Source organism: Nelumbo nucifera, chromosome 6 (genome assembly GCF_055504915.1).
Source record: "Nelumbo nucifera cultivar China Antique chromosome 6, China Antique-T2T, whole genome shotgun sequence".
Classification (NCBI taxonomy): Eukaryota; Viridiplantae; Streptophyta; class Magnoliopsida; order Proteales; family Nelumbonaceae; genus Nelumbo; species Nelumbo nucifera.
In genome coordinates this window covers 20088183-20159410 of record NC_142654.1, presented here as the reverse complement: position 1 = coordinate 20159410, position 71228 = coordinate 20088183, and the positions used below count along the sequence as shown (strand labels likewise).

Here is a 71228-nt window from a genome sequence, read left to right as displayed (position 1 = left end):
ATGATACAATTATTTTTGCTAGAAGTTTAAAGAAAAGCTTATAGGATTTGATGAAATTTCTGTCCACTTATGAAGAGAGTTTGGGTCAAAAAATAAATAAGCACAAGTCATGCTTTATGGTTGCTGATAAATCCCCATCTCAAAGAGTAAAGATGATACATGAGGTCATTGGTTTCTTCAAGAAGACTCTTCCTTTTACCTATCTCGGAGCGCCAATCAGAAAGAAGAGGCCCAAGAGTAGTGATTATGAGAATATTTTAACCAAAATTTAGAAAAGGATTGAGGGGTGGAAGTCGAAATTACTATCAATAGGAGGGAATTGGGTGCTACTAAGGCACATGCTTCAAAGCATTCCAATTCATATGAGTAGTGCTACTTCCCCACCCAAGAAGATTCTCCACTTTGGTCCTTCTTATCATTGGATTAGTTGGGAGTGAATGTGTAAACCTCAATCTGAAGGTGACTTGGGAATTCAGTCCTGCAAGAAGTATGTCTTGCCTTTCGATCACTTGTTAGAATTAGCTCAGCTAGCAATTCTTAATGGCTCACTCCCATGCATTTGCACCCGTACAAAATAAAATTAGCACAGCAAAGGCAAGGCAAGGCAATTATTAATGAATGTGGTGGAGTCGTCTCCAATGCAAGGCAGGTATGCATTCATGCACAGACTGAGCAAATTCAAAGTATAGGGCACATATCCCCGGCCAGACATACGATATCAACAATTATTGAGTCCAGATCTGTCTCTTGATTTAGGAGATATTTGCCAAGACATGGTGGGACATAACAGCTGTAAAGTCGGTGTGAGGAAGTAGACATGCAGCACTTGGATTGGCTACAAGAGTCCTGTTTCACCAACTAGCCTTCTCTCTCGTTTCATTCCAAGGCTTAGAAAAGAGAGAGAAAAAATAAAAAATAAAAATCTCATTTCATTTATTAACAGTCTGGTGAAGCCTCAACTTCATCAAGAAACCATCTCAAACTCTCACACAAGTTGGCCATGGAGTTTACTCCACCATCTAGGAAGTGCTTCCCAACCAAATCAAAAGAAGAGGAAGAAGAAGATGAAAGAATCTACCAAAAGTATATGGATCTAATTTCAACTCTTCCAACTGAAAGAGGCTGCACCTCTGACCATATAACTCTCTACCAAGGCTTTTGGCACCTCCCCACCTCTTCCCTACTGGGAGTCATGGCTGTTCAACAACACTTCAAAGCTCGATCCACTAATATTCTCTTAGCCTCCACTCCAAAATCAGGCACCACATGGATGAACGCCCTCATCTTCTCCATTGTCAATCCCCTTTATGATTTTTCTACACATCCTCTGCTTACTCATAATTCTCATGAGTGTGTTCCCATGTTAGAAATCAGTATTTACAAAACCTCCCAAATCGCCAACCCCGATGTTCTTCCATCGCCTCGCCTCTTCTCAACCCACATTCCCTACTCATCTTTACCAAAATCAACAATAGACTCCAATTGTAGAATCGTCTACATTTGTCGTAATCCAAAAGATGTGTTTGTTTCCTTTTGGCACTTTGCAGATGTGATCCAAATCAAGCTCAACAAGGACCAGCCAGTAATCTCACTAGAGGAGACATTTCAGATGTTTTGCAAAGGAGCCTCCCCATGGGGACCCTATTGGGATCATGTTTTAGGATATTGGAAAGCAAGCCTGGAGTGGCCTAAGAGGATACTGTTTTTAAAATATGAGGTTCTGAGAAGCAATACATCAGTTTGTTTGAAGAAATTGGCCCAACACCTGGAGTACCCATTCTCCTTGGAGGAGGAGAAACAAGGGGTGGTGGAAAAAATATTGGAATTGTGTAGTTTTGAGAATCTGAGCAATTTAGAGGTGAACAAGAGTTCAGATAAGGAATTGGTTCCAGGGGTGAAATTCAGTGCCTTCTTTAGAAAAGGCCAAGTTGGAGACTGAAGGAACCATCTAACTGCTGATATGATTGAGCAGATAGATCGCATCACTGAACACAAGTTCCACGGCCATGGCTTGTTGTTCTAGGTAAATATGACTTTTGTTCATTTCATTATTTCTCTAGAATCCTCTGTAATTGTTTTCAGTTGTGCACTTTTGTCTCTAGGCATTTTTGTTAGACAGTTGTATGCCCTTAGCTTCAATCAGAATGATGTACATTATGAATTTATTGTAAATGAATAAAGTACATATTTGATTCATGTTTCTGTGGTGTGTTTCTATGTAATACCCTTAAACTAGACACTTATGAGACTCGTGTTAGTTTAGAATGTTCACAGCCGTTGGATAAGTCTGGGGAGATTTATCTTGGCAAGGCTGACACTGGTGTACTACCAAATGTTGGGGTGACCTGTCTCAACCACCAGGGTGAGACTCAAGATACGTGTAGTGTAGGATTAATTGAATCTTTGAACCGGACCAGATTTCTAGTATTGCCCTGGACCTTGGAGATTGATGGGCAAAACTGGAAAGTTACACCTGACCCCTAGACTCGATTATGATACTGCACTAGGTGCCGGATCGGGCTGTCTTTGATATGCCAATCAGTGAGATCCTTAGCGGGGGTCAAAACCTGGGTATGTTGGGACAATCTGAGAATTCATCTGAGTGGGTGATCATAGTGATAGGATCAGCCCCTTTGTCGGACAAAGGTAATGATCGGGGATGCACTCTCTGATGGAAACCAAGACTGCCGGCAGCCGATTTCAATCGTTGAGATTTGTTTTGCAAAATATATTTTATATGAGATATAAAAGTATATATATTACGGTTTCTAATTGTTTGCAAAAGAGTTTTAATTCCCGAGATCCATGTGAGTAGAGAGTGCAGCACTGTTTCTTGCAGCCGAGGGAGAGGTCCTCTCTTGTCGGGCAGCGTTTGACCATTATGGGCTGAGAGGTTAAGTGTAAGACCATTGAGGGTAATGCTTGATGGGCTAATCTTGCATCTGCCCACAGTCCCTAGGTGTTACAATGTGGTTTGGCCCAGGGACCACTTAGGGTAAGTGTTGGGCCCATAGAGCCCATGTGATGGGTTTCAGGGGGTGCACTGTCCATAACAGTGTATTCGGCCAGGCCATGTAACAAAGGCTGGGCTGAACCCATGTGGCTGATGTGTAGATCAATATTTGGGTCCCACGCCATACAAGGAAGCCCAACTAGGCAGCAGTTTGGAAGGCTAAGTGAGCACATAACTTATTGGGCCTAAAGCCCATTTTGAACTGGGCTGATTTGATCAGTTAAATAAGGGGCAAATTCTGAGATTGGATTAGCAGATAGGGTTGGGTCTTAACCCTATCCACTCAGAGGGTCCAGATCTAAATATGATTAAAATCTGGAAACCTCCTAAAGAGATTAGGAGAAGACTAATCTAATTTGCAGATAAGATAAGGGTTTACCCTTATCAATTAAAGGGAATTCTTATCCAAATATGATTTGGATCAGCAACTCCTAATGGGATTAGGAACTGATCCCTTTAAGGTTATAAAAGGAGGAGGGGGCGGCAGCCTTTACACACACAAGATCACCGCCTCTCTTCAGAGCTGAAATCACAGAAGAGAGAATTCAGTACACCTGCGAAAATTCTCTCTTGCCACCTCCTTCCTGCCACCGCCACACCTGCCAGTTCGATCTCCAATTCAGTGGGAGAAATTAAGATTGGATCTTGATATCAGTTCCTTGTGAAGGGACTGATAGGAAGCTATGCTCACGTGCCGTCCTGCTAATTCTTGTGAAGGATTAGGTTCTTGGGAAGAACATTGTTGATTCTGCTCCATCCTGCACTGCGCCATCTTCAGTAGGAACAGTCTTTGGATCCTTCATTGGGTGTGAACACCTTCGTTGGGAGATATTGTATATTCGTATCAGGTATATCCCTCTCCTACTGTTTTTGTTCAGATCTGGTTCGGTTCATGGTTCAAGATTTATCATTGAAAAATATGATTTTTTTAAAATAGGGAATACGATTCCCAGTAGGATAGAGATAAATTTTTTGAAATTCGCCCATTCTATTCCGCAAGATTCGGGCATTCATACAATGGATATTTCATCCCTTCAGTTTCGTTGCATGTACTACTTCTATTTCAAGTTGGGAATTTTGGAGTTTTCAGATGTCAAATCTTTTTAAATGATTTGGGATCCAACAAAAATCTCTTACAATATAATTCACGAATTCAGAGTTATAAAGACGATGTTTGTTCTCTCTTCCATACATGTTCCATCCAACTCTCCCCAAGAAATCTTGACCGCCAAACCTGGAGCGTACGTAGTGTTCTTAACTTCTTATTATATTGAGACTTGAGAGATATATACAAGAAAAAATAAAATATAAGAATGTTTGGCGTCGATGATAATTCTTCACACCTAACAATCACCCTTTTTGGTTATTTGGTATCATTAGAAATCAACTTTAAAGATGTTTGGTATTGATTATGAAGAGTGATTATTTCTCATTGAAATCACGATTCCATGTACTATATTACCATAATTTAGATGCCATCTTACGGTATAAATGATCATAGATCCACATCTAATGGTCTAAATTATGTTAATAGTATTTCCACATAAAAGTTGCCAATAAATATAGAAAATAACATGAATATAATAGGAAAATGCAGATGTTTACAGGAAAATTGCGGAAAGTAACAAAACTTCGTGGAAAATAAAAAAATTTAGATTTTTGCATTTTTTTTGCAGAATTTTATAGAAAATTGTAGATTTTGTTTTTTGCAAAAATTTGTATAATGTTCTAGAAAATCAAATTTTTGCAGAAATTCAAAATAATAGCATGAAGAGTACTCATGTTAGCTTAAAAAAAAAGAAAATTCACGGAAACTACCATGTATCCAGTCCTAAATACAGGGAACAATGATTGAAAGAGTAAAATAACAGAAAATTGCAAAGGATTAAAAAGTTGACCTTACAGGCGGTGGAGGTAGGGGTTTCGATTGGACTGGATTTGGTCCAATCCGGTCCAATCCAATGTGAGTCCGTTACAAATGGACCTGGTCCAATCCAGTTCAATGAATATTTTGGACCGGTCCAGAGACTGTTCAATCTGTTCAAATTCCTGTTAAACCCGGTCCATTGACACCTATGCTCTTATCTTCTATCAATGGATCAGATATTGGCTCAATCCAATATAAATTCATTATGGACGGATCAGGTCCAATCCAATATGTCATATCGGTTCGTCCAGTCCGTCCAAATTCAATATGTCTTATTGGTCCGTCCAATCCGTCCAAATAGATTTTGATTTGGACGGAATCCAACCCAAAACCGGTCCATTGACACCCCCAAAATAGTGACGTACAATAAACAAAACAGAAACTGAACATAGCAGAAATTTTTAGAACCTGAAAATATCAGTCACGTATAACAAAACAAGGGAGCCGCCGGCCATCCATTATATCAAAGTTAATCTTTCTCTAATAGTGCTAACATTGGAAACATGAAGCTGTTGAAACTCTAGTCGATCATTAGAAGCTCTATCCACAATTAACTATGGATGAATTTCCTCATTATCAAAGGTCTTCTTATTCCTACTCTTCCAAATATATCATAGAAGATAAACCCACTTTTCTTTTAATTTGCTTTTTCCCTCGATATCCTATCCTTTTCATGGATAGCTTTCCACCACTCCACAAGGCCAGCATTTGGGTCAGGGATATACCATATGCTGCCATTTTGGAGTGGATAACCACATTTTTTTAAAATCAAGGCCTTGCCCTATCCCATCCTGAATGGGATGGGTTTTCCCTGATCTTAAACAGTGATGGGGTGGAAAGGGGAAAATATTTTTCCCCTAGACCAGGGAGAGGATGAGGTTGAGGTTTGGATATTATTCCTCAAACCTATTCCAAACTAGTGGTAAATTATTAAAGCACATAGGTTTAATATTAATTACTAAAATATTTTTGAATTTCTATGAAATTCCTAAATCATCTAGGATCGTATAATCTCATTTTTAAGGTGCCCCCATCTCCACTGGGAAGGGGGTGCCCTGCTCCCACTAGGGACAGGGGTAGGGATGGGGAGGGTTGCCAAACCTTCCCCGTTATCATTCTTTGTCGGGTCTGATTAAGGTGGAGGTGAAGCTCATACTGAACCTGACCCATTTCCATTGGCATCCCTACTGCAGAGAGAGAGAGACAGAGAGACAGAGAGATAGAGAGACAGAGGAGAAAAACAGAAAATAATAAAGAAGAGAAAGCTCTCACTCTCGAGTGGGTCCTTTGTGATTCCACCAATGTCAAGTATTAAATATGAGCACATCAACGCCTTTCCATGCTTTGTCACCATTGATAGAGTTGAGTTTGAGAACTCGTCGAATTCTTTCTTTCACAAGGTCCACCAGGAATACAATCCGAGAGAACATAATTGAAACCCCAAAATCCTGGAAATTTGAGGGAAGCAAAAAGACAAGTCTCTCTGTGCATAGAAGCCATGAACTCCCCCATCATATGGCAGATTTCTTGACAATATTTATTCACTCTTTATCTCTCTTAATTTGAACCATATATGTTAATTGATCGAGATGTTTTCCTCTCCAGTCTCCACGAACGATTTCTCTCATTTGTCTACTCTATCAAAAATACCCAATTGAATGGTGATACAGTAGGTTTAGAGTGGGGATCTAAAGGTATGACAATAATGTACAATATTGATCAGAGTAAAGAAAAATGAATCCTTAGACCCACCAAGAATTTAAAGGTTGAGAGACCTCCATCTCTCACTAAGATGTACTTTGACTTTGGAAGAGAAGTGTGGAGCGTGCAAGTGAGTGACTGCCATTTGGTTGAGGCTTACAGAATCTCCAACAAACATGATTCTTTTTCCTCCAAGTCTCCATAATTAAGACAGCATGTGATATGCTGCTAAGACGTTGAGACTTGAGAGTGTTTTATCATGCATAGCTATTGAACGAAGTATACATGGACTTGACCCACCAGATAGACAATGACTCAGCGCCTCCAGCCACCTCGGGCTTGATGGTCACCCCGGGGTCTTGGTCACCTCGGACAATGCAGAGGTCCGAGCATCTCGGATGGCCAATGTTTCCGAAGTGGTACATGGAAGATATTCAGGAGCTTGCCAATTGTTTCCAAGGATCTCGGGATCACGTCGTGTAACCGCAAGTCTTATCCTTATCCCACCCAGATCGGGTGGACACGATAAGCCTTATCGGCTAAGAATATCATTTGCTTTCTGAAGTGGAACAACCTCCTATAGTTCAGGGCAAAGGTCTTGGAGTGTTTCGTGAGGCCCATGACAGCCCAAATATATATGGGTGTGAGATCTAAGACTAAGGTATGCACGATTAAGTGCATTCTAGCTCTCCTACTTACTGATTTCTTAGCTCGCAATCACTACAAGAGTACTAACTTAAGCATCGGAGTGATCTCACCGGGTTAGCCACCCTAGGTTCTCTGATCCATTTTCCTTGCATCGACTGTCCCACTCAGCGACCAACGTCCAAGCTGCCCTCCAGGTAGGAGCATTCAGATCGTGCACCACCAATTGGCGCCGTCTGTGGGAAAGATATGCAAAAGCTAAGTCGCTACTCACATTTCGTTCTTTACTTTACTTCAATGGCATCTCCAAGCAATACTGGTAAGGCTGCCGACGTGAGTGTTACTGGGGGCAGGACCACATTACAGCCTACCCCGAAGGCTCCTCAGTGACCATTGGCCAATTCACTATTCCCTTGACCATCTCAGGGGTCTAGATGAATCCGACCATTGTGACCCAGCAATTGCACGCCCCATTGCCTCAAGTAAGCACTACATTCTTCGTGCCAGAGCCCTCCGTGGTCCCCCTAGGGTCAGGAATCAAGAGTCCCCCTGGGGTCAGCAAATACACCAATTTCAGCAATTTCAATAGTATTATTTCTACCAACAGTTTCAACAGTAGTTCCCACCATTGCAGCCTCAGAATCAGCATCAGCACCAGCGCCAGCCTCAACATCAGAACTAGAATCGGAACTCGAACCAGCATCACAGCTAGAACCAATAGAAGAATGTGTGTCGATCTCCCTACCAGGGTGTAGAGAACCCTCGGGTCCCAACTCCTCCCCGAGGTCGGACTCCACCTCGAGATAGGGTCGACGGTCAGCGCACACCCCCGCCTTCTCAAAGGGTAAATCAGAGAGACTGGCTCGAAGAGAGTCACCATACAAGGACTGATCAGCAGCAACACTCGCGGCGCGAGAACCACGATCAACTCCCACCTTAGACCCCCACAATAGTCACCATCAGGTTCATGACCATGAAGACGCAGGAGGCCGGGATCAGCTCCCACCTCGCGACAGCGTCTGAGAATGTGAGCGGACAAGAATCAAAGTGGCAGGTAATACTGAGGTGAATAGCACCAATATGGAAGTAGAAAGGAAGCAACGACGTCGCAAGATCCACCGGGCATCAGCTAAGAGTAGCCTGCCAAGGAGCAACCCCTTGCCGCTAGTACCGAGCAGGGTAAGGGAGGAAGTGAGCTCTACCGCTGCACAACCGACTCCAGTACTGTTGAGCCAACCCTCCCCCTGTCCCAAGACGTCCTCACAACCCCAAGGCCGTAGGGGTTAAAGACGCCAACGTTGGAAACCTAAAGCGGAAAGGGAAATCTGAACGACCACATTGACGCTTTCCAATCTGTAATGCTACTTGTCGGAGCGTAGGGGTTAAAGATGCTAGGATATGGTATAGAAACCTAGCGTCGGGCTCGATTAAGAGTTGGGCACAGTTCACCGATAAGTTTACTGCCCACTTTGTCACATATAAGAAGTGTCTGAAGTCAACAGCAGGCCTTGTGGATGTGGTGCAAAGGGATAATGAGACGATCAAAAGCTACATTAGCAGATTCAATGAGGAGTGTCTACAAATCCTTGACCTCGACCCGGCCATGTGACTCACAGCGGCGATAAAGGGAGTCCGACACAAGAAGTTCTCTTAGTGCCTTAGAGTGAAACCCCCTAAAACTATGGAAAAGTTCCTTGAAGACGCCGAGAAGTACATGCAGACAGAGGAAACACTGGATGTCAAAAAGGAGCCCCAACAGGGAGAAAAGAGGAAGAGAGACAGTGAAGAGGCTAGCAGTAGCAAGCATTGGTGGCAGAAGAGCAAGTCACCCAGGAGAAGCAAGTCCTCACACAAAAGGAGTAAGTCGCCACCTCGGGGCTCTGGATCAGGTCGGAGATCTGGGACCCCACCGATTGAAAGGACTGCTTACACCCCCCCTCAATGTAAGGCGGGGTGAGATATTAATGGCGATCAAGGACTCCAATCTCAATGTCAGGTGGCCACCAAGGACGCGAGGAGATCCGGCAACTAGGAACTTGAATGTTTACTGTCACTTTCATCGTGACATCGGGCATAGCATAGAGAATTGCAGAAACCTTAAGGAAGAAATCGAAGACCTGATCCGCCGTGGGTATTTGAAGAAGTATATCAAGCATGAAAGCAGTGAGTCAATAGACCGACAGGCCAACCAAAGAAGAGAAGCTCCAGAATTGAGCAAAAATAATGACCTGCCACAACGGCAACCGCAACCACCTGAGGATAGGCCGATCTGCGGGGTAATTAACATGATCACCGCCGGATCCATTGTATTGGGGTGTACCAAGCAGTAGGGAAGACCTCGGTTCGGGAATTAGAGCAAAAAGTAGAGAACCCGCCAAAGCGACCTCGGGTGGAAGAACCCATTTATTTCACCAGGACGATGCGCGTGGGATCCAATATTCGCACGATGATGCCCTGATTGTCAAGCTAGAGATCAATGACTTCGAGGTGAAGCAGATACTAGGGGACTCAAGAAGTTCAGCCGATGTCCTGTTTTTGGAAGCCTTCGATAAGTTGCAGTTAGAGCAGAGCGACATGGAGAGGACGGACACACCCCTGGTGGGGTTTAGCGGTGAAGTGGTCAGGCCCCTCGGCCGAATCACAGTGCCAGTCGCAACGGGAATGTGGCCCAACTTAGTGCGCTTCGAGCGTACCTTCCTCGTGGTTGCAACTCTGTCCTCCTACAACGCCATTTTAGGTCGGCCCATTTTGTATGCCCTCCGTGCAGTCATGTTCATCTATTACTTGTCAAAGAAATTTCCGACGAGCTATGAAGTGGGGATAGTACGAGGTGACCAATTGGAATCGCATAAGTGCTATGTAGCAGCATTAAAGGTTAAGGAGAAGTTGGCAGAAGATGTTGAATTAGAGTCTCCACCCGAGCATACAAAGGAGTGAGCTACCCCGATGGAGGAAACAATCCATGTACCGGTCTCCAAAGCCGAGCTGACGAAGACCCTCAAGATCGGCGCTCTACTAAGCGAACCTCTCTGGTCGCAGCTAGTAAGTTTTCTACTCAGAAATTTAGATGTTTTTGCTTGGTCCGCGGCAGAAATGCCCGGTATTGACCCTAGTTTAATTACTCATAAACTTAATGTGGACCCCTCAGTCAGGCCAGTTAAACAAGGAAAAAGAAACCTCGTCCCGGAGCGGTGGAGGGTAGTTGACAAGGAGGTCGGGAAGCTCCTCGTAGCAGACTTTGTTAAGGAGGTCAATTACCCAAGCTGGGTGGCCAATCCCGTATTGCTGAAGAAGGCCAACGGAAAGTGGCGCATGTGCATCGACTACACTGACGTCAACAGAGCCTGCCAGAAAGATTGCTTTCCACCTCCCTGAATAGACCGCCTGGTAGACGCGACCTCAGGACACGAGTTGTTGAACTTCATGGATACCTATTCCGGCTACAACCAAATTAGGATAGACGTAGCTGACCAAGACAAGACTGCCTTTGTAACCAAACTAGGGTTGTACTTCTATAAAGTAATGCCCTTCAGACTGAAAAATACTGGAGCAACTTTTCAAGGGCTTGTAAATAAAATTTTTGAACATTTGATTATGAATAAAATAGAATGTTATGTTGATGACATGGTTGTAAAGACCCAATTTTCAAACTCTTTGATTGAACAGGTCTATTGCCAACCCATATGTGAGTTCGTCTGTGTTACGATCCCCATGAGATTTTAGCGCAAACTCCGAAATGTTTTAATAGCAAAAGCTGATTAAATCGTTTTCTTTGATTTGAAGATACCGATTTGGAGACAGTAGCGTAGAAGCAAATCAAATCACCCAAGAAACCAATGGCCAATATCGAAACTAGTTCCTTTGACTTTCTTCACCTCCTTCTCACCAAATTTTTGTCGTTTGGAAGTTACAGTTGGCGTTGTTGCCTACAACAATGATACCAAAATCCCCGCCACCGTTGTAACTTCTAACAGCGACAATGAACAATAAGAGTATTTTAGGATTTTTAAAATGATTACCACTCACGTGATGTCACATGTAAACAAAGTGTGACAGAAAATTAAGGATAAAAGAGGTTTTAGACAATTGTCAAAAAAATAAAGAATACCACAACACAATATCTAAATAGTAAAACTACAGTTTGTCAATTTCATGAACAACGTAGTTTAAGAGATTTACCCTTACAATTATTACACTGACCTGATCAATGTATTCCACAAGTGGAACACTTTGGTCGGTAATTAATTAATTATTGTATAGAGGTGGTACAATAATTGCTCTGACCAATAATATTGTACTGATCAATGTGTTCGTGGTGGAACACATCTCCCTCTTGAGGGTTGAGAGAAAATTTTCATTTAACAGGTTGTCTGATTGTCTCTCATCATCATTATCCAAAGTCTTATCCCAATTTAAATAAATCCCGTTTCACCAATAAACTAGCATTTTCTCTCGTTTCATTCAAGGCTTAGAGAAGGGAAGAAAGAAAAAAATCTCATCTCATTTATGAACAGCCTGGTGAAGGTGAAGGTGAAGTTTCATCTTTATGAAGAAACCATCCGAAAGACTCTTTCAGCCACTCTATTGATCAGCACCAACCAAAATTATAGTTGGCCATGGAGTTTACCCCACCTTCGAAGAGGTGCCTCCCAACCAAATCAAAAGAAGAAGAAGAAGATGATGAAAGAGTTTATCAAACATACAGAAATCTCATTTCAACCCTTCCAACTGAAAATGGTTGGTCTTCCAGCAACCTAGTTCTCTACCAAGGCTCTAGGTACGTCCCCAATAATTTCCTACAAGGAGTCATGGCCGTTCAACAACACTTCAAGGCTCGACCCACTGATATTCTCTTGACCGCCATTCCAAAATCAGGCACCACATGGATGAAGGCCCTCATATTTTCCATCGTCAACCGCACCCATTATGATTTTACCACACACCCTCTACTTACTCATAATCCTCAGGACTGTGTTCCGACCTTAGAAACCAATCTTTACAGGAAAACCTCAATCACCAACCCAGATCTTCTTCCATCACCTCGCCTCTTTTCAACCCACATTTCGTGTTCCTCTTTACCAAAATCAATAATAGACTCCAGTTGCCAAATTGTCTACATCTGCCGCAACCCAAAAGATGTGCTTGTTTCCAATAGGTACTTCGGAAACAAAATACGAGCCAAATTCAACAAAGATCAGCCACTGCTCTCATTGGCCGAAGCATTTCAGTTGTTCTGCAAAGGAGCCTCCCCATTTGGGCCCTATTGGGAACATGTTCTGGGATTTTGGAAAGCAAGCTTAGAGCAGCCTGAGAGGATACTCTTCTTAAAATATGAGGATCTTAGAAGCAATCCATTGGTTTATTTGAGGAAATTGGCCCAACACCTGGGGTATCCATTCTCCTTGGAGGAGGAGAAACAAGGGGTGCTGGAAAAAATACTCAACTTATGCAGTTTTCAGAATTTGAGCAATTTGGAGGTGAACAAGAATCCTGATAAGGTGAGTCATGTGGGAGTGGAGTACAGTGCTTTCTTTAGAAAAGGCCAAGTTGGAGACTGGAAGAACCATCTTACTGCTGATATGATAGAGCACATAGATCGCATCACTGAACAGAAGTTCCACGGCTGTGACTTTTCATTCTAGAGGAACATGTATGTGTCTTCTTCATTTCATCTTAATTTTCCTCTGTGTAGTTTTTGAGTTGAGCACTCTTGTTTCTAGTTTTTTGGTTGCATGATGCGCTTTTGTTTAAGGTGTTCCTTCGTAATTAATTTCAAAGTTTCAGATGTCAAAGTTTTTTTAAATGATTTGGGGACTCTGGATCTCCTGTCCACACAAACTCTGCCCACGTCTACAAACAGCACACTACCCCAGTGAATTGGTAACATCTCCCCCTGCATAATATTATATAGGAGGATGAGATGTTCTCCATGTGTGACTGTGATGTTATGTGGGTAGACGTGGGCAGAAGATCCGGACTCTGATTTAGGATCAAAACTGATAGTTGGGTTACACCATCGATATGTTTAAATATATATGATGATATTAGGTATGCAATTTGGGTTCAGCTGGTGGAGATGTATTTAACTACTAAAATGTCAAAATAACACTGAAATTATGGCATTCAAAACTGGCTATATATTGTATTAAATGCAAAGCTAAATGACGATAGGCGTAGAAGATGATGCTATATATTGCTTGCTTGAATTCAAGGGTATGACGATCAAATGCTAAGCTAAATGTGCTGCTGAATTCTAATGATAATTACTGTCTGTATGCAATTGAAAAACAGATTTGGAAGTTGGAACAATGAATTTGAACTATGCTTTGAGTTGGAAGTAGATGTATTTAATTACGATATTAAACCCATAAAAGAGAGGATGCCTAAGAATGCAAATCTAGATGATGCAACATGGTGAACTGAGAAAAGAAAATTAAGAAAGAAATGTTGGAGTTCAAAACTAAAAGAGGTATGGTTGTGCAAAGAATTTTTTGGGAAAAAATATCATTTTCTCATATTAACTTCTATGAAATGCTCTTAGAAAAGAAGAAAATAAAGTTGAAACAAGTGTATAAAGAGGAAAAATATTATTTTCTCATGTTAGCATGCCTCTCCTTTGATTGAAGCTATTTAACTATTTTCTCTATTTTTTGCATTTTTTTATTTTTTTTATTTTAAAAATATAAAACAATAATCTTTGTTTATCTTGATTAGATTAATAAAGTTGCACATTATTAGAGAGAGACCTTTAGGTTTTTCAAGGCCTTTTATTTTCATGCATGTTATTATTACATTTAAGAGAGAGAGAGAGAGAGAATAGTAATAATATAAATAGGTTGAGGTTAAACAATAAAAAATTTAAAAGTTCACTAAATTTCCACTAAAAATAAATATTAACAAAACTTAGTAAATATTAAAAATGTGTTTCAATTCCACTTAAAAATCAAACTTAATAAACACTAATTAAACTAAGAAATTAAATATAAAATATTAATTAATAGTTTTAATAATATTATTAGATAACTTATGAGTTGAGACCTTTATTGTGCATAATGAACTCATTAAAAATGATAATAATTAATGAAAATTTAAAATGCAAAACCCATTTTATTGCAAAAATTACTGAATAATAATGAAAAATATCAATTATTAATTAAAAATAAGAAATTTAAATATAAAATATTAATTGATAGTTTTGATAATATTATTAGATAACTTTGTATTAATGCATTTTAATTAATTAATAATTTTTATGAGTTGAGACCTTTATTGTGCATAATGAATTCATTAAAATGATAAAAATTAATGAAAATTTAAAATGCAAAACATGTTTTATTAATAGTATTTTAGTGCAAAAATTACTGAATAATAATGAAAAAAGTACCAAAAATTAATTAAAAATCTGGAAAATTCTTAAAAACATAAACATAATTAAAATACTAAAAATAATTAAAAAATATTGAAAATTAATAATCATATTTACTGCAAATAATTAAAATGTATAATTAATAGTATTTTATTAAAAAAACACAAGCCAAAAATTATTGACAAATATTGAACATTAGCTATATTTTTTATTAACTATGGTATTTATTTAGTTATTTAATTTAATTTTACTAAAAGCAAATGGAAATTATTTTCTAGTGACTAATATGCAAAAATAAATGCTGAAAATACTGAAATTTATCGAAAAATACTTATATGCAAAAATTACTGAATAATAATGAAAAAAAAACAAAAATTAATTAAAAATAAAAAAATTCTAAAAAACCTAAAGCTTAATTAAAATACTAAATATCATTAAAAAAATTAAATTAATTGTATTTTATTGCAAAACATACTGAATAATAATGAAAAAAGAATGCATTTTAATTATTAATAGTAATATAATTAACAACAATTATTTTTAAACTTTAATTAACAATAATTATAATTTAAGCTATAAATAGTAGAAAATTACATTTAATTACCAAAAAATTATATTTAATTACCAGAAAATTACATTTAATTAGTTTTAGCCAAGAAATTAGCAATATTTCAACTTTGTGTGGGCCACATACGAATCGTATCGTGTCAGCCCAACATGAACCAATTTACACCTCTACTTGAACCTGTCCAATACTTGGGACGAGGTGGGGATGTGGTAGAATGTCTTGACTATGGAACAAGGACATGTATGAGGTGGTGGAAAAAATATTGAACCTATGTAGTTTCAAGAATTTGGGCAAGTTAGAACTGATAAGAGTTTAGATAAGGAATTGGTTCCAGGGGTGGAATTTAGTGCCTTTAGAAAATGCCAAGTTGGAGACGGGAGGAACTATCTAACTGCTGATATGATTGAGCAGATAGATCGCATCATTGAATAGATGTTCCACGTCTATGGCTTGTTTTAGGTTAATATGTCTTTGCTCATTTCATTGTTTCTCTAGAATCCTGTGTGATTTTTTCAGTTGTGCACTTTTTGTTTCTAGTTGTTTGGTTACATGTGCTTTTGTTTTAGGTATTCCCATTAGGAATTTTGAAATTTTCAGATGTTAGAGTTTTTTAAATGACTAGTAAGTCTACACGTGGCAATTCTAGATGATAATTATTGTAATAATATATCCAAAATTAAATTTTCTATAATCGGATCAAGTTGTAAAGTTTCAAGCAACATTGACAGGCCTACCTGTTGCTTGGCTAAACTCTTCTTTTGTAGCATTTTATCTTTTTAGTGTATCTTTTTTCTTTTGTTCATTCATAAAAAAAAGTAAGATTTAAATAGAAGGACCCGAATGAGGTGAAAAGTAGTACTTCAACTTATAATTTAAACCTTATAATTAAATGGAGACTAAATTCAAAAAGGAATATTTTAGTCAAAAGAAAGTTTCATAATCTTATTCATATTTTTAATAATAGTGTAGATATATAATTATAGATATGTTCAATTTTTTCAATATATATTTTTTGTATTTTGTGTAAAAATAATTTTGATATGTTACACTTATTTTTTATTTAATATGATAAATATGTGATATTATACATGTGCCTGAATGCTTTTTTTGCAAAAATTATGTATTTTTTCATTTTTGTGATTTTATATTTTATTAATTTTATTATTTATTCATAGCATTAAATGTTAACACATTACCAAAAGTTGAACTATTTATTATGAATTTTTATATTTTATTTTGGGCCAGTTCTAAACTATGTATTGCATTTTCATTGTCAACAAAAATAATTCTTGTTTATTGCACTTATTTTTTTAATTTAATTAATAAAATACCATAAATGTGCCTAATTGTTTCTACGTTTTTATATTTTTCTATATTTATTTTTATTTTAAAAATTTTATCACCTAACTATGACTTCATAGGTTGATCAATTTGATTCGAATGGTTGAATTTCTTAGCCACCACTTGGATAAAGAATGGTTTTGTTTTGAATCAGTTTTAAAATATATTGTTTTATATTGTTAAAATATTGACATAGATTTAATTAATAGCATTTATCAGTAAAAAATAACTTAAATATAAGATTTAATAACAGAACATGGGATTTAATATATCAAGTATCAGCATTAATAAAAGGGGATTAAATGAGGTGGAAAGTAATAATTGAAGTTACATTTTCAACCCTTACATTTATAGATGGACTAAATATACAAATATGAGCATTTTATTAACCATCAAAGCTAACACAAAAGTTATAATAAAATGACTTTTATATCCTTTCTCAAATAAAGAAATAGAAGATAATTTTAGTACAAAAAAATATTCACACTACATCCACACATTTTTATATATAGTATAGATTTGGGATTAAAACAAAATCTTACAATTTACGAATTTAGGGTGTGTTTGTTTGTGAACAGGACCGGAATCAGAACCGGAATCGAAATCCCCAGGAATCGGAATCAGAATCATCTATTCCTGGCATCTGTTTGGTTCAGTCAGGAATTGGAATCGGATTCCGATTCCTACTGTTTGGTTCAACTAAAAGCTGGAATCGGAATCAGCCAAAGTTTTCAATTCTGCCCCTATTAAAAGAACCCCAAAAACATCCACTAATTATATATTTTCGACATATACACACATTGGCAACCTGCTACCAAGTGCATATACAGAGAAAATATGAAATAAAGAAAAGAAAAACACATAAACAAACAAAAATCACAAAAAAAATCATTCTCCATAAAAAATGTAAAGAAAAATACATAAATAACAAAAATCTCTCATAATGGTGGAAATATTACTGGTACAACATGAATGTTTAAAAACAAAAATCTCGCATCTATAATGCGATGTTACTCCTACATTTCATCTTGGGTTGAACTTCAGCTCAAAAGGCTAGAACTTTGTCATAATTTGGTGATTGACGAATAAATCCTAACCTTCTAGCATCTGAACCCATATTTTTTACAATGAGTTCCATCTGAACCATCTGACCTCATGAACCAATTATGAGCTGAGATAAGTAAAGAAAGTGCATAAACTGAAAGACGCATCTGGGTTCCATGATTTTCGCTTCTAAAATCCAAAGTCAAAGATTAAACCAACAACAATTTGGAAAATTGAAGCACAAATAAGAGCTCCCTGTATTCCTCTCATTGTCCATATAAACCTCTGAGAATAAGAGAAACCCAACAGAAAAGATATAAGAATAAAGGTATATAAAGCAAAGTTACTGAATTACAAATAGAAATGAAGAAGAGCAATGAGAATCAAACTCCAGCTTAAACTCAGCTTTCCACCTTTCTGCTATTTTCCATCTTCTTCGTCTCATCGTCTTCTGTAAGTTTTCATCTAGTCGCCTGATATCCTCTCTCAATGCAAGAAACATCTTCAATCTGAGCTAGATTGAGTTCCATCTCAAGATCTCCTGATATGGTCTAAAAATTGCTCCTAGTTATTAAAAGTTTCGATCTACTTTAAGTGGATCCTACAATTTCTCATAAATTCGATAGTAATGGAATATTTGACAAAAGAATTCTGATAAAACAACAGGAATGTCAGATATAAAGACGGTAATTCCTCTTTTTCTTCTTCCACTCTCTGAATTTATGCTAAAAGAGAGATCAGAAGAATAATTCCAATGGAATTTCATCAAAGCTAAGGGTTTGACAAGAAGCTCTGACCAATGGCAGTTTCTTAAATATATGAAAAATGGAAATATATGCAGCATAAGTGGATTCAAAGCTAATATCTTTAAGGGATCAGACTCAGGACTCATTGCCAATGGTCAACAGCTCACATGCTAATTATTTTAACTCACATGGGTATGGGACAAGTTGTCTAGATTTAATTGGAGATCTAACAAGGTAAATAACAGAGCCATAGTAAAATCCTGAATGCATTTGTTTTGAAAGAAAGAAAAACAGTTTGTTTTCTTAAAAAAAAAAACAGTACATGTCTTTGAAATAATAAAAAATAATGGTTTTTAAAACAAAAATAAATTTTATAGTATAGAAATTATATGATTTATAGAATTTTATATTAAATAAGCAGATGAAAATTTGCTTTTTAAATTTAGAACTTCAAGAACACACTTTGGTTTTAGTTTTCGAAACAAAAAGCATGTACAAATATAACCAAGAATATTTGGGTTTTCACCAGCTGGTATTGTTTTTGAAACTCTCAAGATAAACATTCAAACACCCCCTTAGTAGAGTTGAAGTTATTTGAAAGTTATCTAATAGGTGTTCCACTGCACATACCAGTTGTGTTTTAGATTTAAGCCATTAGTTGTCATTCATTGGGCCCGTTTGGTGCGTTTTTCTGCCCGGTCTTTTAGCTATTTACAAGTTGGGAAGACTGATTTTCAGTCTATTCCCATTTGGCTCGTGGAAGATCTACTCGTCAAAAGAGGGAGAGTCAAAAAGACACGAGAAGCCCATTTTGGGCTGATTTTGGGAAGCTTCAAATAAAGCTTTCTACGTCTTTCGCATTTTATTCTCGCACGGAAAGACATGAAAAGATGCACGGAAAGGCGTGCATCTGCCAAATGTACTTCGGGCTGCTCAGATCTTCATACAAAAACTTAATGCGTTTTTTGTATGTTAGAGCTATTAGAAGATCTTTCCAAAAAGACACGTCAAATGGGCCCATTGTCTTGCTCCTAGTCTTTTGATTGAATAGTTAATGAGAGGGGGTAATCAATGACTGTTCTTAAATATGAAAAACGGAACCAGTTGTCTGGACGGTTCCTAGGCTGAACGGTCCGACGATCCGGGTAAATGGCGCTTTGAAAACGTTGATAAAAACAACTAAAACAAGAGAAATTTGTTTTCAATCAGCATGTGCAAGGATTAGAATGAGTTCTATTTCAGTTGGAAATTTTTATAATAATTTATAAACCTCTTGGTTCAGAAAAAAATTGATATAGACAGTTTTCAGTTCAAAGGACTGACCGGTGGAACGAGGAAAGAGGAGATTTGCAGACAAAATAGAAACACATAGAAAAAGAGAGGAAGAGAAAATCAATGAAGAAGAAGAAGAGTGAAGATTTTTCAGAGCTTGAACTTTCTCCACTACAAATAGGTATTTTTCTTCTTTCTCTAAGCCCCTGAATAGATTGTTGAAAGTTTGTTCCTTCTAGGTTTCTTTTCTAATATTACAATGAAGATCTTCATTTTCCATGTTTGTGCTGTTTTGGTTTTATGAGAAACTACAACTATTTTATTTGAACACCTTCACAGAAACTACAATCACCCCGTTTTTCTTAATTTGATAATGCATAGGGGTGGCAACAAGCCGAGTTTTTCATGAGCTGCTTGAGCTCGGCTCAACTCGGTTTCAACCGAGTTCGAGTTCAATTCACTGGCTCGATTATTAAACGAGCCGAGCTCAAGCCTACTAGAACTTGGCTCATGAGGCTCGCGAACCGGCTTGAATACATACATATATATATATATAATAAAATTATAGAAAATAATATATATATAATAAAAATATTATAATTATTAATTATTACAATTCTTAATTTTTTAAATATCAAATAAAAAATATTTTTATATATAATTTTTTATTTTTATAAAATATTTTTTCTTAAAATCGAGTTCGAACCAAACCGAACTCAAACTTATAAATTTTTTACTCAAACCGAACTCAAACTCAAGGTTCTGGTTCAAACCTAACTCGAACCTCGTATTATTCGACTCGGCTCGAATCCACCCTTTAATTAGTGCACTTCATTTCTCTTATAAGAAACCAACTTCTGTTTTCTTTGTTCATCTCCAAAATGTGAAGAAAGCTAACTGCAAGATACTTGGGGAAGTTTCATAACCCCAGATTAAATTGCCATCTGAGATCGGAAGTGGTTCCCAGAATGATGAAAAGAAATGCTTCACTACTGGGAAAACAAATGACACGTAGAAGTTGAAGCATTTCTTACGTGTCAATATCTATTGCATGTGCATAACTTCTGAGCTCCAATTTGAAGTTTTGAACACTGTTTACGTATTAAGTTGATTTTGTTGGACTGAGGGCGATGATATATTGATATCTTTCAAGAAATCTAATTTGTTTCTGAAGAGGTTGGAAGTGGTTCGAGTAATGCTGCTATCTGTGGGCACTGGCTAGAAATGAAAGGAAATGGAAAGTCACTGTTTGTTAGGTTAAAGGGTTTCAAATTTCTGCCAAGTTTTCTGCACTGTACAGGTGGTGGGTTTGGTCTTCCAAATTAAACCATAAAACCAAAGTCTCAGTTGCTGTTGTTAATCTGTTATTTAACAAATAAATCCACTACCTGTACAGTGCATAAAACTGCATGCACCATTAGTGGATTTAACAAATAAATCCATCAATTACATTTATTAAAACTGCACCATTAGTGGATAATGGGTTGGGGGTGTGAGTGGCCAATAATTTGGATTTCCTTCCTTGGATGCTGATGAAGTGATGAGATGTGAGGCCGGGGCTGGGATGATCAATGCTCTGTTCTTTCACTGCAACACTCAAACTCTCTCTGTTTCTATCTCTGTTACTGGTTTTGGTCTCTGAGCTCAGACACTCACAACACTCTTTTTCCTTTTTCACAATCTTGTGAAGTTACAATGTCATTGAATGCATCTTTCCCCCGCTTCTTTAGGGTCTCTCCTTTTTTTCTTTCTCTCTTTTTATTTATTTATTTTCATTTTTCTATTATTTTACCCCCTTTTGTTTACATGATAAAATTATATATCCGGTTTTTTCTTAATATAATTTTCTTTCATTCTGACCCTTGATTCATTGGCTTGTCGATTCTTGTCTCTGAGTCTCTGGCTGCAAACCCGAATGCTCCTATTCAAAAAGATGCAAATTTGGTCGTTTGCAAGTTGAACTAATCAGAGATGCAAAGCTTCCTGTGGAAGGTGTCATTTCCTATTCTTAGAAGGTTTCCATGCGCGCTTTCAGATTGTTTTTACAAAAAGAAGGAATCAAACTGAAAACCTTTTATTGGTTGTGAATCTCTCGGGGTTACAATGCCCCTATGGCAATGTAATGAAATTTCAAATTTGTTCTACAAGCTCTCGTGGTGACCGACTGAACACGCTTGCCTGGTAGCTATTCTCTTTGGTGCCCATGGTGGACTATGCTTGCAGACTGATTTGTACAATAATTGGTACGATGATGGAGATGAATCTCTGATAACTGGAAAATGGCACAAGGCTCGCTAGTACAATATATAAGAAGTGGATTCAAAGCTGATGTCTTAAAGGGATAAGACCCAGATCAGACCTAGGTAGGACTCATTGCTTTTAGTAGAGAAACATCTTCATGTCTCTTGAAGTCATCTAAGAAAAAGTGAGGGCATTTTATATATAAATCGATAAAACCATTTCCAATATATATATATATATATATATATATATATTGAAGAAACATTTAATTAATGAATTATTTAAATGAGAAGCATTGATATAATTGGTACCTGTTGGAAAACTTTTAAGCTCGTTTTGTGACAGGTAGATTATTTCCAATGAAGAGAGGTTATGCAATAAGCCTGAGGGTAGGCCTTGGTGGGTGAGAAAATTCTCACTAACATCCAATTCCTTGAGATTCCTCAATCCACCCAATCCTAAAAAAGCAATTGCACCACAAATATATTAATTCACCACTAACTGACTTATTGAGAAATGAGAATCCTCAATCCACCCAATCCTGCAGAGAAGTAAGTGTCATTAAGCATGTTTTTAATATATCCTGGAAGTGTCATTAAGTAACCTGATTACAGATGACAAGTAAGTTTCTTGGGTATCTACTAAGGTGAATTGTAGAATTTAACTAGCGGTTATGTTAATGTGATAAGAGTCATGAGATGGAAAAATAGGCACAGTTGGGATATAAGGCTTGGATGATGATGATGATGACTATGTAAAACACAGCTACCACACTACAACATATTAATTTAGGGATAAAAATCACAGCATTAATTTGCCCCTCCCTCCTAAATGCAACAGTCCCTATAGACTAAATGGAACATGTCGAGATAATAATTTACCAACCAAAATATTTCATATCCTGCAGAAGTAGCAAGTAAATCTAGTAGAACACTTCTGACGTTGTGTGAATGATGCATACTTGTAGAGCTTCTCACTGTATGGGGATTCTTCCCTCTTTACACAAACATTAATTAATGAAATTAATTAATCAGTATGGGGACTTCCATCGGTAGCAAGTAGCAAGTAAATCTACTAGTTAATGAAATTAGTAGAACACTTCCATCTTATTTCTATGAATCGCAGAAATGAGGGCACCTATGAATTGCAGAAAAAAAAGTAGGAGCAGATTCATCAGTATGAATATTTTGTAGACATGAACTATATTCACCGATGCCTGGATCTGGTGTGAAAACTCGTTAATGATAGCAGTGAAGAAATAGATCAATCCCAAATAGAGTAGGAGCAGATTTGCAAAACATAAAACCATATTTCAGTTAGTGAAAAAAAAAAGAAGGAAGAAGGAGGAAGAGGAGGAGAGGAAGAAGAAGATTCAATTAGTGGGCGGTTGATTTCGAAGAAGAAGGAGGAGGAGGAGAGGAAGAAGAAGATTCAATTAGTGGGCGGTTGATTTCGAAGAAGAAGGAGGAGGAGGAGGAGGAGGATAATGGTTCAGCAGTGGTCTTACCTCGCCGGAGGTTGGTTCAGGATGGAAGGTGGTGATGGAGTTCTCCCATTTCTTCGACTAGATTGAAAATGAGGAGGGCATTCTTGTCCAAAAAATAAAAAAGAAATTCATAATCTGGAATGGGAATCGCATTCCCCGGAGAGAGTTCAGGAATGGCCATTCCCCCATACGAGAGATTCCCATTCTGCCTAGAATGGGAATCCCATTCCCATTCCGATCAACCAAACACTTGGAATGAGAATGGGCCATTCCGATTCCGATTCCGATTCTAAGCTCCTATTCCATCGAACCAAACAGACCCTTAGACTTTGGGAAGTCCCCCATAAAGACGATATTTTACTCTTCCATCTATTTCTCCTTAAGAAATCTTAGACCGTCAAACCTGAAGGATAGAATATGATAGGGTTATATGGGCCAAGGGTTCATAGTTCCCCAACGTTGGTTCCAGAAGGCCCAAGGCTTCAGAGGGTTACATGGACCCAGGCTCAATCGTAAAGCATTCTGGATTGAGACACCTTGCTTGGCACTATTGGAAAAATCTATGGTACCAAAAAAACTTTAACCAATCAAGTACGAGAATACCAAGTAATTGGTCACCTCTTTTATGATATCAGTTGATTCGTGGTTAATTTTTTGCAATATCATGTTCTCTTTTCATAGTCGAATCCTTCATTATTTATTTATGTTTTCGGAGGGGGATTTTGAAAGCATGGGTAGACGGGAATAAGTTCAACTGGATGAATTTTTCAAAATATTAGCAAAAGGGGTCCAGTAACTCTACATTACCCACCAGGTATATATAATGCCCAAAAGACCTGATACTAGAAAATTTACAACCAATCAACTGACATTATAAAAGTAGGAATCAATAAAGTGGGTTTTCACCTAAATTCACAGGGGTTGTGATTGGAAAAAACTTTTCTAGCATGATGCCTTTCTAGAATCATCCTTTCCATTACGATTTAATAATGATAGCAATTGTCAGAAACAGTAAGAGTAGCACAAGACAATAATTAAACAATAGGGGTATAGTTAGTAATTAGCTAAATCATAAGGGTAGTTTAAAAAATTTACCCTATAAATTATGCCCGTTCATCATCCTACAATGGAAATTCTCACTGCTCTTAAGTGTGTAATTCACTACACATGGACTTTTATTCACTCGTACATCTTATTTGTAGTTGTATCTTGTATGCCTTCTCCGATGCCAATTGGGTTGGTTGCTCAGATGATGAGTAGTCTCACGACTTTTGCATCTTTTTTTGATCCAACCTCATCTCTTGGATGTTCAAGAAACAGGCGTGCGTGCCACATTCAAGTACAGAATCTGAGTACCAGAGCATTGGTATAACAACTTCCAAACTCATATGGCTATGGTACTTATTTTCTGAGATGCATATTGAACTCCTTGTTCCTCCCAATTTGTGGTGCAGCATATATACCTTACCACTAATATGGTTTTTCACACACGCATCAAACACATTGAAATGGATTTCCATTTTGTTAGAGAATAAGTTGCTCAAAAATATCTGTGTACGATTCACGAATTATGCAAATCAACCTATTGACATTTTTATCAAAGCTCTGCTGGGTCCTTGTTTCTCCACTCTCAGACACAAGATGAATGTGTATACCCACCTTCAACTTGACAATGGAGGGGGTGTCAGAGTATAGCTTAGGGATGGTAATTTTCTCCATTTTCCCCCGTGGGGACGGGGATGGGGAAATTTTCATCCCCGTTAGTGGGAATGGAGTATGGACGGAGAGAACACTCCCGACCCCACGGGACCCCGATCCCCACCCTGTGGGATCCCTACTAATATGTATGTATATATGTATGCATACGTTATATATGCATATATGTACACATACATCTATATATTATTATTTTTAAAAATATGATTGTATATGTTTGAATCTTTTCTAATAGGATTGTAAATTTTAATTATTTTATTTTTAATTTTTAAATTAAAATAAAAAACAAAAACAAAATGGTTAACATTATAAAAAATCACGAGAAATAGGAATCCCTGTATGGGGATAGGGATGGGGATAACCTTGTCCTTGTTAGAGGGGACAGGACAGGGACGGAGATGGAGATTTTCACGGGGACCCTCTCCCTGTTCCTGCCCCGCCCCACCTCATTGCCATTCCTGGTGTATCTCCAATATACAAGGGTGCATGGGTTTGGGAGGATGAATTATATTTGAGATAAACTCAAACACTTGTACACATCAATTTGTTTTCATTGTAGCTCTATCACCATATATATGGCCCCATTTAGCGTGTCTTTCTGCACGGTCTTTCGGCTGCTTATAAGTCGGGAAGACCGAAAATTGGTCTATTCCCATTTGGCATGCAGAAGATCTCGCCGCCAAAAGACGGGGCACCAAAAAGACACAGAAAGCCCATTTTGGGCTGATTTCGAGAAGCTCCAAATGAAGCTTCCTGCATCTTCCGCATTTTAATCTCGCACAGAAAGACCCGAAACAACGCACGGAAAGATGCACATCTGCCAAACAGTCTTCGGGCTGCCTACATCTTATGTCAAAAGCTCAATGCGTCTATTGACTGTCAGAACTATGAAAAGATCTTCTCAAAAAGACTTACCAAAGAGGCCCTATATTAATACAAGTATCGAGATAGACTTAGGAGAATGGACTTTATCTTTATTTGTGTTTATTTTGAATAAGGAGAATCCCTCCTCATCTTATCTTTTTTTATACTTATCATACAGCTTGTATTAGAATTGCAAACTTATCATGTAAACCCTACAAATACAACAAGAGTTCGGCTGGGTTGTATCACCGAACTACATAATTTATTTTCAATTGTTATTTGTATTATCTTTCTTTCTTGCTGTTCTAATTCCATAGGACTCTACACTGTATATATATTCAAATCACATCAATGAATATTTATTGATCATTACTCTTTGCCAAGAGACCCTGAACCTAAAAATATTAATCTCATAAAAATGGTTTGACTGGCTGTTTAATTAATCTGGTTTTACCCGTTGTTTTAACTAGATCATCACTCTGCCCGTTCATTTCTGGTTGAAGATCCTAGAAAGAAGTTAAAGCAGGTTGTGTAGAGGAGAGTCTGCTATATATATACGGTAGAATTAATCAAGTAAAACAAAAAATAAATTAAACCCAGAAACTCTAATTCATTTCTGGAGTACGTAGAACTGCATATAAGAGCTCGTTCCAGGCATCAGGAACTCCAGAAAGACACCAATGACTGCAGTCCATTCCGGTGTGGCTATAGCTTGTGTAAATGGATGGGTGGCCATCTTTCCTCAACCTTGAGAGCATTGTCACGTCCAGCAAATAGACAGGCGTCGACATACTACTCAGCATCTTCTGCACCAGAGCTTCTCCTTCAGAAGAACCCTGCAACTGATCCGAACTTTCCACCGGTCGGATTTGCCTGAAACAGGTTGTCATCCTTGGTGCATTCCATTCACTACCACTGATAGATCAAAGGAGATTAATAAAGAAATAGGTAAATTTGTGGGACAGGAATTATGATCAATTTGTTTTCTCTCTCTTGTTCTTTGGTTGATGATTAATTATTTCTTACTTGTAATGAGCTGGAGAAATTCCTTGGAAAAGGACTTTGGTCTTCAAAGGATCTACATTGGCCTCCACCCATTTGGCCCATGTTGCCAACCCCATCTTGAAAGCAGCCAAACGATCCATGTCTCTCAATAATCTATTCCCCACTTGAAAGTAGTCCCACCTGCAATTCAACGTCAGGCTCTTAAAATCAAGGTTTGTTGGCTGCTTTGGGGAGATTTTGAAAAAGTAGGGGGTGTCAATGGGTTGGGTTATTTGATGGGTAACGCAGCTTGACCGAACCCTAGGGTTTGAGGTAAGTTTGTAACTTTTTTCGGGTGTAGGATCGGGTCAGGGATTCAGTTCTTCAATCCAAGTCGGGTTTGGGCTTCATCATCCTGACCCACCAGGCTATAATACCTCTACATGGCTACACACACAAATACAAATACAAACCCACCAACCCCCGAGAAGTCTTTTCCTTTTCTTTTATTTTTTAACACCAAAAGGCAAATTAAGAAAAATAGCCCATTTTTCCCATTTTTATTTACTTTTAGTAGAAATTAGAATTCTGTTACTTTTATTATCCTTTCACATCTAATTGGACATCGGTCCTCAAGAGGCATTGGTAAGAATGAATTTGAAATGCCTACATAATGTATTAGCACAAACAAAACTTTTAATTGCTCTTTTTTTTTAATATATGTTATGAAAAATACAATAACTAAAAGATTTAATAAGTAATTAATAATGTAAAAGTAAAAGTAAAAAAAAAAATGAAAGCGCAATCACACAAAAAAGTATAATTAATAATTTGCTGGTTGGGTTATCAGGTTGAACAATACAGGGTTGAGTGGGTTTGGGGATTGCATTTTGTTAAGTCGGGTTGAGTCTTGGAATGACAATTTTTCCCATAAATCAAGGCCTTGCCTTACCCAACCCTAAATTGGGCGGGTTTTCCCTGATCTTAAACAGGGACAGGGTGGGGAGGGGAAAATATTTTTCCCCTAAACCAGAAATAGGGTGAGGATGAGGTTTGAATATAATTCCCCAAATCTATTATGAACCCAGTGGTAAATTATTAAAACACTCTTAATTTTAATATTAATTACTAAAATATTCCTGAATTTCTCCCAAATTCATAAAACCTCTAGGATTTTATAATCTCATTTTTAAGATACCTCCAAATTCTCATAAATCAATTTTTAAAATACGTTAAATGTCCATAATCCTATTTCTAAAATACCTCAAATTTAATGTGATTTTAGGTGATTGCCTCAAGGTAAAAAAAATTTAAGAATTCCCCATCCACACTGGGAAGGGAGTGCCCCATCCCAAACCTGGCTGCCCCGTTGCCATTCTAGTCGGGTCTGATTAGGGTGGAGGCAAAGCTCTACTGAACCTGACCCATTGCCATTGACATCCCTATTGCAAAAATAGAGATAGAGATAGAGAGAGAGAGAGAGAGAGATAAAGAAGAGAAAGCTCTCACTCTCGAGTGGGTCCTTTGTGATTCCACCAATGCCAAGTATTAAAGATGAGCACATCAACGCCTTTCCATGCATTGCCACCATTGATAGAGTTGAGTTTGAGAACTCGTCCAATTTTTTCTTGCACAAGATCCACCAGGAATGCATTCCGAGAGAACATAACTGAAACCCCATAATCCTGGAAAATTGAGGGAAGCAAAAAGATAAGCCTCTCTGTGCATAGAATCTATGAACTCCCCATCGTCATATACCAGATTTCTTGACAAGAATTATAGATATTCATTAACTCTCTATATCTCTTTGAATCATAATATGTTGAGATGTTTTCCTCTCCACAAACGATTTCTCTCATTTGTCTCTATCAAAAATACCCAAAATTGAATGGTGGTACAGTAGAAAAAGCCCAGGTTTATAGTGGGGCTCGTAAGGTATGACAATGAACAATATGAACAATATTGATCAGAGTAAAGAGAAATGAATCCTTAGACCCACCAAGAATTTAAAGGTTGAGAGACCCCCATCTCTCACTAAGGTGTACTTTGACTTTGGAAGAGAAGTGTGAAGCATGCAAGTGAGTGATTGCCATTGGTTGAGGCTTAGAGAATCTCCAACAAACATGATTCTTTTGCCTCTAAGTCTCCATAAGAAGTCATGACCATTGAACCTGCATCGAATCATGCAAAGAAATCAATGCTCAACCACTAGAGAATGATCAGATAGCATGTGATATGCTGAGAGGTTGAGAGATCGAGAGTATTTTATCATGCATAGCTGTCAGCAGGTTTGCTCTTCGATCGTTATTTCAATTCATAGAGGTTCATTATTGCTTGTTTGGTTGGTGGAATCCTTTGCCTAGCTAGACTCAATTCATCGTTTTTTCAGATTCAGACTCATGACCACTCAATAATGGAATGAAATAATTTATTTTTTCCATCTTTTATGCAGTTGAGAGAGAATAAGTCAACATGCATGCTTCTAAAGAGGAATCCCTTGACCTACCAATTAAAGGAGTTAAGTAAGATTTAGGCGATATAACAACCCAAAATAAAGAAAGTAACATGCAACCAGTGTTTATTTATCAGACAATGATTCCATTTATATGATCATTATTTTATCACTGAAAGTACTATGGCTATGACAAGGAAGTAATATCGTTCCATATCCAGCTGAAGTGGCTGAACTGAATAGCTTTTTTGTTTTCGGTAAATAAGTGTTTCAAGTAAGAGGTTTTGCACTCTTTAATGGCTAAAACTGAAGTTGGGCCGATTACTGTACACTTGTATTAATTAATTATTTTATTTACTATATACGAATCATGGTTCAGCCACACTTCAGCCATTATTAAACAGCTCTAATACAAATTTGTGTTTTCCATGCTTGACAATAAACTAATCCTCCACATCAATTAATAACTAACAAACTAATTGATAAATTTAGAGGAAGAGTGCATTCAATAAAGGATACCCAACTGGGGTTTGGGGTGGTAGTTTTTAAGAATTGAATTTGCAACAGATATGATTCAAACCACTTGGAGGTGGAATATGGGTGTCAATCGAATGCCACTCTGATGATAGAAACCCCTCAGACCTCTCCTTTCTTCTAATGTAACTTTCTTCCTGTTCTTCTTCTTTTTCTTCTTCTTCTTCTTCTTCTCCTCCACCTCTTCCTCCTCCATCAAATTTTATGATGTTTTCTCCTTAAACATATGACAGGTTTGTCTACTAAAACTTTAAATATTATAGATATATCTATTACTTCTCTCTTTCTCTCTCCACCCAATTGATTATGAAATTAAGATTTTATTAATAAAACAATAATTGCTTTCTTAGCCCAAAAGAAAATTATGATTTTCTTTTAGACAATGTTATTGATGATAGCGGTATCTTTAATTAAAAAGTAGAGACCAAAGGAGTAGGGCATACCTTGGTAAGTCGCAACCATTAGGCTTCCATCTGTATTTAAGGTATAGTTTATCAGGCCTTCCATTCTTCTGGCAGTCGAATATGGATTCAATGGAAGGACAACTTGAGGGATTGTAAAGGGGATAGGCTTCATCATAGACCCATCTCCCGTCGAAAAGATCACAGCCCCACGATTGTTTCCCTTGTCCCCACCGGCTTACATTATTAGAATGCTCCCCATGCACTCGTTGGAGGAGAAAAAGAAAATTCAGTACTAGTATTGCAACAAAACACATAGAGCCCTGACACCTCAAACCCATATGGGGTTTTGGCTTAAAAATCAAAAGAAGATAGGAAACAAAAAGCCAAGAACGAGAGAGAGAGAGAGAGAGTTTAAATAGAAGTGAGAATGCAGCAGTTATGCATGGGATTTTTTAGATTGGATTGTGGTTTGTAGTTGTTATTTTCAAATGGGTTACAGAAAATCGCATTAATTGGTCCTTTAAAATGGACTCGTAATGGGCAATAAATCTTGCTCTTTTCTTTTTCTTTGATGGAGAGAGAGACGTGATTTGAATATTTTGCTTTTCTATATTATTTATTTAGTTGTTGAATGTTGTAGATGGGGATGGATTTATTGGACATGAGGTCTATCATCGTCCGTTAACTCTAATTCCCTAACAATTACGTGGCCAATCAGCCAATCAATCCGATAGATTCTATCGAAAGCTAGTAAGCAACAAACTTTGTGCAACTCTTGAATTGCATAGACTCGTTGTTTATTAGCATTCTTCTTTGTCTTTAAGACAAAGATATCACTTAGATGCGTGATGCTCTTTTAAGGTGGTGGGCCGTGGAAGCAACTCAGGATTATCTAAGCCACCATCTTTTACTACTAGTGGTCCAGTTGCAAACCAGAACATGGGTGGGCTCACTCACACGGTCACACCCATTGGACATGGACAGTGATAGCTTAACAGACTGAGCTGATTTATATAATCCAATATTCCACAAGCCCAGTTGTCCGAAAGAACCCAATAAGACATAATAATACACCCATCAACTCATTTCTTGATCATTATTAGCCTTAATCTTCTCTACATTATTATTGAATAAAAAATGCAATGTAATCGGGCAACCAATCGAGCAGCAAAGACGATCATTTCGTCGAACAGGTAGACCACAATTAATTAATTCCAACAGTCTTGATGATTCATATATATATAATAATGGAATTAAGAGGAAAATAATGATCATCTCACAGCTCACAGGAGAAGAGATGCATAAAGGAGCTCATTCCAAGTATCAGGAACACCGGCTAGACACCAGTGACTACAGTCCATTCCCTGTGCCCCATCAGGGCCGTAAGCAGAGGGGTGACCATCTTTCCTCAGTTGCGATAACGTCGTGATATCAAGCAAATCAACTGGTTTCAGCATCTTACTTAACACATTCTTCACTACAGCTGCTGATTCAGGTGAACCTTCGGGGTATGTTGACCCACTTACCGGCTGCGTTTGCCCATTGCAGTTCATCCTTGCTTGGTTCCATTCGCTGCCGCTGTGTTCATTAATTTGGCATTTACAAAACTGGAAATCATCAGTGTCTATAAAATTAACAATACTCATCCTACTAAAGATTTTATGGGTCATTTGCATGATCTTGTGGGTTATAAACTGTTGGACCCACATGATATCAACCAATATCTGATCATCAATGTGGAAGTGGAACCAATGGATGCCACTTAGTCCGGCCATGTCAGCCTGAATCCAACTTGAAAGGTTGGAGGTCAGGTCAGTGTTCATGTTGAAAATCTGAACTTGGGTGCAACTTGGGCGGGCTCCGGTGTAAATTCATCAAATTGGGTATCCGACTTGCACCCCCTACTCTGAAGTCTGAACTCAAATTGACTTTGGCTTGGTTTTGGGCCTGAGGCCTTGACAACCCAATCCAATCCAAACCCAATATGTCTTCATATTTTATAAAAATACATATATATGTACATTTATGTGTATTAGCTAACTCAAAGTCTGAGAAGTGGGAACATTTTTCTTTTTTTTTGTGAAAGAAAAAAAATGAAGAAATTGGGTCAAAATGAAATTATTGAGTTGGGTTGGGCGACCTCAGCCCAACTTGCTTTCCTAGGCACCCACCATTGATGTTTACCCTATAATAATTTGTGTACTTTATTCTTAGAGCTTACATGTAATGGGTTGGAGAAATGCCCTGAAAGAAAACTTTTGTTGAGGCTGGATCAATGTTGGAGTCGACCCAATTGGCCCATGTTGTCATTCCTTTCTCAAAAGCAACCAAACGATCCATGTCTTTGTATACATTGCCTCCTTCTTCAATGTAGTCCCATCTGCAATATGTACAAATACCATTTTCCTAGTTTTCTTTTAGTTATCAATCATCTCTGTATATAGAATTCAATATAATACCAAAATAAAATACAATTTAACAAAAACCCCAAGTTTATGAATTGGGGTTCTTACGGTTGTTTGCTTCCTGTGTGGATCCACCAGTGCCAAGTGTTGAAGATCAACATGTCGACGCCCTTCCATGCATTGCCGCCTTCAATGGAGTCAAGTTTTAGAACTCGCCCTATTTTTTCTGGAACTATGTCAACCAGGTATTCGTTGCGTGAGAGTATTACCGACACTCCATAGTCCTGTCAAATCCTTAATTATTTGATTATACTCTTGATTAACAACAATAGAATAACTACAAATGATTCATTAAAGCAGTTATAATTTGTTTGATCTGCTTAATAATAGAGCAAAATGTATGTACAACAGAGTTCCAAAGATATCGCCACATATTTGTTATCTCCATTAATGGGTTTGTGTCTTCTAACGCTAAAGGTTTTTGGACCTTGTCTTTAGGAAGAGGACGCTTTGTCTCCATTAGTAATACAGAACTGAGTGTCAATTTTCTTTTAACTTATTATATTGCTTCAGTCACTTTACAGCTTTATCTAATTTTCCAAAAGCAATTAAGCACTTGGAAAGTACCCAAGAGACTTGCCTATAACTTGGTCCAGAAATCAAACATTTTGTGGACAATCAACAACAGCAATCAACTGTAAAAGTGGTGTTTGATTCAAGCAGGAAGCAAACAACCCATATGAAAATTTATCAAACAGATGGAATGTAGGATACAGAAACCTACCGGCAATGTAAATATCTGCCTGTTCACCAAGGTGTAGTTTGCTTGTGGAACTGCAGCATGAAGCATGCAGATTAGTGATTGCCACTGGTTGAGGCTTAGTGAGTCACCCACAAACATAATCTTTTTCCCCTTGAACCTCCTCAAGAAATCCACTGCGTTGAACCTAAAATCTCAAGTCAAAAGAGGAATATTACTCCACATCAAACTTCGAGCTCGAGATCAGCTCAAACCCATCTGGTGGTCAGAGACTGATCAGTGTGGTTAGGTTTTGTATAAGAGTATGTACAAAGGAAGCCCATTATTCTTCATTCTTTTTTCTAGTGGAAAATATGGCAGCCCAGATACAGTGTAATGGAAAACTAAATGGATAACAAATCCAATTGGCCCATAGGAAAGTACTTTGAAAACTAATTCACAATTACATGCATGGTTTTCACGTGGTTCTTTCATATATGAAAATTTTGCACGTGCAAATCACATGCATGACACCTAGGCCCAATCTGTACTAAAGGGAGACTGCTAGGGGCTCCAGCTGGAATCCAAATAATCATTAACAGTTTTGGGCCATTCACGATAGCCCACGACAGCTCCATACACAAGGGGCCCATTTTGAATGTTATGCTAAAATGATAAAACCAAACCCTTTGATTTGATTTGATGCATTATTGTGGCCCCACCTTGACTTAGATAAAGTAACGTTGTGGTGGGGCCAATAGTGATAAATTGAAGGCCACGATTCTTAGCTATAGCAAAAGTAAACTCTACCCAAGTGGAAAGTACCCTGCTAAGATTATCTGACTTTGTAGACAGATAAGTCAATTGTCAACAAAGATAGCTTATATCATCTATTCACTGAACCAAAGCTTATATTCAGCCCAGCCCTCCCAAACGAGCCCTTAGTATTTCATATATCCACACCCTCTTAACCTATATATACTACAGGGAAAGACAACCTTAGAAGCTTTAGAATCCAATAATAGAGATCTCCTCTGATTTGATCACGTTTCATGACTTGCCTAGTCCATGTCAGCTCTGTAACCCATCTATTGTATCTCTATCTCACCCTCAAGTACCTTAGTCATTGGAAATTAAGCTTTGATATTATTCCATTTCATTTCTAAGAATTCAATAAAATGATTTTAGCTTTGCCACCTGGCAAGGCAAGGTCTGTTGGGCCGAATTAAGTTGGCGCATTCCTGGGCACCGGCCTATGCAGCCATGTCCTAGATTCTTGTGTCCAATCCAACTTCTCTGAATCTCTGTAGGAGATTGATGTTGTTGGCTTGTTGCAAACCCATATATTATATACAGGCTCCAATTTTAACCGGGTCAGATTTTGGTTCCAAGACACAAACAAGGGCCGAGGCAGGTCCAGCTCCAGCCCTGCCAAATGCCAATAGGTGGACCGACCCGGGAAGCCTCAATGCCGACACAACCTCAATTTGTCTACAATGCACCAATAATCATTTCTGAAGACGACAAGGAAGAAAAAGCATAGAAAAGAGTGGGAGACGGATTACCTGGGCAAGTCGCATCCGGTGGGCTTCCATCTGTATTTGAGGTACTGCTTATCAGGCCGGCCATACTTCTGGCAATTGAACTCACTATCGATGAACGGACAGCTTGCCGTGTCGTACAAAGGGAAGGAATCATCCAACACCCAACTCCCTTGGTAGAGGTCGCAACCGCTCGACGCTAGCCCGCCCAACTCCCGGCGAGCTTGGTTGAAACAAGCAGAAATCAGCAGCACAGCAGCAGAAAACAGGCCATACTTTTGAAACCCAATTCCCATCCTAGTTTTCAGATAACAAAAGAATAGAATGTGGATGAGAGAGTTGGTGGAAGAAGAAGAAGAAGCTCTCTCAGACAGAGAGAGAGAGAGGAGAACTATACAGCCTACAAGCGTAGGAAAATGATGATTTAATGAGAGGTTGTACAAAGGAAAATAGGGACATTAGATTAAATAATGGGGGAGACTGGTGACGGTGTAATCCCCATCAGTCCATCTAATCCACCATTTTCCAAGATACAAAGGGAAGAAAGACGAAGGGAAGTAGTCGTTTTAGGCTTTTAGCACGAGTCACGGGTTGTGATGACTCGTGCATGTGTGAAAAGAATAAGAGCAGGGTCTACACTTAACACACCCCAAAGCAGAGATGCGGCTGCAACTTGAATACAGCGGATAGTGATGGGTCCTGTACTCACTGGACCGTCTCTGACTCGGACCAAACCAAGCAATTGAACCTGTAACCTACTGAGGTTTTTGGGTCCCAGTTACTTGGCAATTTCTAGACGCTAATACCCACCTGCCAGAGTTGGACCAAACCGGAAAATTGAACCAGTTAATCAAAGACCCAGATGAACCTAACCATAGTCCAACTAATAAAACTATGATCCTGTGACTGTGAGCTTTTCTGGTTGTAATTTCTATCTGGTATGGTCTGAGTATGATAACATTGACCCCATTATGATGTTCAATTCAAAGATGTAATTATAGATGCTAATGAACGGATTTGCTGTTGGAATTCAATATGGTCACATTTTTTTATATATGTAGATATGATCTGGATGGACCCAGATCTACATTTTAATCAGTCAATCCCTACCCAAATTCCATTTGTCCATAATACCAAATAAATAGATAAATAAATAAAATTCTTTTTGTCACTCCCCTCTTTCCTGGGCTCCCAAATACAAAATTAGTAGGGCTGCAATCGGGTCCAATTGAATCTCGGGTATAGATTCAAATTCCATTGCAAAATTTTTACAAAATTAATCCATTAACCTTACCACAGAGAGACTCAGTACTAACTCCATGTTTGGCGAGATGCAATTGACCACCACAACTATTGAACCAATCTTGTTGATAGAACTGTAGACGAAGCACATGAAAAGAAAAAAAAAATACTGAAATTAAGAACAATATGAAATTCGAATAGATCCAAAAGACAGTCGAAAAAGATATTGTTTAGATGGGGTGGTACCATCAAACAGCCCTCGTGAGTCAGACTGAAAACAAATGGAAGAACAAGATTTAGAATAACGAACATGGTGATCATGTGGTGGGGACGCTCCATTGTCAATTCTATAATTTGGTTCCAACTCTTTGTTCAATAATCTGTTGCTATTGAAGTGTGACTTAACAAATTGCATCTTTTGAATAAAAACAAAAGTAAGAGGGAAATGGCCGTAGCCATTGTCCATTGAAATGTCTATATTTTACCATAAATTATTTCAAACCAGATTGAGTGCCATTGTCAATAATAATTAGTGCCTCAAATGGTACCCATTTACTCAAATTTGAATTTAATCCCATTAAGGCTGATCTGAATATAATTGGGTCAAATATAAATTCACACCTATCTGATCCAATATAATACAATCCATTTTGATTCAATTTAAATGTATATATACTTATATATATGAAAGTTATATAAGTTGTTTGGTTTTTTTTAGAAGGTTGATCTTTTTAGTAAGACCTCCTAAATGGATTGCTGCTGTAGGAATAGTGAGAATTGAGAGCATATTATCATTAGGGGGTGCAAGTGGGTGCCCAAGTTGAAGAATTTATACTGTGTTTAAGGCTGGGCCCATTCAAATTTTTACAAATTCTCAACTTAAGCGGCCCAAGTTGCACACCTAATAATCATAGCTATCCAATGGGTCCTGGGCTATTATAAGACCCAATTATGACTTTTTCTTCTCATTCCCGGGTATTTTATCTTGAATTATCCAATGGGTCATGGACTATTATAAGGCCCAATTATTATTATTATTATTTGCATTCTTCAGTTTCCTGTTAACAAAGATACAACTCAAGAATTCTTCCATTTTTATGGGGTTAAAATAGTAAGTAAATGTGATCATTTTTGTAACAATAATGAAAACCAAGGGCATATTATAATGAACAGGTAGGGATTTGTTGTTGAAGCTTCAATAGAAAAAGATGGTATTGAAAGGTTATGATTGGCTGGGGCAGCATCTTGTGGTATTCAGCATTTGTTGATGTATCGTAGATGTTCCTTCGGCTCAATTTGTTTGCAGATGGAATTTCAATTACAGTGGCGTAAATACATGGCAGTGCAAAAAGGATGAATGTAAATTCTGATTTACTTTTACAATTTTTTATCAAATGAATGTATGGATATATGGCCGAAGATGTTGTGGTAGGGCAGGTGTAAATTATGTGACAGTAATAAATTTATGAGACCCACTGTAAAAAGGTGTGGGTCTTATGTATTTTATTATTGGCGTGGAACATTATCATTGGTTCTACATTCTACCGAACAGTCATTACATTCAGTTAATCCTTGCTCATAGTGATTAAATTGGATTTAGAGAAGGCTTACAAGGATGTTCATTATCTTCCTTCTTTATTTACATTTTTTTTTTTGAGAAGGCAGTTGATGAAGGGAAATTTGGCCCGACCTTGCGATCGCCCGACGCGTGGCAAAGGCAAGCAGCTTGGGACAGTAGAGCACCCAAAGCGAACATCGGAAGCAAGTCCAAACTCACTGCCGAGCCCCAACTCCAGACCGCTGTATTTAGTCCGAGTTCCTTGTTAAGAGCGAACTCCCTGTTAAAGGTCCGAGCTCCCTAAAAACCCGAGCTCCCTAAGTCCTAGCTCGGTACTAAGAGCCCGAGCTCCCTAAAGAACCCGAGCTCCCTAAGTCCTAGCTCGGTACTAGGAGCCCGAGCTCCCTAAAGAACCCGAGCTCCCTAAGTCCTAGCTCGGTACTAGGAGCTCGAGCTCCCTAAAGAACCCGAGCTCCCTAAGTCCTAGCTCGGTACTAGGAGCCCGAGCTCCCTAAAGAACCCGAGCTCCCTAAAGAACCTGAGCTTCCTAAGTCCAAGCTCCCTACTAGGAACCCGAGCTCCCTGATAAAAGCGAGCTCCCTCCTGAGAACCCGAGCTCCCTGCGAGGAGCACGAACTGTACTGGGCCCCAAGCCTCACAAAGCTGGCCCGAGCTGACCCGTGGCAGCTCGGAACACTCCAAACCGAACTCAAGGCACCTCGCTCGCCACTCCAACACTTCACTTCCAAAGCACCAGGCCAGCCAGGCGTACCCGATACCAAAGACGTCTTTATCCAAGGGCGGCGTACTTGACTGATTTGGGATCTGACGCCTGACAGCCACCTTTCAAACGGCTTCCTGCCACCGCCACCTGCTACCGTCGTCGCTAGCCGCAGAGACGGCTCCGACAAAAGGAATAGTGGCGATTCTGTCCGACCAGAGGAAATGACACCCGAACTGGTAGGAGTTCAGAAGTAATCATGTCCGATCTGACGGAGGCCTGGAAGTGAGTGCGCGAGGTGGTTATAAAAGGCTTCTACCCCCCCAGGGATGAGGTATGCTAACTTTCGCGCTATCTGGTTATTCTTGCCTTTGAAGAATTCTAACTTGAGCTTCGGAGCCTTTACGCTGGGTTCTCCCCGGAGCTTCTCTTCTCCTCCCGTTTCAGGTCCCTGTTACCCATTTCAGAGGCGAGATCATCAACAGCTAAGACCGGCCAGATCGTGCATCATCAGCAGCAGAGAGGGATTTGATAAAAAGCTTTGAGGTTGGAAGAGAGGGATTTGTTGGAACCATGACCAAATCTGCTTCTACCTCTAATTAATGCTCTTTCTTCTGCCCTAACTAACATCTCTAGCACCATGGATAATCCCCAAACCCAGGGATAATCTCTGGCTAACACTATCGGCAATGGCCCATGGCTCACAATGCCGCCATTTATGCCTCTTGGTCATCTCATCACCACCTATGATGCTGAGAACTTCCCTAGTTTCCTTGAAAGGATTCTTGGAGGTCATGGATTGCTGTTGAAACCAATCCCTTGGATGCGGCACCGAAATTGTGAACAAGGTTGAGTTCTCTACTAATCCTTTCAAGGTTTTCACTTTTCACCAACTCTAAGGCCATTGCTAAGCAATTAAAGTTTTCGGATCCAGTGATGGAGAAAGATGGTTTTGGAATTGTGGGATATCAGCTTGAAGTCTTGAACTAGTAAAAAATAAACTACCCTGTTGCAGGGACAAGATGGGGAAGGAAAACACAAATGACGATGGCCAATGGTCATTACATATGTTTTCCTTTTTACTTGTATTGTATATCAACCAAGCACATGTAAAAGTTGCATTATGCATTTACCTCCTTGTAACCAAATGGGATGAGTGTAAATGGGTACAATGCTTCGGTCCCCATTTTACATTCTCCTAAATTGGACATGACATACTGGGTGTTTGGTTCCGCTTACGTTTATTCGATAAATGTTTTGTACTTGTGTGATTGTAAAATCAAAAAATATATTTAATGAGGGCGTTTATGACACATATGTGTCATTAAGCACCACATCAGCAAAATACCAATTTCAAGAACTCCAAAATGAAGATTCCTGAAACAGGAGAGGTGTACAAAAACCGAAGTTTACTTTTACAAACTTCAATATACATAAATGCAATTAATGAGGCATTTGTTGACAGGGTGCCTATGTGACACCGTTGATAAACGTTTACTCAATAAACGTAAACAAAACCAAACATATACATAATTTCATGATGTAAAAGTGTATTTACACTAAACAAATGCAACCTTAAGGACTTGATGTAATTATTTATAAGATGCACAGGCTTAATTAAAACTTACATTGCTATTACTAAAACCTTAGAGACCAATGGTTTAAACGGAAAAAATGACTAGAATTTTCTTAAACTTTATACTAAACTGTGAAAATTCTAAGTATGAAAATCTAAGAAGTCAACTCCCATATCTTACGAGTCATTCACTAATTAAAGTTTCTAAGATTATAGATAATTAATAGTCAATTGGCCATAAGGAAATAATTAATTACTTATGACAGTAGAGATGGGTATTAGTAAGTAGCCAGCTACCTATGACAGCAAGTGTGGTGTCACATTGGCTCTTGCTTGTAGTCAATTAATGAAAAGTTAGTATTCGACTATGTCTAACAACCGTTAACAAGTTACATGAGTAATTGATAGTAGTTGACTAGAAGAGAAAATATTCTCTCTTATGAATAGTAATTGCCTACTTGAACCTCTAGTAGTTGATCACCTACTTTTGACAAATTAAAACAATCAACCGTTGGCTGTGATAATCAACTACTCTACAAAGAAAGAAGATTTTTTTTTTTTTCGTTCAAAAGCTCAATGGCTCTTTCTTCTTCTAGTAAGACTTTAGCAATGTTGGCAATAAGTTTTAAACATTTTTAAGAATAGTTTAACCCCTTCCCAATAGCGCTATAACGGTCACAAGCTTTCTAAATTCGATTTATACTATTTATGCATGAGTTTGGGGTGACTTGACATTACATTGATTGCAATGTTTTTTAATAGTCAGATTAAAGTATATTTTTTTGTGATTCTAAAAATCAATCGAATCTATAGGTTGACATAGCACAAGTATTATGCTTCTAAACAGACAAAAAAAAATATGTATTTTTTTGGGAGAATGACTGATCAGCCCAGGGTCAAAATTTGTAGGTTCAAAGTACTGTTGGGGTAGGTGTTAGCTCAGAATTGATGCCAATTTATGGGTGGACATTGGTGCATAGAGTGTGGGTTGTGGTCCTTTTGAATGTTTGTAGCTCTGTAATAGGGCTGTTCACAAATAAATCCAAACTGACCAACCCGGCCCGGCCCAACCCGAGTTAGCCAGTTTTTCTTCACTACCGGTCAGTTTCAGGTTGCAAAAATGAACAAACCAATAATTCGGTTCGATTCGGTTTCAATTTCATATGTGAAAACCGAAACCGAACCGAGTTATGTGAAAAAATATATATTCTGAAAAAATATCTATTAAATATAGATATTTTAGTTTTAAATAATAAATATATATCTGAAAAAATATATTCTGAAATATATCAGATATATATTTCCAAAAATTAGAAAATATATATTTTGATATATTTGTATATATGTTTTGGTTTTAAATATATATTTCCAAAAAATATATTCTAAAATATTATATATAATATTTGCACTTTGACTTCATGTGCATTGTGCAACCTTGGAGTTGGCTAAAACCCAAACCAATCCAAATCGACCCAAACCGACTCAAACCGATCAAGTCGATTTTACTTAATAGAGGGTCGATTTCGATTTAGTCTATAGGTAACCCAACCAAGTCGGATCGGTTGAAAAAGCACTACTAAACCAACCCAACCCGATCCATGAACAGCCCTACTCTGCGGTGTAAATCAGAAATCTGCTTTGGACAAATCCATACTTCGTATTTTTTGTTCTGAATTGATAACTCTTACTAGATAAGATGACGACACCTCTTGCAATTTGCATGGCATATGTTTTTTTGTAGTGCAATCTCATTAGAATTAATACAAATGCATGAGACCCTACAAGAAAATCTGCCTAAACCAGGGTTTGGTGTCAGCGGTCATTTAAGACTGCCGCTATGGTGAGAACTAAGGTAGAGCTTTTAAAGAGACCGCCGCCTAGAAGCAAAAATTAAAATTGGGCAGCGGTCTTTGGGAACTAGCAACGATGTATTTTAGTATTAAACCAGACCTTTGCTTAGTCTCAGTTTGGAAGGAGTACAAATGCAATATGTACAATGCAAAATACATACAAAATAATACAAAAATATAAGACTTTGCATTCTATATATTTGCATTTGTACTCCTTCCAAACTGAGCATTAAGGTTTTATTTTGGTTTGATTCAGGTTTTATTTTATTTCATATGTAATACAGTTAAAACAAAATACTGAAACAAAATTAAAGTATAGAATTTGCACTTACGTAGATTTGCACCAGCACAAATGAAATTGCAATGCAAACAAACTAGGCCTAATCATTTTTATTTTGGATTATGTTTTGCTGACATCTAAAACCATAAAACAACATAAATAGGACATGGTCCCTACCCGGCTACCTCCACCCCTACCCAATTCATGTGGCCACTTACCTAAAAGCTAAAAGATCAGTACCGTTGCAAAAAAATTGAACAACTTAGCTAACTTAACTTTTAGCTCTCTGGATTTTGATTTACTGTAGTCCTAATAGTTGCTTTCATGAATTCCATCAAATCCTTATCAAAAATTAAAACAACGGTAGCTAGCTTTTCTACTGCTATTGGAGTCTGATTCTGATCAAGTATTTATCATTGGGATAATTTTTGTACAACTAATTCTTTAATGTGTGACCCATCTAATGGTGGACCCTTTCCCTGTTTACTTGGACAGATGTTAGCTTAGTGAAACAATGCATATCTTGATTTTCAGGCTAGTTCATAAAAAATGCTAATAAGGAGAAGATTATTATATCAGAGTTTTGAAGAAACTGAACTTCTCATGCTAAACCAGAAGATTAAGAGCCTGGAAAAGCGGTTTGATCTCATATAGTAGTAGTTATCAACTAAAAATATAAATAAATAAATGAGCTTAATAGTCTCATGTCAAACTCCGAGCATTTAATAGCATCTCGTCTTTGCGTTTCATTTAGGCTGTGTTTAGAAACAATGCAAATAAGTTTGAATGTAAATATATAGTGTAAAATGATTCATATAAATTATAAAGTTGGGTTAGTTTTGCACTGACCAATTTACCTTCTTAACAAATAGACTTTTAGCTGTAATGGATGCAAACAGGAATTCCAATAAAGCATATGCCTTTTTATCAAAAGCTTATTTGAATGCAAATTAATTTACTTTTTTTTTATTGATGTACTTTTACATCTTATTATCAATGTAAATATGCATTGGTCTGTCATTTGTCAATGCATAAATGTAAATATGCATTGGTCTGTCATTTGTCAATGCATAAATATAAATATGCATTGGTCTGTGTTGTATCATCCTTTTCTGCTTAATGAAATCCATTTGTTTTCACCAAAAAAAAAATATAATATTACCAAACACAGGCAAAAGTGAACTAGAATGTAAATTTACCCTGAACCGGGATTTACACTCTATTTGTATTTGTTTCCAAAGGCAGCCTTAGGTAACATTTCTTTGTGCAACTCAAAGAGATTGATTCATGTCTGATTTGATGCTTCTCCAGGTAATGTTGCCACCTCCCTTGCACATTTCTGGAAGGCTTCGACCATCTAGGCCTAGTTTGTTAGTAATGCAATTCCATTTGCACTGGTGCAAAAGTAAATTTTGATTTATTAATTTTTGTTTTGAAATTTTGCTTTCATTTGTTTGCAGAGTAAATGAAATAAGTTAAAACTTGAAGCAGAATAAAGTAAAACCCTGAAGCAAAAGTGAAGCAGAATTCACACACTTTTTCGATTTTTTACTTCCATGTATTTGTACTGGCGCAAATGAAATTGCATTGCAAACAAACAGAGACATTTTAATTTTATTTCCAACAATTTTGAAGAACAATGATGTTATTCAACAAATCATGATCTTAATTTGTTCTCCACAAATAAATAGCATGGCTATATTTGGCCATCTTTAGTGAGAATGAGAGATGCGTATAAGAGATGGTTCCAAGTATCAGGAACACCAGCAAGACACCAATGGCTGCAATCTGTTCCCTTCTTCCCATCAAGGCCGTAGATAGATGGGTGCCCATCTTTTCTCAACTGTGACAGTGTTGTGATATCAAGCAAATCAACAGGGTTGGACATCTTACTCAAGACATTCTTCACCACGGCTACCGCTGGAGGTGAACCCCCTGGGTAGGCAGACCCATTTAGAGGCTGTGTTTGCCCATTGCAGTTCATCTTGGGCTGATTCCATTCGCTGCCACTGTTTATTTGGAATTCACAGAGAGAGAAACATGAAATTATATCAGTAAAAAGTTTTTATGATTCTAAGAGAAGAATTGCTTGGATTCAACACAACACAGGGATCCATCCCTGAGCATGCATTCTGGTGATCCTGTACATGTTGATCTCATGGGATATGCTTTCACCCAAAATTTCAAGTAGTTGAGTTTCAACTTTCAACAATGAAATGTGATTGATAGACACAGAGACTCATATTAGGTTGACTTGCATTTCGGGTTTGATGCAATAGTAAAATCTCAGGCTGAAAAGAATGAGAGGATAGGTTCAGAGAGAGAGAGAGAGGAAGACCTATTTTGTAAGTGAGAAATTGATTGGGAATGAGAATACGAGTTTCCAATTCAATTTGAAATTGGATCAGATTTTGAATGGACACAATATGATAAATTCCAATCCAATCCTATAATATAATGGTCCATGTAATATTGGTCCAATCCGATTTGATAAGCTTAATCGGATTGGGCCCAACCCAAACCTGGTCCATTGACAGCCCTAGGTCCAGATGGCTGGGAGCATTGAGTTGAACTTGACTCAAGCTTTGTGTTTGCAATGTCCCTGCAAGGCAGTATTTCAAAACTATTGCCCCAAAATAGTTCTGTGGTTTCAAATGGCCAGTCAACATGATGCTAGTCCGGTCCTTCTTTAAAGAACATTGATTCTTTGTGCTTTAGAAAAGTAGCTAACACCCATTAGACCATTCAATGTGGTGGTAGTCCACCACAACCATTGACCACTTTGGATCTACACAAATTGCTTTAATTTCTTCTTTAATTCTAGCTACTTTTTCTCTTAATAAATAGATTATTATATAATTAATAACAAGAGCCCAAGAGCATACTTATAATGGGTAGGAGAAATGCCCTGAAAGAATACTTTTCTTATGGCTGGATCAATATTGGAGTCGACCCATTTAGACCATGTTGTCAACCCTTTCTCAAAAGCAACCAAACGATCCATATCTTTGTACATCTTGTTTCCTTCTTGAATGTAGTCCCATCTGCAACACCAAAACCATTTGCATCGATCAATCACTCTCTATAGAACTATGTTAAGTTTTTAGTCCATAGCAGGCTGCAGATTCATACGGTTGTTTGCCATCTTTGTGAACCCACCAATGCCATGTGTTAAATATCAACATGTCGACGCCTTTCCACGCGTTACCACCTTCAATGGAGTCGATCCTCAGAACTCGACCGATTTTTTCAGTCACTAAATCGACTAGGAATGCGGTGCGAGAGAGCATTACAGATACCCCATAACCCTGCAATTTTTTGTTTGCATAATGAGACTCTTTTTGCTCCCAAGAGTGTGAGTAAAGAGTGCAAGTGAATTCAAGAATGGATCCAGTGTGTATGGTAGCAATGCAGATGTGTTATTAGTTTCCTATACACAAGGACCTTTTGTTTTGATGAAGATGAAGGTGACATTTTTGTCTGTCCATGAATTCAGATTTTGCCGACACTTTGGTCCTCTCTTAAACTACTTAGTCTTACTGGCATACCCATGCTGACCTTGGATTGGAATAAATCTTTGACAAGTCAAAATTAAGCTCCTTCAACCATGTTTTTTTCTCATTTAAATCAAAACAAATTATAAAGGGTGAAAAAAGGTTTTTGCTTTAAAAGTGGCAGAAATAAGTACTGAATTCAGGAAAAAAAAACTAGGCCCATTTAGTGTACAAGTAATTCCATGAGAGGCAACCATCTTGTCTGTGGAATTACAAAACAATAAGCAATTCAGTTCAGCAGGTTCAGAAATTCAGAAATTAGCAAAATAGCCACCCCTATAAATAATCAATAGAAATCAAGTCCGGACTCAAGTAAGATTGCAACTAGACAATCCAATACCTAAAGTATTGCCACAATCTTTTTTTCTTTTACTTTTCCTTTTTCCATTTATATAAAAAATGACAAAAAGTCTCATAAAAAATTTAAAATAATTAAAGCATGTAAAGGAAGGGATCCTAAGCTAGATATTACTTTAAAATTTAAATAAATAAATAAATAAAAGAGAACATTGACAATGGAATTCTCATTTGTTTAGTAAACAGTGATTTTATGCAACTCTTTGAATAGCTCACACAGCATATATGGTGGGACCCATGAAAAGACGACACATTATATAAAGAAATAGATGAGTCTCCAAGAGTTGGTCATTGGCTCATTGTTGTTTCTCTATTCTAAAGATATTGTCAAGGTTTAAGCATCACTTTATTTTAGAATTTTATGACCATTGTGGGTAATTGGAGCTAGGATGATTCATTGAAATGCCTTTTTTCTTTCTTTCAAGAAAAAAAAATGCTTTTTATCTCTTTTCAAGAAAAAACCATTTGATCAATAATTTAAACAATAACTTAATCTCATGAAAATTCATAACTACTAAAATGAATACAATACAAGAATAGGTGGAAAAGAGAATATCATGGGCATTCTTTTGGTAATAGGAAAATACAAGGAAATAGCTTTCTTTGTCGCATGTTTTTGATGTGGTATATGAGGAATTGTTAATGGCTCAGTGGCAAAACTTGTGTTTGGCTTCAAGAAAAATAGGGAGAGAAAAGCAGCCAAGTAGGGGTGCAACTTGGGTGAGCCTAACCCTAGTTTGGACTGACCTAGTTTGCAATTTTATATGGACTGGTTTGGATTTTCGGTCCTCGGCCTGGACCTGGGTCTAAGACTTTGGGTTCTTTTTTTTATTTTTTTGGGTTGGGCCAGGGTTCATATCCCTTAGGTAGCCCATATCTGACCCAGTCTTATTCCAAACTAAGCCCAATCCAACTATTACTATACACATCCATACATACATATATAGATATATATTTGACATGCACACATCATGTCAAATTTTAAAGTGGGCTCATTAACCAATCCAAATCCAGGCCAAGCCCGAGTGTATCAAATTTCAGTACAAATTGGGTCCGGGTTGAGATCGGGCCTTGGGCCCAAATCTTACAGCTGGACCTGGGTTTACCATAAACTTAGCCCAGCCCACCCAATTGTACTCCATGACCAAAGAAGCTTAGGGTTCGTTTGGTTCACAATTGGAATTGGAATTGGAATGATCTCTTCCCATAGTCTATTTGGTTCAGACAGGAACTGGAATTAGGGGTGAGCAAATGGTTTATTTGGTTAAAAACCAAACTGAATAAACCGAAAATTTTAAATGAAAAACCAAATTGCAACTGAAATATTGAAAAACTGAAATTTTTTGTTCAATTTTTTGTTATTTCGGTTAAAACCGAGTCTCAACACTATATATATATATATATATTAAAAAATATATTATACAATGTATATAATAAACTATATACTTTAATACATAATATAATATATTTTATACATATTATATATGTATTATATGTTAATATATATATTATACACAATAAAGTTTGGTTACTTCGGTTTTTTCAATTAACCGGATTTATAAACCTAAAAACCAAAACCAAAATTTTACAAAACCAAAATAACAAAAAATTGAATCAAAAAAACCGAAACCGAAATTTTCAGCTTGGTTTTTTGGTTTTAAACGAATAATGCTCACCCATAATTGGAATAAGCTGGAATGAGATTTCATTTCCAAAGGAGGGAGAGGAAATGACTATTTCCTCATATTGAGGAATGCCATCCCACCAGAAAAAATGAATGGAATTCCAATTCCACCCAACCAAACAGTTGGAATTGGAATTAGAATTTCCGATTCCAAACCCTTATTCCCACGAGCCAAACGGGCCCTTAGTGTGTCCAAAACAGGGTTGCCAACTTGCCATTTCTCTTATATTATTAATATCCTGCGGAATTATAACTAAGCTTGCTTCGTTTCGCCTTCGACGAAGAAAATGGCCTCTGATGGAAATCCGGACTCTTTCAAGGGGAGTGAAGAAGAGAATTAATGAAGGAACTGGTCTTTTGCCAGGGCGAAAGGTTAGTCTAACTAGCCAAGGATGCAGTTGGTCCAACCTTGGCCAATGGGCAGACTCAGACTGTGCCCCACATCTACACTTTCCAAGTTGGTCTATCTTAGAGCGATCAAAGCAAATAAAAAGCACACCAAAATCTCAAAAGATGCGTTTGGTAAGAATGTTATTTTTCTACTTTTAATTGGTTAGGACTTAGGAGTGTAAAATAATTGTTAAGAATGCAAATGCAAAAAGTGAAGCGAATTTGTACTCAGGCTGAACCATTAATGGGAGCAAAATATACACTCAAGTTGTTGGTCAATATATATAGATGGTTCCAGCCTTGAGAATCGCATTTACATCCATCACAATTAGGGGTGCAACTCAGGTTGGCTCAAATTAGCATTTACACTAGGCTTTGGGCTCGATCTGTTCAAAATTTGACAAAAACCCAACGCTAAACCCGCCCAAATTGCACCCTTAATGAAAACCAGACAACACACTATCAATTTATCAGTGTGAAGGTCTGGTCTAGGGCCTCTAGGCTATAAGCCTATAACTGAATGATCAAACGTATTTTCATTTCGTGTGGGATCCAAACAAAGGATTGAAATTCCAAAACTGAACGAAATGAAGCTTAGGAGGACTCACCGGCAATGTGAAGTTGGAGAGAGTGCCCATCTTCCTTAGCGTGTACTTTGCTTGTGGCACTGCAGCGTGAAGCATACATATCAGTGATTGCCACTGGTTCAGGCTTAGCGAGTCCCCCACGAACATGATCTTTTTCCCTTTAAACCTTCTTAGGAAATACTCTCCATTGAATCTACACCATAAAATTAACATCAGTTTACAACATCAGAATCCAAATTCGTCCAACGTCGGCTTTTGAATTCACTCGAACCGTTTAAGGGCTTATCAGTCCAGGGTCAGCCGGTCCATCCTGTCCGGTTTGTTTTTTTTATCCTATTATGCCCACATTCCCATTTCTCAATGATAAAGAGAAAAGGGTTGGATTTCAAGGAGAGATCCCTAGCTCAGATTTTCTTCTTTTTGCTCTTTTTCTTTCTTCTTCTTTGAGATGGGTGGGGGGTGTTTCAGCTTTCAGGGCTGCTTCTAAGTAACCAACCATTGGACTGTTATCAGATGATCAGACTGATGGGAAAATACAAGGTGGGGCATAAATCTAAATTAGATTCCAATTATTGATGGCTTCCCAAGGCCAAGTGATCCCTGACTAAATCAAAATCCATAGAAGAAGAAGTGAGCAGAAGTGAGAGTGTTTCTGAGAGGTGGTGGATGGGTTAGAAGGGGCCTTACCTTGGCAAGTCGCAGGCGTTGGGCTTCCATCTGTATTTGAGGAATTGCTTATCAGCCCGCCCATTCCTCAGGCAGTCGAATTGCTTATCGATGAATGGACAATCCAAACTGTTGTAAAGAGGATAAGAATCATCAAACACCCAACTCCCTTGGAAGAGATCACATCCAGCTGATCTTATTCTGTCTACATTATCAATGTGTTCACGTTCTGCACTCGTTTGCTCGGCATATGATAAAATTAGCAAAACAACAGCAAAAACTGAGCTATAGATAAGAAACCCATTTCCCATATTACTTGATTTTCAGACTGCAAGAGCAGAGAATAACACTGAAAGTGGTGAACAGAAGAAACTCAGAAAGGGAGAAAGGCTTTCAGTGTAATATAATGAGAATGAGCTCTTGATCGATGAGATCTCATTGCAGTAACTTTGAAGTAAAACAGTAGAATGTGAACCAATGGGAGGTGAGAGGAAGGAGGAGACAGGGAGGAAGGACGTAGGTTGAGTTTGGTTTTGTTAAGTTGATGAAGACAACTAGACAAGGAATATATATACACATATATACATATTTTGTTGTGGGTAGTGGGGAACAGCGAAACTGTTTATGTGACTCTGTTTCTGTCGTGACGTAAAGGAAGTTTCTCATCATTACATGGTGCAAAATTGTATGGTTCTCATCCTTCCAAGCAAAGATTTGTTTGCTCCATTTTTCTTTTCTCTCGAATCTCAAAGTGCAGCTGAGTTAGGTTCTTTCTTTGGGAGAAGGGTTAAACAAAGAATAAAATAATAAATTAAGGGTAAAATGGAACTCCACTGGCATTAAGCATGGTTTTTAAAATCGACCCGGAGACCGAACCGGTCAGGGTCCGGTTACTGGGTCAAACGGTCCAATCGTTCAAATAAAAAAATAAAAATAAATAAATAACGGTTAAAACCATTTGAACAGTTCGAATAGTTCGAACGGTTAACTGCTTGGGTCAGCAATTTGCTCACCAAAATCAACAGTTTTTTGAGAAATCCCGATTTTAGGAAAAAATGGAACCAAACACCTAACCAGTTCTCGGTTTTTCCGGTCTGAACGTCCAGTCCAATCCGATTTTGAAAACCATGCCACCGAGTGTAATTGTATATTTGCATTGTCTAAGTTGTTTGGTTGATTTACCTTAAATTATTGTTAATTATTATATTTTAATATTTACCTTCAATTAATCTTTAGGTTCAGTTTGTTTGTGGGAGTACTATAGGAAGTAAAATATAAAATAGGATGGAGAGAGGAGGGTTAGTTGGTAAGAAGCAAGATGATGTGGTCTAGAATTGATGTAGGAGGGAGGTGTTACAAATTTTGCACTGGTTTTTGAAAAATCGAAGTTTATGAGACAAAAAGTACAATTTTTGTATCACATAAGAATGCAAATTACGATTACAAACAAATAGATGCAAAACTAAATCAAGTGCAGAACTTCTACAAGGTTTAGATCTGCACTGCAGACAAAAACAGCCATAAGCACTGTATAAATATATCAAATAATATTAGTTAAATTATTAAGGGTCAAATATAAAGATTATGTTTTAAAAGGATCGTAAGAGCTATAATAAGGTAGTATTAATTTGCTATTTTTAAAGATAATCAGTTAGGCTGAGTTTGAGAAGAGTGCAAATACAAATATGTATAATAAAAATATAAGGTTTAGAAATATCGAATACAAGGTTTTGCACTCAACATATTTCTATTAATTTGCACTCTTCCCAAACTGAACCCTAGACTTTGTTTGTACTGTGTCATTTGCATTAGTGTAAGTGCAGGGGATTGCAAATTAAATTTTGGTTTACTTTTTCTTCATATTTTGTTTATTAAAAAAAAAAGCAGGAAGTAAAATGATGTGATCTCCACTTCATGTGAAAGAGAATGGAGGAAAGGTGAAGGTCAAATTGCTTGAGATTGGAGTAAATTAGGGAGCAAAGTGATGTGGTCCCCACTTTTATGAGACTATTAATTAATTAAGATAAAAGAAGGTGATGCAAATTTTGCATTAGGCTTTTAGATGCAAAATTTTGAAACAAGTAGAAATATAAATCATAATTGCAAAGGAAATTGTCCAAAACTCACCATGAGCTTTCAGCATTTCTCTTAAACTCACCACAACTTTTCAAAATGTCTAAAACTCACCATGTCACCAACTTGACATTAAACAAACTAACGGGTGTTAATATATTACCATTTTAACCTTCATAGAAAAATATAAAATATATACAAAATAAATTAATGGCTATTAATATATTACCATTTTAATATTTAGACATGGAAAAAGGAAAAATTCAAAAAATATTTTCAAATATAAAATACATAAAAACATAGAAATTACAAAAAATATATATATAAATTATAAAAATTGCAAACAAAATAAAAATTATTTTCAAATTATAGAAACTATAGAAATTGAAAAACAAAATCAGAAAATAAAAATTGTAGAAAAAACACCAAAAATTATAGAAAAACACATAAATTACAAATAAATAACAAAAAATACAGGAAATTTTATAGATTGTAGAAAATAAAAAATTATAAAAAAACAGAAATTATAAAAAACATTGGAAATTATAACAAAATACTAAAAATGCAAAAAAAAAAGAAAATTAAAAACTAAAAAATACCATTTTTCCTCTAACTCGCCATTCAAGGGTAATTTGGTCATGAAAATTGTTATTTATGCTGACATGGATACCTCTGTTAAGAAGCATAAACGGTGCACTAACAGAAGGTGAGTTTTGAAAAACAAAACTTTACTGACATGGTGAGTTTTAGACATTTTGAAAAGTTGTGGTGAGTTTAAGGGAAATATTGAAAACCCATGGTGAGTTTTAGACAATTTCCCTAATCGCAAACAAATTGATGCAGGCTTGAACTGAGTGCAAAATTTGTATCTGGCTTCATGGGGCTACAACACAGGGGGTAGCCCATCCCCTTTCCCTTAACCCCCACAAACCCGTGGTGGCAGCGGGATTTAATCCCAGGTCTCTACTCTGACGAGTCAGAGAACCTACCAACTGAGCCACCATCAGTTTTTATTAATAATTAAGCAGTTAAAGGTGTAGTTGAGGCATAATAGAATGAAGAGTTGATCAGGCCTAAGACTAAAATATAAAAAAAAAAATGAATAACGAGAAGGCATCAAGATAATTTCAGTAATGCTTGTATATATAAATTAAAAAACATGTAGGCAAATGAAATATAACTTATTTTGTTACATATAAATTGAGAAATTGTAAATTAATAATGGCAAAAAAACAAAATACATAAGATTAGAAATTAGTAGCACGCAAACTGAACAAACATGTAGCCACACTAACTAGATTAAAGGTTGAAAAGTGCTTCAGTTTTCAAATTTCATTACTATTATAATCAAACAGAGAAGCTAATAAATAGAGGTTGAAAAGCATAAATGCTAGAGAAGCTATATGTGTGATTAATAAGTAATTTTGCTTTGTTTTATTTATTTATTAATTTATATGTGTCTGGTTATTGGGGGCCGGGGGCAGGGAGGTTACCACTTTAAGTCAAGCAAAAACAGTGACACCCGGGATTCCGGGAAGAAAAATAAACAGCAGGTTAGGCTATGTTTGATTTTATGGAAAATAAGAGAAATAAAAGGTTGAGGGTAAGTTCTTTACGAAATTTCTGAAGAACCTTTCCTCAATTTTCTATTTGTTTTTTATTTTTATCAAACCAAATACAACCTTAAATTTCTTAAATGAAAAATTAAGACAAAAAAGCGTTTTTAATTTTCTATATATTGATGACTTTATCAATATGGTGTTTATGGCCAATGTGCCTCACATACACCCTGCTCTCCCTCACTCCCTATTCCCCTGTAATGTGTGTAGTATGTAATATATATAAAAAAGAAAAAGGAAAAATCAATACGGTACTTGAATCCTGAATAATTTACCAAAAAAAAAGAACACACTCTGAATAATAGAAAATTAATAAAATTATTGGAATAATTTGCCAAAATTAGTTTCCATTCTATAGAAAATATCCTTCAACATTTGGTTGTTTCATTGTTTGTGGGTCTAAGCCTCTTAGGTAGGGGCCGGGTGTCAATTGGATTGGATTTGGTCCAATCCGATCCAGTCCAATGTGAGTCCATTATAAATGGATCAAGTCTAATCCAGTTCAATGAATATTTTGGACCATTCTAGACCGATCTAATTCAATGTTTGGACCATTCAACCTGTTCAAATTTGTTTTTAATTTAGATTGATTTCAATCCAAACCTGGTCCATTAACACCTATATTCTTATCTTATTATATCAATAGACCAGATATTAGCTTAATCCAATCCAATCCAATCCAATATAAATTTATTATGAACGGACCAAGTCCAATCCAATCTAATAAACATTTTGAACTGAATTAGTCCAATCCGATATGTCTTATTGGCCCGTCCAAATTGATTTTGGATTAGATGGATCCAATTCAAAACCGGTCCATTGACACCCTTACTCTTACTCTTAGGTATGGATGCATGGTTGGCTTGAATTTTAGATTAATTGGAAGCTTAAACCTGTTTGCTTGCGATTGGTGACTTGATGAATTTATAGTTGCTTTGCAATATTTCTGCAAATGAGTCTGCATTTATCTGCAAATAAATTTAGTAATACTAAATATTTTAAAAAGAACAAAAAGAAAGAAAAAGAAAATGGTATACATAAATCATATATGGAACATCAATAATATCATGTACTTAGATATAACATGGAATATATAATCTATAATGGTCACCCTTTTAAAATATACTATTTTGATGTTTAATCCAATAATTACTATTTCTTTTCTTCAATTCAATGTATAAGAGCATTATATAGAAGTTGGTTCCAAGTATCAGGAACACCAGGCAGACACCAGTGGCTGCAGTCCATTCCCTCTTTCCCAGAAAAGCCATAGATAGATGGGTGGCCATCCTTCCTCAGCTGCGAAAGGCCAGTAATGTCAAGCAGATTGACAGGTTTGGAGATTTTCCTCAACACATTCTTGAGCACATATAAGGCCGGAGGTGAAGCTCCTGGTCCTGGGTTTGTAGACCCATTCACAGGCTGCGTCTGTCCAAGGCAGTTCTTATTCGGCTCATTCCACTCGGTGCCTCTGTTTCAGTCATAAGAGGACATAGGAAAACAATTAGAGGTCAACAAGTATAGCAATACATGAATTTGATTATGAAATCCAATTCTAGCTATATAGTTTCAGAGCAACGATCGAGGATGCATGTAATGGTACGTGGACACCAACTTCAGTACTGCTTCGTATGGAAAACAAAAATGGGTCCTCAGTTTGAATATGCTTTTGCTTTTCAACTTTGGCCTATGGAAAACAAAAACGAGGCAATTAATGTGTGTGTTGAACGTTTAATTGGTAAAAGTTGTTTTTAAAAGCATAATAATCTAAAGCAAAACGCGGTTTTAAGCCCCAAAGCATAAAGCCTAAGTGCATGCTTGGGAGGGCGGCTGAACTCTGAAGTATAGTGGCTCTTGGCTTTCCAAGGTGGGTCCCACACCCCAACACAGACAGCCCAAATCGGCTGCTTCAGCCTCTTTGAATGCCTTGTCCAGAACTTCATTAGCAGTTGAACCGGCTTAGTTGAATCTTCATCAGCTCAATTCTCCCAAACAGGCCCTGAATTTGGGGATTTATATATGCTAGCTCTTTGGCTTTGAAAGCATAAATCCTGAAGCTTATCACCAAACACAATAAATTAGTAAAACTCTAGAAAGTCTCTCCCTATGACAGAATGCCCATATCACTGAAAAACAAGGCTGCATATCTGAGATTCATAGTCAAAAGTATGTAATATGTTAGCGTTTCTATAAACCTTAGGATTTTGCTTTTAAAGTCTAAGAGCAAAAAGCCTCAATTTTAGGCTTTATGCATGCTTCGGGGCTTAAAAGTACTTTGGCTCAGATTGTTATGATTTTATCAAGGCTTAATAGTATTTTAGCCTCAGATTGTTATGATTTTAAAGTCAACTCTTACCGAGGACTCAAAACACTTGTGTGCTCATTTTGTTTTTTCATGGTGCAAAGCTCAAAAACAGAAGCACATCCAAATAGTTATTGATGATCCTCTCAAACGTAATCATACTTGGCCATTGTTTAACTTTTAAGAGGGGATTAGTTGCCTGATTTCCCTCTTAAACATATCCATAAAATCACCTAGCTCATCATTTCAAGGCATCCATCCATTCCATATATATATTGTCGTCAATACCTCATGTTTGCGATTAAAATTTCATACTCAGTTGTCTAAATGCATGGGAGTTGAAATAGGTTGAGTGTAAATTCTCTGAGTTACAGGTAAATTTGCATTGTATTTATACATGGATAAATGACAGAAAATATATTTTTCAATGCATATTTACATTGATAATAAGATGTAAAAGTATATCAATAAAAAAGAAGTAAATTTGCATTCAATTAGATTTTTTATAAAAAAAAAAAAGACATGCTTTATTGGAATGTGTTTGCATCCATAACAGGAGGTCCGCTTCAGTGAGAGCAAGGCATGTTCATGTTCGAACAGCCCTTACAACCTTTCATTGGGAATATCTCCGTACTTCTGTGTTTTATTTCATGGGAAAATATTCCCAATGCAAGGCTATGATGGCTGTTCCGATAGACTTTGCTCTGACTGAATCCGATTTCCCATAACAGCTAAAAGTCTATTCAGTAAGAATATAAATTTATCAGTGCAAAACTAACCCAACTTTGTAATTTATATGGACTGTTTTAGACTCTACATATTTGCATTCACTTTACATGAGAGATAATGGAGATATGAAGAATGTGGTGTAAATTTTGTACAAGATAGGAATGCAAATCATAATTACAGACAAAAGGAAGCAAAACCGAACTGGATTAAAAATTTCAATTTTGCACTGCAAACAAAACAGAGAGCTCTAATAAAGGGTCCAAGAAGCTTACTTGTAATGGGATGGAGAAATTCCCTGAAAGAAGACTCTCGTCTTCAGTGGATCAATGCTGGAATCGACCCATCCACCCCAAGTGAGAAGTGCTTTCTCAAAAGCAAGCATACGATCCATGTCTCTGTAAATCTTGTTCCCTACTTCAATGAAGTCCCATCTGCAACACAAAAAACACTTCATCACCACCATCTGTTATTTGATTCATTTCACCAATCAACTCAAACAAACTCTGAGTCATAAATCAATAATCCCAAGGCTTTCAGGATTAGTTCTCACGGCTGCATGCTGCCCCTGCGGTTCCACCAATGCCATGTATTGAAGATCAACATATCCATGCCTTTCCATGTCTTGCCTCCCTCAATCGAGTCGAGTTTCAGAACTCGGCCAATCTTCTCTTTTACAATGTCTACCAGATACACATTGCGGTACAGCATCACTGAAACTCCATACTCCTGCAACACATTTTATCAACTTGTTTAGGCGCACATACTGCTTCAAGTTGCCACGTGGGCCAATACAAGACAAAAAAAAAACTTGGGCCCCACATGATCCCTTGTGACCTTGTCCCATTTAACCGTTGAGAATGAGATTATCAAGTGGCTCAGTCAAAGGCCGAAGAAGTCGTCCTTCAACTTACAGTGGCAAGCCCCAATCAGGCAGAGACTAAAACTTCGTGGGCCCCACATGATCCTTGTCGCATTTAACAGATGAGATTATAAAATGGCCCAGCCCAGCCCAAAGGCCAACGTCTTCATGTTTAGTTTTTCAATGCAAGAGTGGTTGACGTTCATGATGGGCTCTTGTCTTGGGGTCTGGTGTAAATGGACTGGACAATCAACAATGTGTCTGGACTTTTCTGTGTTAGCACACTCTGACTCTGCTGGGACCCAGTGGTTGAACTGATGAACCGGTGACCCAGTGAGCTTTCCGGTTCTAACAAACACTGATTACTTATTAATGGAGATGTTTCAGAGGAAAGCAAGGTAGCAACCGGAAAAGTGAAGTTGGAGAGGGCGTCTTGTCGCTGGAGTGTGTAGTTGGCGTGTGGGACTGCAGTGTGGAGCAAGCACGTCAGTGATTCCCACTGGTTCCGGCTGAGCGAGTCCCCTACGAACATGATGCTTTTCCCTCTCAATCTCCTTAAGAAATCCTCACCGTTGAACCTTCAATATCGTATAATTTCATTCAGAATTTGTATGTAACTACTAATCTAAGTCCATAAAATGTACAAAAAAAAAGTTTATAATAAGTTGCACCGAGTTGGGCCGGGTTGAGGTCAACCTTAATTCTACCCAATGTTTCGAGTTGGGTTGCCTTGGGATTGGGTTAGGCTCTTGTTGGGTTCAGGTTGGGTCAATTTCTCTACATTTTGTCAAATGTTAAGGTTGAAGTAAATTCAGTTTCAGCTTTATTGGAAAGACAGACATACAGACATGCATTTATGGATGTATAATTGTATATTATATACATATATGATACATGCTACAAATTATATACATAAATAAATATTTATATAAATATGAAGCCTTTAACCCTAATCCAATCCAAAGTCAATTCTAACTTATACTTTTCAATCCTAATTTCAATCCGAACCAACGAAACCGGACTTTTTCAGGTTGGATTTGGACCGCCCTCTTTGGCCCAAGTCAAAATGTTTCACGGTAGGCCCACAAATAGGGTAAATTTTGGATTGGTCCAGCCCATAAAGATGTTCCTCCGGAGTCCGGATAGAGCAGCAACTCAGGTGTCAGCAACAGCAAGCAACGGTGTCTGTCTGTCTGACCCTCCTCCTGAAGTTGAAGCCCGGCCCAAAAATCCCACCATTGGGCTAAACTCTAAACAATAGGAAGAAGAAGAAGAAAATAAATAAATCTACCTTAGCAAGTGACAAACAGTGGGGTTCCATCTATAGTTGAGATACATGTGATCCGGCCGGCCGTTCTTCTGGCAGGTGAACTCATGCTCGAGGAAAGGACACTGCGACGAATTGTTGAGCGGGTAGGAATCATCGTAAACCCAACTGCCTTGGAAGTAATTGCAGCCATTCGCCCCTTTTAATCTGTTGCTGATTAGTTGCCCATCATCATTCGCATTGGTCTGCTGGAGAAGACAGACCAACAGCAGTAAAGCAACAGAGGCTGCAGAGGAGGAACTGCGATGAGACCAGAGACCCATCTATCCAATCTCGATCAGTTCTGGATACCCACCAGAAGAAGATAAACAAACAGATGGAGAGATGGGTTTTACACTTTTACGTGGTTGTGTGTTTGGAGAGGAAGAATGAATGGTTTTTTATAAGGAAATGAGAGAGAGAAAGAGAGAGAGAGTCCAAATTTGCATTTTCGTATATATTTCTTGCACGGATTTTGTAGTATCAGATGAGGAAAGTTTGAACTGTAACGACACCTCAGTCGCCGTGATCTGTGATACTCGGAGGGAGAGAGAGAGAGACCTAGTAGGATGGTCCTACCAAGTTTTCTAGATTCGACAAGGGTTATGTCGTTATCACATTGTGAAATGTGCTGATCCTGGAGTAGTATCTTACCATTCTTACTTCCTTCAAATTGGAGGGTTTTGCCGTTTTGGTTCAGTGAGGGACCCTCATTTGAAGGGGCGCTTTTTTGCTGCAGATTGGAATCTGTTTAACATCTCTATTACCAAGTTCTTAGATCTTTTTTTTTTTTTTGACGATATCATAAACCAAGTTCTTAGATGGGGAGAGAATAAAAGAATTCTTCTGTTCTAATCTACGTCTGTATGGATACTGTTATAAAAAGCAGTTATCTATATTCTATAGTGTTTATGGGCTTTTCTTCGACTGAAACATCCCTAGCTACTTCTGAATTTGACTCCCTCGGAGATGTTTGGTATCATTGCAGTTTTTTAAGATAAAACGAAGGCTATTTGGTAAATTAGCTTTGGCTTTTGTGCACATTTTATACTGTTATTTTGTGCCGATCAAAGACCATTAGGCACCACATAGGCAAAAAGATGAAAATATTGTTTCCAATGCAAGAAACTCTCAACAACGACATTTTCTCACTAGCCTTCTAAAAAATAGAGTCCAAATAGAAAAAAAAAATGAGGGAGAGAGCAAAATGCCTAGTGCTCACATGTTGGAAGCACCTTGGAGAAATGATGACTCTAGTATGAAACACCTTGGTAATTCAACTCCCCTCATGAAACAATATAAATTTAAAAATAGATAGAAATATAAAAATAATATAAAAAAACATAAATTTTATAGAAACCTTTAAGCACATCTCTAATATTATATGTTCATCATATTAAACAAAATAAATGAGTGATAAATGATAAATATTGTTATAAATGATGAAAATGGATAAGCATACAAAAAAGATAATTAATGTCTAACCCATGACTCATAGACCAAGTCAAATGGGTTAGTGGTTTAACCATGCAATTGGGTTGTTGACAAAGTCAAAGTTTTTTTACATAAAAAAAGGGTGGTTTGGGATGAACCAAACCCAAAAATCTAAGTAAAAGGATAGATCAACTAGGCCCCGCTTGATTCGTAGGAATAGCGGTCCTGAATTGGAATTGGAATGGGCTTATTATATTTCCAAACTGTTTGGTTGTATAGAATCGGAATCCCATTCCCATTCTTGCTTGAATGGCATTCCCCCATTTGAGGGAATGGTCATTCCCTGACCCTTCCTTGGAAATGAAATATTAATCTTATTGATTTCAATTCCCATTATCATTCCTATCTAAACCAAACAGATTATGGGAATAGACCATTCCGATTCTGACTGTAAACCAAATGGACCCTTAATCTAGTTATCTAGTTCAACTATGACTTAAACTTCAATATAAGCTAAAAGTAGGAAGATTCAAAGCAAGTCTTGAAGTTGAAATGCACAAAAATCCACTATATACCATGATTCAATTATTTATCTTAGGACCTGTTCATTTGTTCTAAAGTATGACATATAAAAGTGCAATAATTACATTAAGAGGTATATTGGTATTGGTGAATTTTTCTTTTCTCTGAACTTTGAACGTAGAGAATGTTGTTCTGAATTCTGAAAATTATCAAATATCCATTTTCATCCCATATATGAGAGTTTTTGTTTGTCTTTTTGGGGGTATCATTGGAAAATAAAAAGTTGTATGATTATACTTAAAGAAATAAGAGATAGGAGGAGACGAACAACTAATTTTCTCTTAAAATTAAAAGATTCGTCTTAAGAGATAAGAATTAAGAGGAAATGTGAATAGGCCCTTAGTTACATAGATTCACTTATATATCTTTTTTATATGAATTGTGACAAGGAGATTATCAACATCATCATCATCATCATTTTCTACATTTAATGCACATGCACGTCAAAAGGCAAAAGATTCTTTTTATCTTTTGTTTTTTGATAGTACAAAGTCTAAAGTCAAAAGATTTGGTAGCTACCTATGGCTTGGGCCCTTGGGTAGTTTAAGTTGGGGGTTAAAACAGGTAAGGGTAATACTATTGTTTAGCTTCTTTGAAGCTAATGGAAAAGGCTTGAGGGAAAACCATCTCAATACTTGTGATCATGATCAATTTGGCTATATAGATTTTTACTTTTATCAAATATTGCTTATAGGCTTTCCAAGTGGACCTCACCTTGCAAAGCCAAAAGCCACAACATGAAAGCCCTCCCATATGCCATTTAATAGGCTTTTATTATACACTATTGAAGGGTGTTTTTCAGGGGTGTTTCTTTCCTTTGTACTCTGTTTCTATGCCCTACTACTTTGTTTTTTAGTAGGTGGAGCATCTTTTAATACATATTCAGTTGCTTATAAAAAAAATAGAGTTTTTATTGTACATCTCCTCGCAGCCTTTTACTAAAGTAACTGCACAACCATGAACTACATCAGGGTGGAGACTAGGGGAGAGCATGGGTCGATTTGATTCGGTTCCTTGGCAGAACCTAGAACCTAACCTGTAGGGGTCGATTCTAGGCTTTTCGAACCAAAACCTACCCTGTGAAGGTTGGTTCTGGCCTTGGCGGTTCCAAGGTCTACCCATGGAACCTGTTCTTTCTTTATTCTCCCTCTTCAAGAAAAAAGAATGAAACATGCCCTTCAAAAACTTGACTTTTAATAATGATAATATATAGTTTAAAACTTATATTATCTTTATTGATTAAATTATGTAATTTAATATGTAGATTATTATAATATATTAATATATGGTTGAAATTTCGTCATTAGGATTTAAATTTTGTAAATATTACCTCTTATATTATTTATTATACACATACAAATATTAAAATGAAAACAAATGATCAAATCGCTTAAGTAACTAGATGGTCAAGTGAGACCATGGTTTTTTGTAATCATGAGTGCTTGGGCTCAAATCTTCACATCCTTAAAGTTCAATTCAAAGTACGGTTCCACCAAAGGGCAATCAAGGCCGGTTCATCGGATCGATTCGGATAGGGTAAACCCCTAGACCCTGGAACCGACCTAGGTGGGGGCTGGTTCCAAGAATTTGGAACCAAACCCTACCTTGTAATAGATCGGGTAGGGTTGGTTCATGGTCAGTTCCATTCTCCGGATAGAACCTACCCATTTGCTCACCCCTAGTGGAGACTGAGTAAGGCGCACATGAGGTCTACTAGCCTTACCACGGTGAGGCTGTGGTTTTGCAGGTTTTATCCCACACCTCCATTTTTTGCAGGGATGCCAAGTGTAAAAGGATGAACATGGGGAAGATATAAATTGGTGGACCTTAGAGGGGCTACACTATGTACTATGTACCCTCGAGTGAGGGGTCATGCCCCCATATTTCTCTGTTAGAAGAAAAAATATTGGTGGTGTTAAAGAGAAGGGAAAGGAAGGAGAGAGAATATCTGAATCCCCGATCCATCTGTATTTGGGTCTTGGGTCCCCATTTGGGCATGGGGCCCCTATTTATATTATTTTCTTCTTGATGAATCATCTAGAATGTTTTAAGTTGAGTTTAGCCAATAATCAAAGGACTTGGTTTACTACCCTGGGTTGAACCTAATCAGCTCGGTTTGGTTTTGTGGGGTGGCTGTGGCTAAGATCTGCTAAAATTATGTGAGATCTTGTGAGAAACGCCAAACATTTGGGATGAGAGAACTCAAACAGTTATAATCTCTTTCAAAGATGGTCAAATGAACATGCTGGGGACACTTGTGAAGTGGCTTTCTTATCCATCTTTGTAATGAAGTTTTCCTCCTTTTACTAAAGCTTTGTGTGTTAATTTGCAGTGCAAATCTGAACCAGATACATATTTTGCACCTGGTTCAGTATTTTCTTATAACTATGACCTGCATTCCTACCTCATGCAACATTAGCATTTATTGGCAATGCAAATTTTGCATTTAAAAAGCTGATGCAAAATTTGCACCACATTCCTCCTAGTTGATTCTTTGGTATAAAGTTGCCTTCCATTTTTACTTCTCCAAAGTCCAAACAAATAACCTTCTTTCTATCTCCATTCTCTTTCATATAAAGTGGGGACCGCATCATTTTACTGCTCAAAAAACAAATAAGTCAAATGTGAAGCAAAAATAAATTAGAACGAAGGAACATATAGATCTGTGCAAATGAAATTCACATTACAGACACATGGAGCCTAATGAGTGAATGTTTCTTGGATAGAAAGGGAAGCGCCTGTGCACACGTGGATTACTTAACTTTCCCAGCCATTATGAATGGGTTTTGGTTGAACAGTAACCCATGCATCCAATTTAACAACCAACAGCTATAAAGGATACATTTGTGTTCAACACAACCTGCATTGAATGATTAAAATATTGATATGCCCAATACCCAAAATCCCAAATATCGATATGACTGATTATTAGCATCAAAGGATGTCATGTATCATCCCAAAGTTCTAAAAATTTTAAAGCTCTTGTGTTTGCATCAGTATGTGTATTCATGTGTATCTTGATGCACCAGTGCAAATATGCAAATATGATTTGCCTTAATATCGATATTTTAATCCTCGCCTACATTTGACCCAATCAATCCAATTCAACCGATTCAAATTTATAAGTCCTCTCACTCACAATTTTAGGAGAGAGAGAGCTGCAGGAGGTTCACTTACATGAATTCATAATAGTTGACCCAATAGTGTCATTTTCCAACATAGTTCCACCCTCTAATTTGACCCAATGAATGACTGCAACCTGCTAATATCTGTTGGGTATTGATGGAGGATGATTTGGCTCAACCTACGAAACGATGACACGTGGACTTGACTCAGCATGAGCAACAGTTCAGCATCGTGGCCTGGTAACGACTAAGTAACGAGCCTATAAAGCAGTTCGCTGAAGAAGGAGCTCGCTACAACACGAGCTCCGGGTTCCCCGAGCTACCCCGAAGGGGATATTCCGAGGCAACTTTAGCTCACGAGCCAGGAAACCAGCTCGCTCAAGCCCCCAAGCCGATAAGTCATCCCAGGGACCAATTCTAATAAGGATAACCCCGAAGTATTCCTAAGCTCGCTACAAAGTAGCTCGCAAGTGAGCAGCGCGAGCGTTCCTCAGGAAACTTCTATCTTGCAAGCCGTACTGATCAGACTGCGCCACGTCCCTTGATTGACGGCACAGTCCCTGTCCTTTCGACAGTCTGCACCCATGTCTCTCAACAGGCGGAGGCGCGTCTGCCCTTTGGAGACGTGTCACTAATCCGAGCAAGGAGTACGTTGCAACGGCCACCTGCACAGCCCTGGAAGGTAACGGCTATGGCAGGGGCCCAGTGGCGATTACGCCCGATCTGACAAGAACACCCCTATAAAAGCCCTCAAGGTAGAAGAGAAAAGGGATCTTCAGACATTGGAATACTTTGGCACTCTCATACTCTAAAAGCTGAATACGTCTTTGCTCGCGAGCTAACCTCTCGAGCACAGTGATAAAGCGTAACCTATACTCTTAGCTTTTGCACTCTTCTTTTCTTTTTCCCTTGTGTTCTAACTTAAACATCAGAGTATTCCCACCGGGTAAATCCCTGGGAATCCTTCTTTTCCATCTTCTCAGGTGCCGTCCGTCGCCAACAAGGAGTGCTCGGATCGTGCCGCATCAGATACAAAGAGGAAGAACCAATATATAATTCTAGTTTGTAATCAACTCTCTCAAATAATGTAAAATCTACGGTCAAGGAATCTGACTTAATCTGGTATCCATTCGATGATAGCTTTACATTTGTACAACTTCGTAATTCAGACGATAGATTTTCATTGAGAAGTTTCATACTTAAAATTTAATATTAATATTCTTTTCTTTTTTTGCTTGAAAAGAAAGGAAATGGTTCCTTGTACATTTATGAATGCATGTTTTGGGGTATATTTTCGTTGATAAATTTTGGTCCCTCATTGGAGGTTCTCCATTAGGTCTCCAAGTTCTACACAATTTCTATTTTTGTGTTTTGTGTTGTACAAGATTGGTGTCAAAATAGTGTCTCTCAGGAAAAACAGGCTTAAAAGAATTTTTTTTCTTAGAAAAAGAGTTCCTTTTTTGATCATTTGGGTTTTTTCTTTTATTATGAACTTTTCTCATATTTAGTGGGCATTGGCCTCTTGCCAAACCATATAAGTTACTTGTGTTCTATGGGTTATGTCCATTTCTTTTATTTATTTTTTTATTTGTCTTGCTGTGCCACAGGAGTTGGGATCTGCTGCTAACAAACAAGGCTGCTAAAATTACAGTTTTATGTCACTTTTTTCTCAAGGCATAGGATATTTGAAGGCTGTATTTGGTTTGAAAGAAAAGGTAGGATACATGTGTCTTGTGCTTGTTGAGGACAAGTGGTACAAAATTGTAATACGTGCATATCCGAGCTGTTGCACATACCATTAAGGCCCGCTCACTTTTCAGTAAGTTACTTACCTAGGTATGTAATTACCTGGGTTGGGTAAGTTTTGCTGTTTGTTTTTTTGTCCCGTTATCTGTTATGACGTGTTGGGGCATTCCAAACCTTGTGATGATGTGCTCCTTGATGAATAGGGCCAAAAATCGCCGGTTGCCCGTTTTAAGGGGACGGCTTCTATCAATTTGGTGAAATACTCAATTGCTGTGAGTATCTATATGTGCCCTTTTGTAGAAGGGGGATTGATCGAGCCAATGAGGTTCAGGTCCCTACATAAATTTGAAAAAAGAATATGGAATTTTTGGTCAATAGGAACCAAAATTTCAATGACCAATTTCCCCCCTCTCAAAATCCAAAAGAAGAATGCCCCCTAATTGGATACTAAGTTTTCAAAAGTAGCCAATGAGACGGAAACAAAAAATTGCAAACCTTGAAATTTATTGTGCTACTACCTAGGGGCGGAGCCAAGGGGGTGGCAGAGTAAAAAATCCCCACAATCCACATTAATATCCCACTTATATTTTGAACCCTCATCCATGCTTATTAACTTTTGAACCCACCCCCCACCCCCCAATCCATGTTTATTAGCTTTTGGCCCTCTCCACCCCTTCTACTACCTTTATTTACCACATAACAGTTGATCTGGTTTACACCAACCTCATAAAGTTTGCTTTGCTGTTATTTTTCTGCCATTGTTTATCTTGATCTTATACTCTGTCCTCAGCATTAGATATAGATAGAGTTACAAATTTGATAGGATCCTACATTACTTGGTCTGATAAAATTAAATAGTGAAATCCCTGTTAAGGATATTCTAGATTGGTTATTGATGGAGCGCAATCCGGCCAATCTTAGCTGCCAACGACCTTGCCTCTGACTGGATCAACAGGGGGGCCTGAAACAGGAAAAGGGGTAGAGAACCTCCGGGGAGGGACCCGGTGAGATTGCTCCGAAGCTCAAGTCAGTATTCTCTCAAAGGCAAGATAAAACCAGATGGCGCAAAGTTCACATACCTTGTTCTTGGGGGTAGGAATCCTTTTATAACCACCTCGCGCACTCACTCCCAGGCTTCTGTCAGGTCGATATGACTTCTGCGCTCCTGCCAGTTCGGGTGTCCTCACCTCCGCTGGGACAACCGCCACTGCTCTTTTGTCGGAGCCGTCTCTGCGACTAGATACGGTGGTGGCAGGTGGCAGGTGGCTGTTGGTTGTCAATCGTCAGATCCGAGTCAGTCAGGTGCGCCGCCTTGGGTACGGACGTCCTCGGTGTCAGGTGGTACGATTTAGCTTGGTGTCCGCGAGGCGAGCGAGGTGAAGTATTGAGTTCGGAGAGAGGCGTGTCCCGAACTGCCGTTAGGCTTCCCAGTTCGGGTTGTTGCCTTTCGTGCTCCTTGTAGGGAGTTCCCAGGGAGAACTCGGGCTCTTTGTAGGGGGTTCGGGCTCCTGTATGGAGTTCGGGCTCCTTGTAGGGAGTTCGAGCTCTTTGTATGGAGTTCGGGCTCCTGTATGGAATTTGGGCTCCTCGTAGGGAGTTCGGGCTCCTTGGGAGTGCTGTTGTGCCGAGCTGCTGTTTTTGCTATGTTGTTATTGTGAGATCGGGTCAAATCTTCCTTCATCAATTGCCCCCCACTCCTCGCACCAAGGGACTTGCCCTGGTGTGGGGAGTTCATGAGGTGGCGGGAGATTTTGTCTCGAACTTCGAACTGGCCATTTCAAGTTGACGATGTTCCGAGCTCGGGGTAGCGACTTAACCCACTTCGCTTTATCTATAGGTAGTATCGTCTCAAGTTGACGACGTTCCAAGCTCGGGGTACTTGTTTGCTTTCTAGAGTTTCGAGCTCGTATGCTCCCCCCCCCCCCCGAGCGCTCTTTTTACTCGGTAGGGCCCTTCCCAATTTGGTCCGAGTTTGCCCATGCCGGGCTCGGGCACCATGATTTTACGGAGAACCAGGTCGCCGACGCGGAAGTTCCGCTTTTTTACTCTGGCATTGTAGTACCGAGCTATCTTTTGCTGGTATGCTGCAGTCCGGATGTGTGCGAGGTCTCTTACCTCGTCCAATAGGTCGAGGTTGGTGCGTAACTCGTCTCCGTTTGTTTGATTGTCATATGCTTCTAGCCTTAGAGTAGGTATTTCGATCTCCACTGGGATTACCGCTTCGGTGCCGTAGGTGAGGTTAAAGGGAGTTTCTCCTGTGGCGATTTTTTCTGTGGTTCGGTGAGCCCATAGAACACTTGGTAGTTCGTCCGCCCACAACCCTTTAGCTCGGTCTAGTCGTGCTTTCAGTCCGCGGAGGATAGCTCTGTTCATTACTTCCGTTTGACCGTTTGCTTGTGGGTGCGCGACCGATGTGAAGTTCTGCCGAATCCCCATATCTTGGCACCACTCCTGAAACTTCACTTCTTCGAACTGCTTGCCATTGTCGGAGATCAGTACCCGAGGCAACCCGAAGCGGCATATTATGTTTTTCCAAAAGAAGTTATGTACGTTTCGGGCTGTAACTGTTGCCAGGGGTTCAGCTTCTATCCACTAGGAACTTCCTCCCACCTGCTGCTGGCGGGAATGGCCCCAGGAGGTCAATGCCCCATTGCGAGAAGGGCCATGGACTGGTGTGGTATTTGAGTTCGGTGGCAGGCTGATGGTGGATGTTGGCATGCTTCTGACACTTGTCGCATTTTTTGACGAGTTCGATAGCCTCTGTCTTCATCGTTGGCCAGCAGTATCCTTGTCGAAGTGCATTTGGGGTGAGGGCTCTGCCCCCCAGGTGGCCGCCGCACAAACCTTCATGAGTGTCGCGGAGTACGAGCTCGGCTTCGGCAGGTCACAAGCAACGCAGGTAGGGGAGCATGTAGGATCGTTGGTACAACCGTTCGTCTATTATAACGTATTTGGCTGCCTGGCGCCGCACCCTCCTGGCTGCATTGCGGTCCGCAGGGAGGGTTCTGTCTAGCAAGAAGCTCGCGAGTGGGTCGATCCAGCTTGGCTCTGCTTCAAGGACGGGAAAGACCTCCTCTGCCCCCCTGAGAATGCTGGGCCGAAGTAAGTCCTCTATGTACACGGTTCTCATGGTGTTGTGACTCGTGCTGGCTAACCGGGACAGGGCGTCGGCCTCAGTGTTCTCTGACCTCGGGATTTGCCTGATGAAGTGTGACTGGAAGTTTAGCAGAGCCTCCTTTACTTTTTCCAGGTAGGCACTCATAGTTAGCTCGCGTGCTTCGTATTCGCCCGTAACCTGGTTGACCACAAGCTGGGAATCGTTGCGGATAACTATGTGTTTTGCTTTTACCTTTTGCGCTAGGTTCAGCCCGGCTATCAATGCCTCGTACTCTGCCTCATTGTTGGATGCCGCGAACTCAAAGCGTAGTGCGTATTCCAATTTCGTGCCACTCGAGCCGCGCAACACTATTCCAGCCCCGCTACCCTGCTTGTTCGAGGAGCCATCTACGTGAAGGATCCAGGGCTCCTCATCCCAGTTCGCGTTTGGCTTAACCAGGAGAGATGCCACACTAGCTGCTACTTCACGGGGTTCGGACTCTGTTGGCTCGGGAGCTCCGAGCTCACCCGAACTGGGGGTCTCGGGCTCAACCGGCCTAGGGACTTCGGGGCTGAACGTGCATTCGGCGATAAAATCTGCTAAAGCTTGGGCCTTAATAGCAGTTCGCAGCTTATATTGGAGGTCGTACTCGCTGAGCTCGATGGCCCACTTCGTCAGTCGACCGGAAACCTCAGGTTTGACCAAGACTTGCCTCAAAGGTTTGTCAGTCAAGACGATGACAGTGTGAGCCTGGAAATATGGGCGGAGTTTCCGAGCTGCAATTACCAGTGCGTACGCTAGCTTTTCTATTTGCGGGTACCTCGTCTCTGCTCCTTGTAGAATTTTACTAACATAATAGATGGGTTGTCGGACCCGATCTACCTTTTTTATTAGTACCGAACTGACTACCTCGTCGCTTGCCGAGAGGTACAGTTCTAAGACCTCGCCCACCTCGGGCTTGGTCAAGACCGGTATGCTAGCGAGGTGTTTTTTTAGCTCGTCGAACGCGAGCTGGCAGTCTCGGGTCCATTCGAACCCTTTGCCTTTGATTGCTTTAAAGAAAGGCAGACAGCGATCTGCCGACTTGGATACGAAGCGGCTCAGAGCGGCTATGCGGCCGTTTAGTCTCTGAACCTCCTTCTCTTTTCGGGGTGGTCTCATATCTAGGATGGCCTTTATCTTGTCCGGGTTGGCCTCAATGCCGTGCCGGTTGACAATGTACCCTAGGAACTTACCCTAGGTGACACCGAAGACACATTTGTTTGGGTTCAGTTTCATGCTAAATTGACGCAGAATTTGGAAGACAGAATCTAAGTCTTGTATTAAGTCCTGTGCAAACTGGGTCTTGACGACCAAGTCGTCTACGTAACACTCTATTTTCGTGCCAATTAAGGGCCGAAACAGTTTATTCACAAGTCTTTGGAAGGTTGCCCCAGCATTCTTCAGTCCGAAGGGCATGACCTTGTAGCAGTACAGGCCGAACTCGGTTACGAAGGTGGTTTTTTCTTCATCGGGCCGGTCCATCCTGACTTGGTTGTAGCCCGAGTAGGCGTCCAAGAAGCTTAGCAACTCATGTCCCGAGGTCGCGTTCACTAGGTGGTCAATTCTGGGGAGGGGGAAGCAATCTTTTGGGCAGGCTCGGTTCAGGTCGGTGTAGTCGACGCACATGCGCCACTTGCCGTTTGCCTTTTTTACCAGCACTGGGTTGGCTACCCAGCTCGGGTAGTGTACTTCCCTTATGAAATCTGCTGCGATGAGCTTTTCGACCTCCTCGTCGACCACCCTCCAGCGCTCTGGGGCTAAGTTGCGTTTCTTCTGTCTAATGGGTCTGACTTCAGGATCAGTATTGAGTTTGTGAGTTATAAGGTTGGGGTCAATGCTGGGCATATCGGAAGCAGACCATGCAAAAATATCTAAATTTTGAAGTAAGAAACTCACCAGTTTGGTTCGTAGAGGTTCCTGGACGGAGGCACCGATCTGTATCGTCCGAGCTGGGTCCGTGGCCGAAGTTAGGATTGCGACAGTCTCTCCTGTGGGCGCAGCTCGCTCCTCGCCTTGCTCCGTAGGTCGCTCCAGTTCGAGGTCGCCGACTACCTTGGCTTTTCCCTTCAGGGCGGCAACATAGCATTTGCGGGACTCGAGCCAGTCGCCCCGCGCCACTCCCACACCGAAGTCTGTAGGAAACTTCATTGATAAGTAATAGGTGGAGACCACTGCCCGTAGGACATGGGTGATTGGCCGCCCTATTATGGCATTGTATGGGGAAGGGATCGCGACCACCAGGAAATCGTGGTTGAGTCTCACCGCACAAGGCCATGTCCCGACTTCCACAGGTACTGTTATTTTCCCGAGGGGCCTGACTTCCTCGCCGTTGAAGCCCACCAGGGGAATGTTCGCGGGTTTTAGCTCGTGTCTCTGCAACCGAAGTTGGTCAAATGCTGACTTGAAGAGGATGTCTGTCGAGCTACCTGAATCCACAAGCACGCGTCTGACTTCGAAGTCGCTGATCCTTAGTTTTATGACAAGCACATCATCATGGGGGTAGTGGACACCTCGCGCGTCGTCTTCTGTGAAGGAGATCGGCTCTTCCGCCTTCAGTCTCTTTGGAGGGTTTTGTTCTTCTCGGGCCACTTCGCGAACTGACGTCCGGGCCGCTGCCGAAGTGCATCCCGCTACCACCGAACCTCCCACTATTACATGGATGGTTCCGCGAACTGGCCTCTCTTCCGGAGGCTGCCTCTGTGATGGTTCGGCTGGCCTGCTGCTGGATTCGGGAGCGTCCTTACCGTGCTCCCCTTGTCGGCCTGTCTTATTATTATTACTATTATTATTATTATGCTGTGAAATTTCTCAAGTACCCGCGACGGATGAGTCCCTCTATCTCGTCCCGGAGGTTTTTATA

General features: G+C 38.7%; 4 protein-coding genes and 2 pseudogenes across 11 annotated transcripts; 2 read left to right on the top strand and 4 right to left on the bottom strand.

The window, feature by feature from the left end:
* The first annotated feature begins 983 nt into the window (after positions 1–983).
* LOC104608457 (cytosolic sulfotransferase 12 pseudogene) lies at positions 984–2090 on the top strand (annotated as a pseudogene).
* A 9533-nt stretch (positions 2091–11623) lies between these two features.
* On the top strand, positions 11624–22090 carry LOC104608431 (flavonol sulfotransferase-like pseudogene; annotated as a pseudogene). Of its 3 annotated transcripts, XR_016077229.1 has the most exons (3): positions 11624–12936; positions 19661–19804; positions 21520–22073. The product of XR_016077229.1 is annotated as a flavonol sulfotransferase-like pseudogene, transcript variant X2 (transcript). The 3 variants fall into 3 exon arrangements; XR_016077230.1 differs by having other exon boundaries at positions 19654–22090; XR_016077228.1 differs by having other exon boundaries at positions 19661–22089.
* Positions 22091–26214: 4124 nt separating this feature from the next.
* On the bottom strand, positions 26215–31336 carry LOC104608432 (protein trichome birefringence-like 41). Of its 3 annotated transcripts, none has more exons than XM_010274436.3 (5): positions 30344–31336; positions 28914–29085; positions 28424–28599; positions 26957–27115; positions 26221–26803 (listed from the first exon to the last, which is right to left on the bottom strand). In XM_010274436.3, the coding sequence occupies exons 1-5, from the start codon at positions 30640–30642 to the stop codon at positions 26536–26538; spliced, it is 1074 nt and encodes a 357-aa protein (XP_010272738.1). In that variant the 5' UTR covers positions 30643–31336; the 3' UTR covers positions 26221–26535. The 3 variants fall into 3 exon arrangements, with proteins under 3 accessions (XP_088746668.1, XP_010272738.1, XP_010272737.1); XM_010274435.3 differs by having other exon boundaries at positions 26227–26845; XM_088890542.1 differs by lacking the exon at positions 26957–27115 and having other exon boundaries at positions 26215–26845.
* Positions 31337–31484: 148 nt separating this feature from the next.
* On the bottom strand, positions 31485–35599 carry LOC104608433 (protein trichome birefringence-like 38). Of its 2 annotated transcripts, XM_010274437.3 has the most exons (5): positions 35014–35599; positions 33494–33656; positions 32818–32993; positions 32526–32684; positions 31485–31882 (listed from the first exon to the last, which is right to left on the bottom strand). In XM_010274437.3, the coding sequence occupies exons 1-5, from the start codon at positions 35283–35285 to the stop codon at positions 31588–31590; spliced, it is 1065 nt and encodes a 354-aa protein (XP_010272739.1). In that variant the 5' UTR covers positions 35286–35599; the 3' UTR covers positions 31485–31587. The 2 variants fall into 2 exon arrangements, with proteins under 2 accessions (XP_010272739.1, XP_088746669.1); XM_088890543.1 differs by lacking the exon at positions 33494–33656 and having other exon boundaries at positions 35014–35184.
* Positions 35600–43803: 8204 nt separating this feature from the next.
* On the bottom strand, positions 43804–49907 carry LOC104608434 (protein trichome birefringence-like 38). The gene is made up of 5 exons (XM_010274438.3): positions 49476–49907; positions 48810–48981; positions 45349–45524; positions 45102–45260; positions 43804–44225 (listed from the first exon to the last, which is right to left on the bottom strand). Exons 1-5 carry the CDS (start codon positions 49763–49765, stop codon positions 43913–43915), a joined length of 1110 nt encoding a protein of 369 aa, XP_010272740.1. The 5' UTR covers positions 49766–49907; the 3' UTR covers positions 43804–43912.
* Positions 49908–54099: 4192 nt separating this feature from the next.
* Positions 54100–58738, bottom strand: LOC104608459 (protein trichome birefringence-like 41). Of its 2 annotated transcripts, XM_088889216.1 has the most exons (6): positions 58328–58738; positions 57443–57614; positions 56728–56903; positions 56450–56608; positions 54762–54833; positions 54100–54617 (listed from the first exon to the last, which is right to left on the bottom strand). In XM_088889216.1, exons 1-6 carry the CDS (start codon positions 58624–58626, stop codon positions 54317–54319), a joined length of 1179 nt encoding a protein of 392 aa, XP_088745342.1. In that variant the 5' UTR covers positions 58627–58738; the 3' UTR covers positions 54100–54316. The 2 variants fall into 2 exon arrangements, with proteins under 2 accessions (XP_088745342.1, XP_010272758.1); XM_010274456.2 differs by lacking the exon at positions 54762–54833 and having other exon boundaries at positions 58328–58736.
* Positions 58739–71228: the final 12490 nt, after the last annotated feature.

Excerpts from the sequence above, each read along its gene's own strand:
- LOC104608432 (XM_010274435.3), bottom strand. The coding sequence starts at position 30,642 with ATGGGTTTGAGGTGTCAGGGCTCTATGTGTTTTGTTGCAATACTAGTA. Across the intron at positions 28,600-28,913 it reads TCTCAACCTTTAAATTCTTG|GATTATGGGGTTTCAGTTAT; the intron begins GTGGGTCTAAGG and ends TCAATTTTCCAG. Across the intron at positions 26,846-26,956 it reads ATTTCTCCAGCTCATTACAA|TGGTAGTGAATGGAATGCAC; the intron begins GTAAGAAATAAT and ends TTGATCTATCAG.
- LOC104608433 (XM_010274437.3), bottom strand. The coding sequence starts at position 35,285 with ATGGGAATTGGGTTTCAAAAGTATGGCCTGTTTTCTGCTGCTGTGCTG. Across the intron at positions 32,994-33,493 it reads GGCAGATATTTACATTGCCG|GACTATGGAGTGTCGGTAAT; the intron begins GTAGGTTTCTGT and ends AGGATTTGACAG. Across the intron at positions 31,883-32,525 it reads ATTTCTCCAACCCATTACAT|CGGCAGCGAATGGAACCAAG; the intron begins GTAAGCTCTAAG and ends TAATGAACACAG.
- LOC104608434 (XM_010274438.3), bottom strand. The coding sequence starts at position 49,765 with ATGGGAAATGGGTTTCTTATCTATAGCTCAGTTTTTGCTGTTGTTTTG. Across the intron at positions 48,982-49,475 it reads AACGCCTGCGACTTGCCAAG|ATTCAATGGAGAGTATTTCC; the intron begins GTAAGGCCCCTT and ends TTTATGGTGTAG. Across the intron at positions 44,226-45,101 it reads ATTTCTCCTACCCATTATAA|TGGCAGCGAATGGAATCAGC; the intron begins GTATGCTCTTGG and ends CCAAATAAACAG.
- LOC104608459 (XM_088889216.1), bottom strand. The coding sequence starts at position 58,626 with ATGGGTCTCTGGTCTCATCGCAGTTCCTCCTCTGCAGCCTCTGTTGCT. Across the intron at positions 57,615-58,327 it reads ACTGTTTGTCACTTGCTAAG|GTTCAACGGTGAGGATTTCT; the intron begins GTAGATTTATTT and ends ACGATATTGAAG. Across the intron at positions 54,834-56,449 it reads ATTTCTCCATCCCATTACAA|GCCAAAGTTGAAAAGCAAAA; the intron begins GTAAGCTTCTTG and ends TGTTTTCCATAG.